This window comes from Borostomias antarcticus (assembly GCF_949987555.1).
Source record: "Borostomias antarcticus genome assembly, chromosome: 18".
Taxonomy (NCBI): domain Eukaryota; kingdom Metazoa; phylum Chordata; class Actinopteri; order Stomiiformes; family Stomiidae; genus Borostomias; species Borostomias antarcticus.
This window is the reverse complement of record NC_140251.1, coordinates 14,514,593-14,582,279: the sequence shown is the minus strand read 5'-3', so window position 1 is coordinate 14,582,279 and position 67,687 is coordinate 14,514,593. Positions and strand designations below refer to the sequence as shown.

Genomic DNA, 67,687 nt, shown 5'->3' with positions numbered 1-67,687 from the left:
CTGCCTTCCCATGGCTCTGAGCCCGGCTGGTGCCTGGGTAACGCATTCTTTCTTCAGTGTGATGGAGAACCAGCAGGACCACTAGTCTCCCAATATCTGACTCTTCCTAGAGTCTCCCAATATCTGACTGTACTGTAGGTTACAGCATTGGGTCTAGAGGATGTAGAACCCTGAGGTCAGCTGTCTGTCCCCTGGGCGTTGGGCTTGGGTACCTGTCTCTGTCAGCCCAGAGGACCCCAGAAGAGAAGCCCGTCCTCTGCAGCACCCCAGAAGTGAAGCCCGTCCTCTGCAGCATCCCAGGCCACTGGAGGGAGCCGTGAGAGATCCCTGACAGCCTGGCCGCAGACTGCAGACCAGGGCTGCGTTCTGAATCACATACTTCTACTTCTTACTACCAGTACCTACTACAGCTGCCCGTAGAAAGTACGTAGTTTGCAAGCAGTAGGCATCCAATTGGGACATACTACTGTACCTTGTCATAACATTGCGCCTTGAAATTTGCCCACATCCGTCGCTGTCCATAACACGACATTCCTCGCGCTGCGCACAGGATTGTGGGTCAGAATAGCCAGAAAAGCCTGCTGGCTTGCATACTGCAAAATACGACCGGATGTAGTGGGACATCCTGGTATTTTTTACCATACTGCATGTGGCATACTATGTATTGGGACATACTACATTCTGTTTTGGCATACTATAAAGTAGGGTAGTATGCAATTCGGAACGCAGCTTATGGCCCTCTCCGGCGTAGCAGAGGCAAACCGCTCCCCGGCAACGGAGCTCATCAAGCCATCATGGTTCCATCATGGTTCTGTTCCACCGTTCCACCGTTCCAAACCCTCCCTCTTCTCCCGGGATCAGCATGTGGATGTGCTCAGATGCACAGACACACACACTCACACGTTCCTTCATGCAAGTGCAAGCGTGTAGAGACACACACACACACACACACACACACATACTGTACACACATGAATGAACATACCTGCATGTGCGCACACACACGCACACACGCGCGCGCGTGCGCACACACACACACTCACAGGCCATGATCAGCCAACATCAGCCTCCAAGTCCATATATGGATGCTAGAATATGGACAAAGGAAAGTGTATGAAGATCTGCCTGTTTACATTCAGGATTAGTTACTGTAGCTAGAATCACTCAAAACAATCCTTTATTAGGTTTTATGGTTAAAATTTGGAATCAAATATTCACTCCCTGTATTTTACAAGCTCATTTCGTTTTTTTAATTGTTGGTTTAAATGAAAGGTAAATATTATTGATACAAGTCGACTTCCAAAACGACCTGTAGGAAATGTCTTAGAGAATATGATATGTGAGGCTGACTGTGAGCAGAATCAATGGCTCGCCTGCCAATTGCCCTTCAAAATCCTACAAATAGACATAAAAAGTTGTCAGAATGACAAGAGAAGTATACTCGTAAAATAGATAGCATTTTCTGGGCCTAACACCAATTGCAAAGAGAGATGTGATCTCCTGGCAGTGATGAATGAGTACAGGATCCAAGATCCCACTTTGCTCTGTGAAAACAGAACATTTCTTCAGTCTCAGTCAGTCAAACAGTCTGATCTGGACGATGATCAACTATCATGAAACCAGTCAGGCTAGGAATCACAGGGTGTGGTGTTTGTTTGGAGCTCCCAGTGTGTGTGTGTGTGTGTGTGTGTGTGTGTGTGTGTGTGTGTGTGTGTTTCCCTGTCTGATGTCTGAATGATCCAAAAGGGGAAGGCCGTACACCATTTGAATGTTATAGACAACCTTGTAGAATAAACCTGGTTGAACTTCGGTAGAGCCTTCAATCTCCAAAGGCAGCTTTGCTGGGTTGAAGGTGAAGATAAAACCTTCTAAATGTCAATGGGGAGAGCGGTTTAACGATGAAGTGCCCAGCGAGTTCAGCTATGCTGGGAAGAGCTCACAGGCTCAAACTTGGCAGAGAGATCAGAGAACCTTCAGAAGCTCAGAAGCTATAGTGAAGCTCACAGTGGCCAACAACTCAATACTCAAAATCCCAAACTGGAATTCCAAATCAGAAACATGTTGGAGTATAAACTATAATGTATGCTGATGTCATTATTGTTACTGTAACCAGTGAAGTCCTTGCATTGTACAGTGTGATGTACCACATCCCTAAATGCAGTAGAGATAGACTGAATGTTATTATTGGGCATCTAAAGAATGATCAGCATGAACACTGAACAGGTAGAAGTGCATTCCTGAAAACCCATCAACCCAGCCACTGTTCTATCTGGATTCACTGGATTTAGACTGTGTGTGTGTGTGTGTGTGTGTGTGTGTGTGTGTGTGTGTGTGTGTGCGTGTGTGTGTGTGTGTGTGCGTGCGTGTGCATGTGCGTGTGAGAGTATGTGTGTGTGTGTGCGTGTGTGTGTGTGTGTGTGTGTGTGTGTGTGTGTGCGTGCGTGTGCATGTGCGTGTGAGAGTATGTGTGTGTGTGTGTGGTTGTGAGATTATCCGTGTGTCTATGTGTGCGTACAGTATGTGTGTGTCTGTGTGCATCTGTGTGCGTGTGTGTGTGGGGGTGTGTGTGCGTGCATGTGTGTGTGCATGGATGATTGTGCGTGTGTGAGCTTCTCCATTCACATACAGTATGCATACATGTACAGTAGCTGTACAGTGTGCATATATGTAACTGTAGTATGCATACATGTAGCTGTAGTATGCATACATGTAGAAGTACAGTATACATACATGTAGCTGTAGTATGCATACATGTATCTGTACAGTATACATACATATAGCTGTAGTATGCATACATGTAGCTGTAGTATGCATACATGTAGCTGTAGTATGCATACATGTATCTGTACAGTATACATACATATAGCTGTAGTATGCATACATGTAGCTGTAGTATGCATACATGTATCTGTACAGTATACATACATATAGCTGTAGTATGCATACATATAGCTGTAGTATGCATACATGTAGCTGTAGTATGCATACATGTAGAAGAACAGTATGCATACATGTAGCTGTATTATAAATACATGTAGATGTAGTAAGCATACATGTATCTGTACAGTGTGCATATATGTACATGTAGCTGTAGTATGCACACATGTATCTGTAGTATACATACATATAGCTGTAGTATGCATCCATGTATCTGTAGTATGCATACATGTATCTGTAGTATGCACACATGTATCTGTAGTATACATACATGTAGCTGTAGTATGCATAGATGTAGCTTTACTATGCATACATGTAAATCTAGTATGCATCCATGTAGCTGTAGTATGCATACATGTAGCTGTAGTATGCATACATGTAGCTGTAGTATGCACACATGTATCTGTAGTATACATACATGTAGCTGTCGTATGCATACATGTATCTGTAGTATGCACACATGTATCTGTAGTATACATACATGTAGCTGTAGTATGCATACATGTAGCTGTAGTATGCACACATGTAGCTGTATGCATACATGTATCTGTAGTATGCACACATGTACTGTAGCTGTAGTATGCATACATGTAGCTGTAGTATGCATACATGTAGCTGTAGTATGCATACATGTATCTGTAGTATGCACACATGTAGCTGTAGTATGCACACATGTATCTGTAGTATGCATACATGTATCTGTAGTATGCACACATGTAGCTGTCGTATGCATACATGTATCTGTAGTATGCACACATGTAGCTGTATGCATACATGTATCTGTAGTATGCACACATGTAGCTGTATGCATGCATGTATCTGTAGTATGCACACATGTAGCTGTAGTATGCACACATGTAGCTGTATGCATACATGTATCTGTAGTATGCACACATGTAGCTGTAGTATGCACACATGTAGCTGTAGTATGCACACATGTAGCTGTATGCATACATGTATCTGTAGTATGCACACATGTAGCTGTCACACATGTAGCTGTGTTTAAACAGGGTCACTCACCTCTCCGCCTCCATCTTCATCTGCTCTCTCCTCTGTCTCCTCAGTTCCATACGGCGCTCAAAGTCATCATCCATGGCGGCCCGGGAAGATTTCTCCTTGTGTTACGACTGAAAGAAACCCAACATCAGCATCAGTCACTTCCAACAAACTTCCCCCCGGCCAGATCGGCAGATAGCCTGCTATGTCCTCACACTGCTGAAGAGGAGTGTAGATGTTCTTTATAGTTTTCCATAGATAGATTATTCCCTTGATGGAGAATGTCTCTGCAGGCTTTGAGTTGGATTAATGATGTCACTGTTGTTTTTACTGTAGTATTGTTGATTTTACTGTAGTATTGTTGTTTTTACTGTATTCTATGTCCCACACTTGTGTTATGTTCTGTATTTTTTATGCTGCCTTTCTTGGCCAGGTCACCCTTGTGAAAGAGACAGTGTCTCAATGGGTTTCTTTCCTGGTTAAATAAAGGTTAAATAAAATAAAATAAAATAAAATAAATGTTATGATAGGGTGAAACACTGCCTAGTATCAAGTGTTAGGCGACAGCGTGTCAACACTGGAGTCATTCAAATTGCCACTGCGCATTCCATCACATCTAATCCCATTCTGCCCTCAGCACTCATGAACGCTAAAAAGAACTCAACAGTGTTAAGTATCACATGTACTCATTTAATCTTTCCATCAATCTCTGTGCTATGGGACTAGCTGGGATAACAACCACACACACTAAGCAAGTCTTGCTACGGCTTAACAACCAGTCGTCCAGAAGACGAATCATGAGATGAGCCATCAGTCAACACAAAATACAGTTGGACACACGCTGGACATGACTTGTAGGGGGGGCGACCCAGGGCACAATCAGGATCACATTCACTGGCTCTCTAATGACGGTTAAAAGAGGGTTAAATGTCCCCTGCTATACGATACCTTAGCTGTAGCAGCGCTTAGTCCATGGGCCGCGCTCAGTCCTTTCTCACTCGATCAAATCTACAGTCTGGTTTTTATCTCAGACCAGCAGCAGCACAAAGAATGCCTGCTTGCTCTCAGCAGCTTTAACTACCAGAAAAGGCAAAGCCTGCCTCTTCTCCCCCCCCCCCCCTCTTCCTTCTCTCTCTCTTTCCTCTCGCTCTCTCTCCCTCTCTCCCTCCCTCCTCTGCTCACCCTCCCTCTCTCCCTCGCTCTCCCTCAGACTGTCGCCCTCCAACTATTTTTCTCTTGTCCGTTCTCTCATTCTTTCACACGCTCCTCGTGACTCGTCCTCTCCTTCCATCTAGCCCTGTTCTTCTTCTCTCTTTCTTCCTCGCTCTCCCGTTCTCTCCTTTCCCCCTTTCCCCCCCGTGTCTCTCTGCTTCCCTGACCTCTGACCTCTGAATTTTCCCTCTCTCACATGCTTGTTTTTCTCCCCTTACATCTGTCCCGCCGTCTCCTTTTGTCTCTCAGTCTCATTTGCGTCTCTCACTTCCTCACTAGCCACCTAAATTATAATTTCTCACTTGATTTGTTTGTTTAGCTGCCAGATGTCGCTGGTTAGCTCAACTCTGCAGTGGTGGACTGGTGTTACAGGTACAGTAGTCTACTGCAAAGTTTCCTCAACTGAGCCACCACTGCCTGCGGGTGGCCAAAACTACCTGGCAACTCCTGGAACTACTGTACGATTGGGCCATAAAGACCGGGGAGGCGGGGTTAGAAGGGACACAAATCAGGACGACGTGGCTTCAGCACACAACACTCTGCCACAACACACTTCCTCACACACCTCTCACTCTACCCATGTGTGGCACATCATGTCCAGTGTACTGTACTTTAGAGATCTGTGGTGTGTTGGAATTGTAGCTATGCTATATCCCCCGTATGCTGGTCTGGTGGGGAAAAAAGAGCATGTGAAAAAGCATTATATACCGTTTTCTACATGATAAAACAGATACACAAGACCCTTTAAGAAAATACTTCCAGTCTCTTCCGAATTTGAAGCACAGTGCCTCTAAAATCGCTGCAATAAATCTTTATTTGCACTGGCAGGAGACAATCTATTGAATCAGCAGTCACTTATGTAATATACTGTAAGCCCATCAAATTGCTTGCCAAATCACAAACTCCATAACTGAAAGAAGTCTTCTGAACTGAGAGGCCACATCTGTGCACTTTCTCTGTGAGGAGAATTGGGTTGATTGGCAGATCCAAAAAAAGAAAGCCAGTTCTAGATGGAGGAATAATCAGAGTTGAGTGTGGGCCAGTGTTCTGGTGACACTAGGGGACCAAGACCACCTGCGCCGTGGTTCATACAAGGTTCTGTGGACAGTTATTCCAAAGTCATAACGTAATTCCATTGTCAAAGTTGCCCTAAGAAATATTTCCTCGACCAGTTTCTCTCTCCTAGCCTCGTGGGACCATCCTGATCTTGCGAGCTCACATTCTGTTTCTCTCGCAAATCAGTCCGAAAACTCTCCATAGAGATCCGTTTGTGCCAGATCGGAAAACGATCTAGCCAATCAGCCTTCTGACAGGAAATACGAACAGCTATGCTGTGCGGGTTTAGGCGTGACAATGGTGAGGAGCAGTTTAAGTTAGCGTGTGATAGACAGTGATAGACAGATGGGTCATCCAATCACTTGTCAAGTATTTTTTTTAAAGTGCCTGCCCTTTCCTTAACAGTTTCCAACATGCATGTATAGTTCCCAGAAGGCTTTGCGAAGCGTACAGTAGGTTATCCCTCTCCATCCCTTCTCATCAAAGTGTCAAAGACACTGATAAGCAGGAAAATGAAAGCCCACAGTTCTGCGTGCCACCCGTGTTTTTTCAAACAACTGCCAATGAAAGGCCATTCTAATCTGATTTTGATACTAATGTGGCACAGCAGCTGAGTTCTCCGCACCACTCAGTTAGTTAGTATAAATACTAATAAGCTCAGCCTGTTATTTCCACAGACTGACTCACAGAGTGTGGGTTTTCTGGAAGAATCCTCCAGCGAGGAGACATGATATGTGAAGTCCGAGGGCTGGAAATTCAATTTTCGGACTCATCTCTCGCTCAGTGGAGGAAGGAAAAAGTGACCGCAACAAAAAAAAAGGCGACTTTCAGAGATTCTGGTTTAGAAAATCCAATGAAAATAAATCCACACTGCTTGTGTTCACTTATTGTTTACAGCGCTGGCTTCCTGTACATGTGTGAACATGCCAGAAGATTGACGTTTTAGAGGAGACGAGCATTTCAGATTATTCACAAGGGCACAAGGGGACTCCTTGGATGTGTAACTTAAGACAGAATTCCTCAGTCCTAAAATTCTTCCTCATGTTCTTACATACAGTAGGAAACTAAGTTAAAAAAAAAGAAAAAAGTGTGTAATAGGAGTTCATATGTGTTTGGCTGTTTTCATGTTCCCCAGTGAGAGACAGTGTTGGCACGAACTGTCCACTGATGTCAGGACAGCAGAGTCGCTGCCCATCTTTTGTCACAGGCTCAAAACTCATCTCTTCAAGAAGTACTACAACAATCCTCCCTCCTAAGCATTTATTGTATTTTATTGTGTTGTATTGTATTGCACTGTACTTTAGATTGCTATTCTTGCACTTTGCCTTCAGCACTAGATTATGCTCTTAGTCACTTGTTTTAGAAAGAAGATGCACTTGTGAGTTCTGGTGAGTAGTAGTACATTGGCTCTTCCTACGTTAAATGCAATTATTGTTAGTCGCTTTGGATAAAAGCGTCAGCTAAATGACTGTAATGTAATGTAGTGTAGAGACTGTCACAGTTCAGTATGCGGTAATGACAGGGCAGGGTCAGATGGGCTCAGGAGGTAGAGAGAGTCCTTCTAATCTGGCATGTTCCGCATGTCAAAGTGTCCTTGGACAAGAAGACTGCCCCCCAAATTGCTCCCAAAGACAAGGCTAGCACCTTGCATGGCCGCTGCCGCCATTGCTGTGTGTGCGCGTGTGTGTGTGTGTGTGTGTGTGTGTGTGTGTGTGTATGAGTGTGAAACAGTTTTTTTGCTTCCCTCTGGAATATGTAGGGGTGGGACGTATGCCCACCCTCCCATTGCTCTCTGTAAAGCGCATTGTGTTGCCTCTGTGTATGAAATATGCTATCCAAATAAAGTTTGATTAGATTTGATTTGATTTGATTTGTATGTGTGTGTGTCAATGGGTGAATGAGAGGCCATTGTAAAGCACTTTGGATAAAAGCGCTATATAAGTGCAGTCTATTTACCATTTACCATTTACAAAGCAGAACCAACAAACAAGCCTTCTTCAATCAGTCACTTCCTGTCCTAGCTGTCCCTCTACAGTGTGGGCTGCTGTCACTGACGCGTGTCCCCTTCCTATTGTGAAGCGATGGGTCATGTTTTTGGACCAAATATTGACCCAGCCTTTGGTCAAAGCAGAAAGCTTGTGTGTGGGTGGTTCAGTTGCTGTACTATACGAGGCTTGGCCCTGGTGAAAACCAGACAGTAGAGTTGTAGAGTTGCTACGGCAACGATAGAGCCCATTCCAGAACAGGAGTTTCTGATGAAGCCACATTCCCTGGAATACAGTAGCATTCCAGAGTGAGTGCTCCCATTCCTTCACCCTTCCTCTCTCTCTCTCTCTTTCTCTCTCTCTCTCTTTCTCTCTCTGTCTCTCTCTCTCCCTCTCTCTCTCTGTCTCTTTCTCTCTCTCTCTCCCTCTCTCTCTTTCTCTGTCTGTCTCTCTCTCTCCCTCTCTCTCTCTGTCTCTTTCTCTCTCTCTCTCCCTCTCTCTCTCTTTTCCTCTCTCTCTCTCTCCCTCTCTCTCTTTCTCTCTCTCTCTCTCTCCCTCTCTCTCTCCCTCTCTCTCTCTCTGTGTGAGACTGCAGAAGTTTGAGGAGGATGTTCCTGTGCTATGAGGGGATACAGGGAACACTTAGCACCGTTCCTCTCTCTCTCACACACAGCTTAGCCGACTAGGAGATGGAGATGGAGAGCAAGCGAACTCGCTGAGTCATGTGAACTGGCATCACTCTCATGTCCCACATTAGTTTCACTCCTCAAGTTGACCTGCCACAACTGCACATTCCAGGAGGAAAATATGTGTTTGGTCGAGTCACAAAACAGCAAGGATTTATGTGCTTTAAAGGGTCAAGGATTGCTAGGAGAAGTAGAAAGAGACCAGCTTGGAAGTCCACTCCTTTCCCATCTGAGGAACAGACATGGAAACCACTTCCAAGTCAGTTCTGTCTGGTGTGCATTGTGTTCATACTTGGCCATATGAGGTAAAGCATTCTAGATGGTCCACTTCGGTGGAGTGGTGCAGATCCACCCCTAGTGTGTGTTGTACTGCATCTGTGAGAGCAGATACAGCACAGACTAACCCTAACCCTAACCCTAACCCTAACCCTAACCCTAACACTAACCCTAACCCTAACCCTAACCCTAACCCTAACCCTAACACTAACCCAAGTGCAGTCCACCGGAACTGAACAGTGCACTGCATTATGACACTGTACACTAAGCTGGTTTATATTTCACAACTAAAAATGGTGCTCAGAGAGCACAGACCTCTGCCCATGAATGCATTTCATGGCTCCTTGCGCGCACATGTTTGGTATTGCTGCATCCGTTTGGTCAAGATGTTTATGCCAGTGAATGGCAGTGAATGGCTGGACATGTTTGGGCAGCTCGTGGACCCGCCCCGTGTTTCGATCCGATCCAAAATGTAATGGTTTCTAAGCTGACCAAGCTACAGTACATCCTACAGACTCTGAATGGAATGAGACATTGAGTACAAATCAAGTTGTGGCTCAAACAGATGTTTGACAGTACATGTACCAAAATACAGTATTGTGGGCCGTGTAGGTAAAGTCCAGCTGAGAGACCATGATGATATCAGAGTATGACTGAGAAGACTGAGGAGGACGTTTGGAAAGAATCCATCTTCTTTAACCTGGGATGTTTGTGTGTGTGTGTGTGTGTGTGTGTGTGTGTGTGTGTGTGTGTGTGTGTGTGTGTGTGTGTGTGTGTGTGTGTGTGTGTGTGTGTGTGTGTGTGTGTGTGTGTGTGTGTGTGCGTGCGCATGCGTGCGTGCCCATAGCGTGTGTCTGTAGATTGACAAGGTGAGAATGCGTGTTTTGCGGCCCACAGGTGCAGGTGGCCAGGTGTCAAAGGCATCCAGTCATCTCCACATATCTCCTGCTCCAGTCAACTCTCCCTCCCCTCACTCACACCCATACGCCCCTTGCCATCATACAAAGTGTCCCTCTCAGCGCAGATATGGGAGGTATGCCAGCTATGTGCACTCTGGCCCTCGTTGGGGCTCTCAGCCAAGCCAGCATCAGTCAACAACCAGGTCAAGGGCACCTTGTGTCTGGCATAATACTGTAACAGCCCTGCAAACACGCAACGTCAGGTAGACGTTCAGATCATGTCTTAATAACGTCCGTCGGTCCAGAACCCCATTTGTACGTCTTCTGGACCCCTCAATATTCACACGTCTGGCTTGGACCCCTCTAAGACGTCTGTGGACGTGCAAAACGGGTTCAATATTTGAACATCTAAAAAAAACATTCATTCTGGCTCCTAATTGGATGTCTTTGGACGTCCGAAAAAGACAAAAAAGACATCTAAAAGACGTCTTTTAGACGTGTCTTTGCTCAGTGGGAGACTTCATCATCAGCATCACCATCATCAGTAACCACAGCCTCCGACTTTCCTACTTGATTTCAAAGCAAAGCCAACAGCAGCTGTCTGTCTCTCAGTTGGTTGTGTGAAACTGTTTCACTCTTGCCTCCGTGACAAGCTTGCTTTACAGTGTTCCTTCCCTAATTCTACCCAGACATGTGACACACCTCCGTCCATCACTCCCCCTACAGCTGCCTTTCTACGGGACCTATGAGGGCGTGGGTGTGACAAAGGCTGTTCTGTGTTTGCTCTGAGTAGAGGTGGAGGGGGCAAGGCAGTCACAGGCTGACCTGCAGGCTAACGGCGCTCTGTCCATGTCGGACCGCTGGTTTTACTTGAGCTGCAGACTTGTTTGGGTTGGCCCAGGTCCAGCCGGGCCGGACCTGTAGAGATCCAGAACCTTGTATTACTGTGGGGGCGGAAGAGGCTTCACACGCGCACACACACACACACACACACACACCAAGAGGCCTGTCCCATCTGTCATCAAGCCGGTGATTAGTTTGGAGTAGAGGTGTGTCCGTGCACGTTATAACATCCTCCACTCACACCTCTGGATCCACTCGCAGGATAACAGCGTCCGAGCGTGAGCCAACCTCTGGGTTAGCTGGCTGAAGAATCTGGTGAACAGGTCATCTCCATCCCCCAACGCACTCCACCATAGTCTACAGAGGTCTTCACTTGCCTAATCCCTCCCCTTCAACCCCCCCCCCCCACCCCAAAAAACAGACTTACTGTACAAGAGTCTCATCATTTCTTGGTTTATGCATGGAGTGCATGTTATAGGTTTCCTATGTTATGTCCACTCTCCCTGCCACAAGGTAGAATCAAGTCCACAAATCATTCCCACATGACGAGGGCTGAGGACACATTCTAATTTACACATCTGTAACTGATTTGACTTCCCGGGCATGTCGGCCTCTCCCTCCTCTCTTCCTCCCTCCTCTCCCTCCCTCCCTCCTCTCTCCCTCCCTCCTCTCCCTCTCTCTCTCTCTCTCTCCCTCCTCTCTCTCTCTCTCCCTCCTCTCTCCCTCCCTCCCTCCTCTCTCCCTCCCTCCCTCCTCTCTCTCTCCCTCCCCTCTTCCTCATCTCTCCCTCCCCCCTTCCTCATCTCTCCCTCCCTCCTCTCCCTCCTCCCTCCTCTCTCTCTCCCTCTCTCTCTCTCCCTCCCTCCTCTCTCCCGTCTGAAACTCATGGAATACAAGACTGGAACAGGACCAAAGCTCTTTCTCCTTCTCTCTCCCTCTGTCTCTCTTTCCCTCTCTCTCTTTCCCTCTCTCTCTCTCTCTCCTACTCTCAGAGTGAACTGACCAGGGCTCACTCAAGCTGGGCCATCCAATAACCAAGCACAACACAGCCATGCACCAGACACTGCTCATGAATATTAAAAAATCCAATCACAACAAATCATGACGCTGTCAAAAATGAGATATAAACAAAAGTGATAAGGCACTTCAAGTGACTCTGAGTGGGATCATGAATGCGGTGACATCAGAATGAGGACAGAGGAACTTAAGGGCCAGGATACACATCATGGTTGGACGTGAGCATGGTCAGCCAAAACCAACTGCCGCTCCAGTCAATTCAAAAAACATCTGCCCGGTTTCAAACCACTGACAGTAATACTTGTTCCCCGTTTAATTTATTTACTGAGAAATCTTGAGTTACCTTACATGAATATCACATTAGGAAAACATTCAACCACCTGAATACTGTACCTGCCACAGATACAGTATAAGGACAAGGAGAATAGGTTGTGCACTGTGCAGGCCGTTGCGTGCACTGATAGAATACAAGTTTCCAAGCAATTTAACTACGAGTTATTGAATATATTCTGTTTATTGTCTTTTTATGTCAAGATTCTCATTTTCTATGAGAAAGAGACTTCTGCATTCTGCAGTACATGTATAATCAACTCCTGATTGGGTTCATCTGGATTGTGTGTGATTAATGCGATCTACTCTGAAAAATATCTTCAGTCTTCAGTATGGCCCATCAAAAATGAGAGACTTAAATCACTTAACGTTGGGCTCACCATGTTCCTATAACCAACAAGGAGATTACAACCTCAAGATGCCTGCATTAAGCTCCTGTAGCTCACAGCTCACAGTAAGTCACGATTAAATACTGTAGTCTGGAAGTGTATAAAAAGTTCCTGTTGAAAGATTTAAATAACTGGATCAACACATAGTACTTCCTTGTGTGTCCATACATTCCTGTGTTATATAGTATACATCCCATGTGTTATTTCTTTCTTTCTGTATATCGTCTGGGCAAATAGTGATCCAGTAGATGAAAGCATGTCACACAGTTTATGAACCAGCAACATCAAAGGGCGGCCCAGTAAAACATTATGTTCCTTTAAAGGCCCTTTTTAAATGCATAATTTGCATTAGCGTTGACAATTAAAGGCCAAGCCACAAATCCCATCAGGGACAATCGAGAGGAGGAGGAGGAGGAATATCTGTGTTGCTTTTATGGCTCTGTGTGCTACTAACCCTGTTCTGCCTTCCCTCTCCCTAGTGCCTCTCTCTCTCCCTCCTATCTTCTAACCAGGTCCAGTGGATGCCCCACTGTCACCAGCAGACCTCCCGGAGTCCGATAGATACCCCTGTGTCTGCTGTGGATGTCGTAGCATTTAGTTAACACACACACACGTACACACAGACATACACCAGCCCACTTCCGGCTTTAGGCCTGGGCCATAGCAAACACACACCAGTATTTGCCATGTCTCTCCTATGATGCTTTTTTAGCCTCTCTTACTCGACTTGAAATGTAATTTAATGTAATGTATTGCTTTATAAATGTTCTTAGCCGGTAGACAAACATACTCCTGGAGCTTGCTCGATCGCCTTGTTGAGAGGGGTCAGGGAAGAATTTTTACAGCTCACTTATCTGGCCCCCGGGTGATACTGTTTTTTTGCTTCCCTCTGGAATATGTAGGGGTGGGATGTCTGCCCACCTCCCTTGTTCTCTGTAAAGCACATTGTGTTGCCTCTGGGTATGAAATGCGCTATACAAATAAAGCTTTGATTGATTGATTTGAGGAGGAGGAGGAGGAGGCTTCTCACAGATGTTTAGCCCAGGAAGGCACTCTCTCCTACATGGAAAAAAGTGGCACTTCAAATGAAAGCCAGTATCCCAAAATCTGACAGCAACCTTATTAGATAGTAAAGAAAGAGTCTAAAGAAAGAGTCTACAGGCACCAATACGTAAATAAACCTGTCAAAGAGTTGTGTGCCATCGATCATCAGGTCCTAGCTGCTCGCAAGTGTTTCACAAGACCAAATATGGCAGTGTGTGGGAAAACCCCTTTAGGACACAAAGTCCCACAGGTTGACAAGTTGCAGTGTAGCACTGACCTTCTCAGCCGCCTCAGAATGGAGAGGTGGGTGTACTGTATGTTTGAACAAGAGTTTGTGCTGTGGACCTGTGCTTGATTAAAACCTTCTGATACAGTAAAGATCCAGAGGGCCTCAGATGGAGGCTGTGCTGCACTATGCAGGGAACTCAGTCCAGCTTTTGTTCTCTTGGGGAAACAAAATTATCGGCAAGTTCCCTCTTCACCTTTCCACCTGGACTTTCAGTGCCACGGGTTTGTTTTCTGTAAACATAGGTCTCCAAACCCGAAGCTCTTCCTCAGAGACTGACAAGCATGCTCACAACAAGAGTCTACTAAAGACACCAGCTGCAGCTCATCTTGGAGTAGTTTGTCCGTCATTGTGACTGTATTGTCTCTGATGATGGGTTACCAAGACTGACCTTTAAAAGGGCGGGACATTTTAAAGGAACCCAAAGATTAGAGTGCGCCTAATGAGTCTTGTGACATTTGTTCTCAGACTGTTTACATTCGAATTTCTTGGGTAGGAGTTCCCTCCTCAAGGGAAAGCTAGCAGAAACAGATGCAGCTATGGCCGCTTGCTGCTCCACATCCCATCCACTGGAGTGGCCTGTCTTTCCTTATAAGGAAGCACACAGGCTATGTTAGTTATAGTGATGTAGCTTGGCCATGGACAGAAAGCATGGTTTACTCTAGGAAATACCTGCAGCTATCCAGAGTGGTCATCCAGAAATAACTTATTTCCATTATATTAATGGATCTATTTTCTGTATCTTGTATTTAAGAGGATAGGAAGAAGAGTTTGGACAGTAAATATTTGTGGTTAGCTGATTTGGTTGGTTGGCGTTTTCCATAAATATGAGAAAATATAATGTAATCACTTTGAAGTATTTTGCACCATTTTCCATTGCTCTTCCCACAAAAATGTTCTGCAAATCCTTGCTTGGGAGGCAGCGCATATTTGTCTTCTTATGCTGCAGAATCTTCCTGAGTCCAGTCAAAGGGGTTGAATAACTTGGCTTAATTAATGTCTCCAGAAACTCTGAGATCTCCTCTCCATCTGTCCTTTGGTGACATGGAGAATGTTGTCTCCTTTCTAATGGCCCAGCAGCCCGATGGCAGGGTGATGTGTGATGAATGACGCCATTAAAGTCATGCCATTCACACTAACCTCTCCTACTCCTTTAATTTGCTCATGTGGAAAACCATTTCCTCTCACATTTAGAATGTTACACCTGTGACACCAACGAATAGACAACCCCCTTATTCAGATTGAGAGCACACCACTTATCACTACAGAGCTCTACTTGTCCTCGGGCAAGCTGGAACAATAATTGTTTAAAGATCGTATTGCTGCACATTAAGTTGCTCTATTTTATGGATGTGACTCGACAGGAGTATCAGAGAATTCTGAAGTTCTACTGTAGCTGTACAGTATGCTCAACTTGGTTGGAACTTTTACAGAAAGCCAATGTTATTGCAAACTTCAGTCATAAAATAGTCATCAGCCCTACAGTATGCAGCTGTTTCAGTCAACTTAATGTGTTACAGCTTTCTTATGGGTGGGGGGGGGTGCTTCTCAACCTGAACTAAACACGTCATTAAACTCACATTTATAAACTTTCATAAACAGAAGTATGGCCATTCTCAATACTGTGCAGCAAGAGGAGCAAGACATCACATAAATTTAATTCTCAACAGGGAGAGATTCTTATCACTAGAATACACCAATCATGATGCACTGCTCTTGGAAGGGGGGAACACTGACAGCTCTATAGTGTTGAGCTCAAGACCCAGCAGTTTAGTTTGAGGCTGCACAAGAGCACATTTTACAGCCACTGAGAATACACACAGTAGCGGTTTGTCTATACTGTACTAGCAGGCCTGAAGCCAAGTCTGTTTCATGTCACGTCTACAGCTGAGAATACCTGCTCTGAACACACAAACAAGCCTCGTACTGTATGTCAAGCTGACAACCAATACTGGACATGTACACTATACAGACAAAAGTACTGGGACACCTACAGGAGCTTTTATGACATCCCATTGTAAATTCATAGGCATTAATATGGAGTTGGTCCCCCTTTGTAGCTATAACAGCTTCCACTCTTCTGGGAAGGCTTTCTACAAGATTTTGGAGTGTGTCTGTGGGAACTTCTGCCCACTCATCCAGAAGAGCCTTGTGAGGTCAGACATGGATGTTTTATACATCCCAAAGGTGTTGATGAGGTTGAGGTCAGGGCTATGTGCGGACCAGTCAAGTTCTTCCACACCAGCCTCATCCAACCACGCCTTTATGGACCTTGCTTTGTACACTGGGATAGTCATGCTGGAACACAAAAGGGCCTTCCCCAAACTGTTTCCACAAACTTGGAAGCATAGAATTGTCCAAAATGGCAGCTTACCAAGACATTTTGGACAATTCTATGCTTCCAACTTTCTGGATGAATGGGCAAAATTTCCCACAGGCACACTCCAAAATCTTCCCAGAATAGTGGAAGCTGTTATAGCTGCAAAGGGGGGGACCAATTCCATATTAATGCCTACTGTATACATTTAGAATGGGATGTCATAAAAGCTCATGTAGGTGTAATGTGTAGGTGTCTCAATACTTTATAAAGCCTCAAATTAGCCTCTAGCCCTAGAAATTAGCTTCATTCCAATGACAAGTGAAGGAGAGGACGATGTTAGCAGGAGCATTAATTGTAGCCATGACATGTCCCCCATCCCCCAGGAGAACTGGTCATTGTTTATCAGCAGACAACTGCTCACATACCCCAACACAACACTGGCCTCTTCTCTCAATACCATCTAAGGAATTGGATCCTGACTTGGCATGTACACCGCGGCACACAGCTTTTCCACTTCGAGATGCCTGCTTAATGTATGACAAACAGTGCAAAGTCAAATGATCTCCTACCCTGGGTAGAAGCAGATAGGAAGAATAATGCCCAAGGTGGGGGAGAAATTCTACATTTTGATGTTCCTGGCATGACGTTTGAAAACGACTTATTACATATTTTCACAGACCTATAAGAAAATCCATGGGTTTCTACTTACTCTGACTTCACAGAGCAGGAATGATCAGTTTTCCATTTCTCTGTCATCCCTTGATATGCATTGTGATACAGGTTCCATATTCCCAACATAGCTTTGGTTATACATCTTAGTGTGTTGGATGCAGCCTCCAATTACATAATTCGTCATCATTCATTTAAGCTCAAGCTGAAGAAAAAACTTCATGCATTCAGGATTCAATGGTGTTGAATGTTGAATAGAAGATGTCTGATCAACAGCTCTCAGACTAAATGTAGGTCTAATTGGTGTTATTTTGACTTAAGCCATGAGTCAATGGAAATGCCAAGGACACCCCCAGCATATAATACATACTGTGAGTGGTCTGGTGATGGAGAACATCAGTCTGGGGGTATCTTACCCACCTACCCAGTGATCCTGGTTTCCCAGAGAGGCATTCAAACCAGAACCTATACTATAATACCTCCTTGCGCAGGACTCGAGTCTCTACATCCTGTCCAGATCCATGGCATGGGCAAAATCCATGGCATTCAAGCAGGCTAACAACAACACGTCATACTGTATGCCTACAGTTAAGGACTGAGAAACATTCACATTTTCTACAACACAGTGATCTGAAGATAAATTAGGTTACATTGTTCATAAACGATTGAAAAGTCACGGCACGCGGTGGATTTAACAGGGCTGGCACACATGCGCAGGACAGCCGTCTTATAGACAACATTCTAACGAATATTCAGAATTCGCCTCTCATAGCGCTGCCAGCCTATTTTCTCGGCATAACCTGGACGGGAAGAGAACTGACAGGACTTGAACAACTACTTTGCGATGTCACGTTTCCTGCACGTAGTCAGCAATGATGAGGTAAGGGTATCTGCAGAATCTATGGATGCCCTCGTTGCATATGCACACAATAGTCATATTACTTCGGAAATAGTCCAAACTTACCGGTCTTGCAGAAAGTCAGCTTCAGATGTTTTCAGTTCGAAGTCAGCAGGAGTGTGTTGAACGGGTTTATATCGGCCAGTCTAGCGTAGTTTTGGCCCCTCCTGTCTGGTTGATGTCTGTGATGTTTAGGCTACACTGGGTAGGTCGATTGTGAGAATGGATGAACATTGATCATGCCAAAATAATGCGTTTCTTGCCTTAATGAAGTGTGGGTCTTGCCGTGTGTGTGTGTGTGTGTGTGTGTGTGTGTGTGTGTGTGTGTGTGTGTGTGTGTTTGTGTGTCAACGGCAATAGTGTCTTTGCTCCTTGGTAGACATTGAGGAAAGCTGGCAGTCCCTCTCATCTCATCTCCATCAGAAGAAGTTATGTCTGGCCCAACTGCAGGTTTATAAACTATAAACATTTCACAACTGTCTATCTGTAGTGACAGCTATTAAATGTTCAATAGTAAAGCAAACAAAACAGCTGACGGCTTGAGTACCTGGGTTTGTGATGATGTCATGGTGGATCCAGGTGGGAACCGTGTGATTCATTGGTAAACAAATTTAGAGCTACCACTTAAACAAAGGGTATTGTGGCAAACCATCAGTCTTTAGTTAACAGGTAGGCCAACTATAGGATAAGAACCTAATAAAAAATAAAAATATAAAGTCAAATATTGGCGACTAGGGGATTAGGGACTGCTGGAAACCATCAATGGTTAGGCCTATTTGAGATCAATTAACATTAGATTTTCACCAGCCAATTACACGTTATAGTAGAGTAGTGAAATCAAATAGCATTTGGTGAAACTTATAAGAGCTTCATGTATTGTAGCTAATCTAAAAGGAATTTAAACATGATACAATCACATAAGACACAAGTCAGCTTCAGACAGGACTGTTGCCCCACAGGGAAGAGGACCCATGAGCACCAACCATACAAGGACATGTCGCTGTCTTCTCCCATGTTGCAAACATCTTCATTGACAATGAAAGACCGGTAACACTTTCTATGAAGCCAATGTCTATAACGCATTATAAACTTATCAATGATGCATTATAAGCTGCTTATAGAACAGTAGCCTAAATATAGTTATTAGCGCTCATAAATATTCATAATGCATTATATTAAGCATGTTATGACTTATAAGGTCAAGTGTTATAATACTTCATAATTGCTGGTCACTCACATATATTTTTATTGACAGACCATCAAACAACACTTCATAGCGGACTGCTATAATAAACATCACACTTATCATATTTAGATAATGACATATTAGCACACTATGAATGGACAATCAATTGGGTGGTCCGCTGTTAGCGTTACATAGTCAACTATGTCAGAACAGTCTTCACACAGCACAATAGCCTACACTCTGATGACTTGCACTGAATGCAATCTGCCAGGGTTGCATAATCCTCACTTTTTTCGAGTTTCTGATTGATTCTGCTTGGCTACTATCAGCCCGTGGTACAAAATAGATTATTAAACGAGCATTTGCACATACAAGCCTAAACAATGATGAAATCAGCCCACACGTGATTAAATCATCAATACTCCGCTAAACTGCAGTAGCCTACATGACTGTCACACTTCTAATCTACGTAGGTCTAGCATGAGGAAAACGTTGCTCCTTTGGACAACAAGAGAGGTGACATGACAGCTGGCCTCCGCTCATGCAACTTAAACAGGGGTCATCAAGTCGCCTTTTTATGGCTTTTCTTTTGAATGGTTCGAGACCTAGGCCTACCAGTATAGCCTCTGTGATCTACTGGTCGACCGCGATCGACGTATTGGGCACCCCTGATTAGAGAAGTTTGCTTAAAGCAGTACTTCACCGCTGGGAATCTAAAGGTCAATTGAAATTGGGTCACATATGTAAAGTAGTAGAAATGTGCAGTTGTTGGACCTGGATCAAAGTCCAACTAAACTGGTAACCTCATCAGAAACAAGAAAATACTGTAGGCCTATCTGATCATGTATGACAGTGCACAATTTAATACATTATAGCAGGTAAGGACCAAAAACCACAACACTAGTTTCATTGCTAACCTACCTCTTATATTTTTTTTCACTTTACTTAAAGCAGACAATGATCACTTATAGTGGCTTCTAACCAGCTTGTAATGTAGGCTATCTGCCTATACCACAGGAATTTGCATTACTTTACTTAAAGCACGCAATGACCACTTAGAGTAACTTATTACATTATAATACATTATAAGAGTGATTATAATGCATTATAAAATAATTATGCATTACATAATGCATTACAACTGAGAATTATAATACATCCTTGCAGAAAAAATATAGGCTATGAGTGTCCAGCAGCTACTGTATGAAGTATTATATTTGACTATTACATTTGACTTTATACAAGTTATTATAAAATGCTTTATGTGTTATCATTATTTTTTTTAGAAAGCATTATGAATATTCATGAGTGCTTATAACTAGTTATGCAGTGATTATAAGCAGATTATAAGTATGTTTATGATGTGTTATCAACATGGGCATCACAGAAAGTGTTACTGAAAAACAAATCCTCTTCAAATGACTTCCAGTCCTCTGAATGTGTCTGTTACACATACTGCAGACAATTTCACATTAAAACGCCCCAATTTCCCCCCCCACAGAGATTATCTATCTATCTATCTATCTATCTATCTATCTATCTATCTATCTATCTATCTATCTATCTATCTATCTATCTATCTATCTATCTATCTATCTATCTTTCTATCTTTCTATCTATCTACTGTATCTATATATCTATCTATCTATCTATCTATCTATCTATCTATCTATCTATCTATCTATCTATCTATCTATCTATCTATCTATCTATCTATCTAATCAAGCCAGGCTGTGCATTTGTATGAACACATGATGCATGTGTCTGTGTAGTCAGATGTGAGGTGCAGTAGCCCGATATGCCAAGCCATTGGATCCATGAATGCATTGGAGGTGAATGGACAAAGTAGGAAATGGCTCATGGACCCGTCCCGTGATTTGGATCGGCTCCAAAGTTTAATGGGTTCTAAGTTGGCCGATGCTACACCCATCCACCAAGTTTCATGAAAACCGATCTGGTAGTTTTTGCGTAATCCTGGTCCAAAAAATGAATGTCGGTGAATGGCCTGCTGTGTTTGGACGGCTCGTGGAACCGACTTCTGATTCGGATCTGCTCCAAAATTGAATGGGTTCTAAGTTGGCCCATGTTACACCCTTCCACCGAGTTTCACGAAAATGGGTCTGGTAGTTTTTGTATAATCCTGCTAACAGACGAACAAACACAACCAAAAACATTATCTCTCACCCTGCGCTGTTGCTGAGGTAAAGAATGGACTGAAAAAGGTCACATACACCTCAGGATGCAGTATCATTATTGCCACACGAGGCAGCATATTATACAGCATGTTCCTCTGTATCTGAGCCATAGCACCCAGAATGGTTGTTTCTGGTATAGTCCCATTCTTTAGGACATGCTATGTAACATTGCATGCAAACAGTGCATGAAGGGCCACTCCCCCTGTATTTGCCTGTGGTCACCAACCACTCATTAGTCTGATCTTTGAGTTTGTCACTGAGATCTGCTGGACTCCAGCCAAGGGAATCGGCAGTTCCTAGCTTTGGAGCCAGCAACCAAGCAATATTCCTTCATCATTTCATAAAACAATGAAAAATCAATCAAGCACAACTGATGCTTGAACCATTGACGGTTAGCCTTGAGGTTCGGACGCTTCAACTCTCAGAAACATCAGGGGTCTCCAGTGCTGTAGTGGTCTCAGGTCAAAGATACCAGTGCATAATTTGAATCAGGCACAGTCAGAGTGTACAAAGGCAGCCTCAAGCAAGGGTCTTTTTGCATAAAATCTTCTTTTATTCTACCACACAAACCATGAAATGGGTTTCAGTTCTACGTCGTCAAATATTTCATATTACTACAGTAGGATGAGTTGGATACAAAAATGTTAGAGGACATAATAGTATTTTAGGTCAATGTGTTCCTCTACAAATGTTTTTTCTCAAGACGTTAATAAATTATTTAGCATTGATTAACTTTGACCTGAAGTACAAAACACCAAAATGGTAGGCACGACACAGAGGAATAGAACATCTAAACAGATTAGACAAAGACTTGGAACATTACATTAACAACACAATAAGACACAAACATAGCATACATTTATTTTCCCTATGCAAAACCAAAAATCAGTAGTCATCACAGTAAACCCTCAAAGATACAAAATACATGTAACAGTTCATGTAAGATAAAAATGTAAGGAGTGTTTAGTTTCCAAAACATTTACTCACATAAATAACAGTGCATATCAGGAGAACGAGGGATACAATCACTACACATGGTTGTTTGGTTATCAGTTCACAAGATTTAAATAGTTTTTGTTACAGTTTAGGCTACCTGTGAATAATAGTTTATTAACTGCCACAAGAAATATCACATTGATTGAAAAGGGAGACTTGTCAAAGATGGTGCAAGTGCATACATCCTTGACTTTGAATTTCAAGGAGAGGCCAGTACTGTAAAACTGTTTCCTCTATCATGTGATACAAGTATCCCCATAAAGTGCAAAACTTGAACATATTTGGGCATGGTGCTGATTCAAAGGCTTTAATTTGCCATCAGTGGGAATAAGCTATACTATAATTCATGGTCAATTAGAATCTAGCGCTCCGCAAGCACTTGATGAAATAAAACTGGACTACGTTAAAACCTAGTATATGGCTAGACCATATGTGTGTGAAATTGTGGCTAGTTTGCATAAATCTGCATAACCTCACCCGGCCAACCAATGGTGTAACTTAACTCAGTCAGGCACAGACATTCGCGTTTACAGGGCTGGCCTGTAAATTTCAAATGGTTCATCGAGAATGGGCTTGAGAGCCAAATGATAAAGAACAGGATCTCAATGGTAGAACATTTACAGCATTTTTATGATATACTGGCTTGAAATCACCCCCAGCTTGAAATTAATAGCCTGTCTGTCAATCTCGATGAGGTAATATTTGCTAATTAAGTGGTGTACATTGTACGTTCTGGATTATACTGTGCTGTACAGTATGAATGTACTGTACAGGTATGTCTAGGTAACTGTCACACTTCAATTTAAAGGAGAATGCTTGTTTTTGACAACCTGGACCTTATTTACGCCATATTATAAGACGTTTGACTCACCGAGATCACTTTGGTGTAGTTCGGAGGCCTGTAGAAGAAATTTAAAGCGTGCTGGCCTGTGCGCATGCGTGCTGGAGCAAGTGGGGAAAGGCGTTTAAAGATCATACAGAGGCTAAAGACCACGTATTTGAAAACCACAACAAGGCCTCGCTTTGGGGAATCACAACTGTCGATTCATAAAATCAGATTGATGAAAACAACCGTTTAGCGTCCGAAAATAGATTTTTAGAAACTGCATTCTCGGTGCCCCGTCCACCGCCATTACATGGATATACTGGCTCGCGCTGGATTTCACATTTCTTCTACATGCCTCCGAACTACACCAAAGTGATCTCGTGAGTCAAACGTCTTATAATATGTCGTAAATAAGGTCCAGGTTGTCAAAAACGAGCATTCTCCTTTAAGCTCCAAACCTAATTAACACTAAAGGCACATGTGACATAGGTTTGAAAAATATCTTGTCAAAGTTATCTAGTCTGTAAGAGCATCTTCACTATAAACAGACACCTCCTCAGTGCTTCCCCTCGCAGTCTATTAACTACAGTACCTTCATTTTAATTTTCTGCCTATGGACTGTGCCAAGAATATTATGCCTCACAAAGTTCCCTCTGACTAAAACAGTCTATCCCTGGATACGGATTTACTCAATTAGAAATAAAATCAAGAATCGAGTTTTAGGTGAATCCAATTAGAAGTCGTGCATAGTGAACCAGTGCGAAGCCAAGAGCCAAGGCCAATCCTACAGACCGCTGCCTGGACTACCTCAGGCAGATTGTTTGACCTTTCCCTGGTCCTCCACCTTTTTTATAGCTGCCTGAATCTTTGCCTGGTCTCCCAGGAGCTGCCGTGGTTTCACGCACTGAAGGTTTTCATCCAACTCCATCAAAACCGGTATCCCCGTGGGTAGAGTCACGTTGACAACCTCTGCATCCGATATGCCTGTGGAAACAGTGACGATCATGTTTGTATGTGCAGATAATTCATCATTCAAATAACCAAAGATATTTGCTACATAGAGATAAAATCCATGTCAATACTACTTAGAGTATGATCATGTTAAACATAATGAACCTAAACATTTCCACCAACTTATACTCACCCTTTACATAACTAAGTTCATAAAGTAAGTGAACGGCTGTGGCTACATGCACAGTCCTCAAAGGCTGCTGTGGGTGTGCTGAAAGGTCAACACAGATCTAATAGCAGTAGTCAAATGTAACATAAACTCAGTGCCCTTTTTGTTAAAGTTCAGCATACCATTTCTGGAACTGAAATACTGTATGTTCCTCGCAACCGAATGGAACTTATGGGTACAATATGTTAGCCTGGAAGCCAGTCTTTCTTGCCAAAAAAATCAAAATCCACTGTAACACAAAAGTCAATTTTTTTGTTTGTTTGTGTTTGTTTTTTCTAGAAAGACTGTCTTCCAGGCTAACAATGCTGTTCTCTTTGTGAATACAAAGTGAAAGTGACCAGCTCATACTAAACCCGCACAGACAAAAGCTGATAGAACAATAGCAGAGTGAACCCTCATGGTGCTGGTGCTCTCTGGCCGCATACCTTCCAGGTGTTTTAACAGGGCTCTACAGCTGTTCCCATGGGCCGAAATAAGCACAGTCCTACCACTCTTGATCTCTGGCAACACGGTGCTGTCCCAGTAGGGCAGGAGTCTCTCCAGCACCTCCTTCAGACTCTCTGAACGAGGCAGATTCTCCTTAGCCACATCGCAGGTGCTGTACCTGCGGTCATTATAGATTTCCAGGAAGTAAGGGTGTGATTCGTCAATTGCTGGCGGCGTGATGTCATAGCTTCTCCTCCACTGCTTCACTTGCTCCTCTCCGTGGATCAGGGCCATCTCGGCCCGGTTCAGCCCGATCAGGGCGCCGTAGTGTCGCTCATTGAGCCTCCAGGACTTCACCACGGGCACCCACTCCTGCCCCATGGCCTCCAGCACCAGCCACGCCGTGTGGATGGAGCGGCTGAGCAGGGAGGTGAACACCATGTCGAACCTGTAGCCCTGCTCCTTCAGGAGACGTCCGCACTCCTGGGCCTCCTTAATGCCGTCCAGGCTCAGCTTCTGGTCCACCCAGCTGCAGAAGCGGTTCTCTTTGTTCCACTCACCCTCCCCATGCCTCAGCAGAAAGATTTTGTATTTGGACATCCGAAGGACTGGCAGCAGAAGCCTTCGACACACAGGAAATAATCGTATCAAAATGAGGGTGCAGTGACAACCCCACCTCACACAATCAGCATTGTTTTACATTGGATGAAAAGGGTGCATTTAAGCCTACAGTGCTAAAAAAAAATCTATAAATAAAGGGATTCAAATACAAATATTTGAACGATACAGGCATTTCAAGTGCTGGCCTACACATCTGTAACTAGGCATTCAGTAACGTTAATTTAAAAGAGAAACAGCCCGGAAACATGATCAAATGTACGTGTTGTTTACGTGAAAACATCAACCATATCAACAAGTAACAGTTAAAAGCATGAAATCACTAACATTACACGCTAGCTCATCAAAACAGCTATTGTCTAGCTGCCGGGTAACATGCATGGATAACGGGTCATCTCATCTCCACCAAGCAGCTCACGGACAACGCAAGAGACCGCGCGAAGGTTATAACTGTTAGGCAAATTATTTTTAAGGGAAATGCATTATACCATAACACTGAAATAGTCTTACCCTGCGTGGGATTCAGGTCGGACCAGTTGTGTAGTGTTGGCTGTGAGCTGAGTCAAGGCTGTGAGCTGAGTCAAATTTAGACAACCTAGAGAGCGTTGCCAGACGTCGATGATTGATGTTCTTCTCGCCCAATAGAAACTGTCCACTCCGCATGAGGGCGGTACTATCCTCGTGTTTATTATCCATATTAGGACTGAGGAACGCCTCGCCATGGAGGCGCGCCGAGACGTGGGCTATTGGCGGGCTATTGGCAAATCACGTTATCTTACGAAATTGGATGAATGGATATAAAAGAAGGACAAAAGCAAAAGCATCTCACAGATGTTCGACAACAGAAATCACCATGCATTTCCCCCCAAAAACGTCTCGTCTGTCTCCTATGATCACTGCAGCTACTGAGCAAGGAGGCGCGGCATGATAGCTAGACAGCAACATTGTAGCACTCACTGAACGTGGCTAGACAGTCAAGTAGTATGATGGCCTACACAGTGAATGAGAATGGTTGAATGGAGAAGCAGCGTTCAGTTTTTATGCCCCACATATCTGGAACACACTTCCAGAAAACTGCAGGTCTGCTGCAACTCTTGGTTCTTTTAAAACAAGCCTGAAGACTTTTCTTTTTGCCACTGCTTTCTGAGAGGAGTTATGTTTATCTGTATACTGCACTGTAACTTTTATTCCTGTATTGTATTTGTCCTGCTTTTTGTTTTAAATGTCTATAATGACTTGCTTTTTGTTTTAATGCTTTTAATTTGTCCTGCCTTTTGTTTTAAATGTCTATAATGTCTTGCTTTTTGTTTTAATGCTTTTAATGTCTCATGTAAAGCACCTTGAATTGCCCTGTGGCTGAAATGTGCTATATAAATAAACTTGCCTTGCCTTGCTCTCTCGCTCTCTTGATTAACGTACCTCCCAATACCTCCCAATCAACTGAACACATTATTTATACGCACGCACACACGTACTAAAACACGTACACAACACTTTAGCCTATACATTAACTACTCACAGCAATTAATATGTTTACACAATGCTTTATTGTCAATGGCACCAAATTTGATACCTAACACACATTTAGCATCTCCTTAAGATATTAAATAAATAACAGTATTTCATTATGTTTTACATACAAATGATACAACTCACCATCGAGGGAGAATAGTATTATCATATGACGGCATAATGTACACAATTTACATGTAACAATTAAAGAGACTCACAAAACGTGTTTGTCTTGACTGTCAGTATGTAAACAGCCATACGTTAAATGTTAATGTTCTCTTGATCTCATGATTAAGAAGCAAACATCTTCTTCCTTCCCTCCATCCCAGACATGGCGTCCACGTTCTTGCGCCAGTCAGTGACCTCCTCTTTCTGTGGGGGGAAGACAACAATACGGTAACTCATCCTCATGACAGCTCCACCACAATGATCATCCTGCTGCAATAGAGGTTGTTCAATTCCTGAAATTCCAATGTATAGCTGGAATGTATATATGTATGGAATGTATAGCTCAGGGGTAGTGCGGGTCGTCCAATGATCGTAGGGTTGGTGGTTCGAATCCCGGCTCCTCCTGACTGCATGTCGAAGTGTTCTTGGGCAAGACACTGAACCCCAAATTGCTCCCAATGAGCAGGCTTGCGCCTTGCATGGCAGCTGCCGCCATTGGTGTGTGAATGTGTGTGTGAATGGGTGAATGAGAGGCCTTCATTGTAAAGCGCTTTGGATAAAAGCGCTATATAAGTGCTGTCCATTTACCATTTTACCATTTACCAATGATGCTCTCCATTCCACCAACAGACATAGACAATGATGGTACAACCCTAACCTTCTCCTCCTCTTTCTTCACGGTCTTGAGGTTGGCCTTGAAGTCAACGGACTCTTTGACCCTGGAGCCCAGCAGAGCCCCCAGCATGGCGTCAGCAGACACTCTGACCCTTCTCAGATTGGGTCTCTTCATCTTGCCCTTCAGCTCAAAGATCTTCTGAGACAGCTCCTCTACCTGTGCACCCCAGAATGTCATGGCACACAAAGGGTTGTTACCAAGCACTCCCCTATAGAGATAGATACCTAACTACAAACACATTTTGAGCATGGATATATTACAACTTGATTAAACACCTGAAGTAGGTACCTCCTTATCACTTTTGGATACTTTTGCCGCAACGTCATACCGCTCCTCATCAACAACATCAGTTTTCTGGTGCAGTTCCTTGCACAGATTCTGTTGATAGAATGCTTTAGTTTAACAACTGAGTGCATCAATTTCATTCTTTTCTGGTAAACACGGTACTTTCCCTTACAGTTTCAGTTTCAGTTTTCAGTTTATTTTATTTGTTAGAGAGGGACAATGTACATTAAAAAACATTTTATAAAATAGAATGTAAATGTACCCAATTGTAGCCAAAAGGCTAGTTTACATTGGCAGTCCCCCTGCCAGAAATAATCGGCTAGTACCTAGTAAAAAAGATTAAAACGCAAGTAAACTCTTTCATGGTAATTTACTCTAAATTAGTTTAGATTCAGATGTCAGGGGCAGTAAACCATTTTGAACTATTAATAATACCTGTGAAATGCCTGAATACAGACCAGTCATAGAGTGTGATTGTACCTGAAGTTCCTGTACAGACAAGCCAGACAGTTCGAGTGGTGGGACTCTCTCTCCCAGAATCCTCTCCCGGTCTGCTGCTTTCTGCTCCTTTTCGGCCTCCACCATCGTCATGGCCTTCTTGAGCAGTTTGGTCTTGAGCACAGCACATAATGCAGTAAAGTCACAACTCGCACTTTACTAGAAAGATTAATAAGATCTATCTATTCATCTACAGTATGTAATAAACATTTACAACACTTAGATTGGCAGTGCAATAACTATACTTCTTGTATACACTGTTTCAGTTTACACAGACAACAGTACCTTCAAGTATAATCTGCGAGATGCAGAAATCTTCGGCTTTGGTTTCTGAAAAAAGGACATTAAACGTTTCTTGAGAAAATATGAGCTGTTTATGTTTGTACTCTTTCGAGCGCTTAGATGAGATGTGCTCAAATCGATTATGCCATGTCTTCACATTATTTTTTCACTTCAGCAATTGTTTCTGTCTTGAATATAAGCAGGAACTTACCTGCATCCTGGGACAGCGGTCGATAGCAGAGAAAACACAGAGATGTACATAAGATTAAAGACCATATTCTTACCATGTAGTAAACTATTGTATATTTTGAAAGAAAGAACAAGAAAGGCCTGTGAGACAGCGGAACTTACGCTTCAGACATGGTTGCAGTTTTGTGTCTCTGCTGTCATATTTACAATGTAAAAAAAAGTTGATCAGTATAGCACAAAGAAAATGCTTTACATCATATCATTTTATAAATTGCACTGTTGATAGGCAGATTTCAACTTTGTAGTTTCAAATGAAAAGACATTACAGTATTGTGTTTTTTTTTCTTGGCCAAGTCTCTTGAAAATGATTTTAATCTCAATGAGACTAACCAGGTTAAATGTTAAATAAAGCATTAAAACTATTTCATTTCATGTACCGTTTTCTATTTCATTTAAGAACAGCAGACTGATGACCCTTTATAATATCTAGCCTCAACAACTTAACTGTTAGAACATTTATTCTGTTTCAGAGAGATTAATTACTAACTTAGAGTAACTGACATGAACTTGTGGACACACCTTGAAAGATAGTATCTAACAATTAATTTCATTCATTTTCATTAAATTTATTTAACCAAGGTCAGACCATTGGGATTCAAATTGTTTTAAGAGCGACCTGGCCAAGAATGACAGCAATACAAACAGTTTCATACACACTCACATTAAAAACAATAGATCAGCTCAAACGTGTCATACATTAGAGACACAATACAGTCTCATTAATCAATCTAATCAGCCATTAAATACCTAGTTGAGCACTTTATGGTACTGTACTGTCACAGAATAATTTAGTTTACCATCATCATCTAATTCAAATGTTCAGTTTCTGTGCCACCTTATTTACTACTTCAACTTGACCTCTTGGATTTAAGTTCACAGGTAGCTTGACCTGCTGTCAAAAGAGAATGAACTCTTTTCTCACAATCACATTTACTGACTTCCTTCAGGGATAGTGTATTGTGTTAAGGCAGAAACTTACCTTCCAGGTGACAGGAATAAACGTATCGTCTTTGTGAGGCTAGAGGGACGGAAAGGTAGATATATAGATTCTGGAGCTCATGTGAGTGGCCCACTAAAATAGACTGTCCACTGTCCTCAACATTCTTGCCCTGAAATTCTGCACATCCCAATCTTTGGTGTATGTTCTTCATGCGCAACTGTCCACCTGTGGTCAACTGTCCACCTGTGGTCTGTCTGCATTCACTGAGGAACAGGACAAGGGGGGTGAAGACATTTCTCATGTGTTGAAGTACAATACTGTGTGTGTGATTATACTAACACCTAGACAGACTAATACATTTCATTAATCTATTAGGAACAGAAGCAGTTAGTCCATTTTATATATTTTGAGACATTAGCGAGATGAGCCTCTCACACTTTGTGTTTTATTAATGGCAGGCATATCCAAACTAACCAAACCGTAGCTTACTGGAATATTTGAACATCTTGTACTTCACAAACTATAGATGAATGAATTTTGTAAACATGTTGAAAAATATTGGTGTCCTGCACAGAATGATAAAAATGGCATGTTGTCCACTGTTTGGCAAAAGTTGTATGATGAAAAAACACAACAATGAGGAACTCAACATCAATTTAATCTTGGACGTTGATACACAATAAATATTACTTTGCATAGTCCATTACACAGTACCAATAAAGCGTCTGGACACTGGCTGTTTTACTTCAGGCTCAGTTCTAAAGGATAATACTGCCATCATCAGGCTGTTGGGGAGAATTGCAAGTAATGCAAGAGTATAATTATGGCTTACCACTTCTGCTCTGACACAGCCATTGCAGAAGGGAATTACATTGCCTGGAAAACAATAAGTATCAAACACATTTATTCACAGTACACATACTGTAGCTACCTACATTTGCTAAAGCGATGCCATACAGTCATTAAAAAGACCTACAGTATGTCATGTACAAAACATGAACGTTATCTCTTGAGACCTTCAGTTGCCCCCTCCATAACATGGACTCTGTTTCTGTATCCTTCTCTCCAACCAGAAAGTGTCACGTGATTGATATTCACCAGGAAACTGTGAGAAATATAATATCAAATCAGATGCAAACAATTATGTTTGTCTGTTAAAGGTACGCAATGTAGTTTTTGACCACTAGTATGCGCTCTAGAGCAAATTTGAGAAGGTGGTCCCCGAAAATTGCGTACTACGTCATTGCGTCAATACGCGGAACACATAATAGTGACGTTTCACACATCTTTGTTGTTTTCAAAACATTAGCTAAATATCATTTTGCGAAGAAATTACAAGGTAGGAAAGACATTCAAGTGATTCAACATGTTTATTAGACTACAAGGAACCATATAATTGAGGAATTTCGAAAATAAACAAAGAACGGATTGTTTTGATTCACGTTTCGTTGGGTGCCTTTAAATATGTTGACTGATGGATTGAACCTCACCAATGATATTTGTACCCTTTCAGTTTCCAGAAGCGTCAAACAGCTTCTTCCTGCCCTCCATGCCGGACATAGCCTCCACGTTCTTCCTCCAGTCCGTCACCTCCTCTTTCTGAGGGGAGCACAAACAGAATTGGCACCCAATCCCATCCCTACCCAAGATTCCTATACTATTGAAAAGATATTCCCTGGGGTCGCAGTTGCAGGCATCCTGAAAAGACAAGTATGGACACACATACCTTCTCGTCCTCTTTCTTGACTGTCTTGAGGTTGGCCTTGAAGTCGATGGACTCCTTATGTTTGGAGCCCAGCAGGACACTCAGCATGGCCTCAGCAGAGATCTTCACTCTCCTCAGGATAGGTTTCTTAAATTTGCTCTTCAGCTCAATGATCTTCAGCATCATTTCATCGATCTGGCAGAGGGAATGGACATCACTGTTTTAGGATACTTGGGCTTTACCATCTATTTCCCGTTCCAGCCTGTGACGCTTCACCAAGATCTTGACAAACTCCGAACGAGGTGTTTACAACCACTAGGGGGCAGTATTTGGTTAGTATTGCTTCTAAACGCAGCCTCAAACGGTTATGGTTAGTGTTATGTAACACAAATCAAGAGGATTTTTGGAGTACAGTAGCTTACCTCTTTATCATTCTTGTTCACCTTGAGTTCAGTATCATACCGCTCCTCATCTACAACATCAATTTTATGGTGCAGGTCCTTGCATAGATCCTGTTAGATAAAACAACAGCATAATATATACTGCATTTCACTAGGAATTAATGTGTGTATATGTTACGTAATGTTGACGCGGCAGCACCTGGAGCTCCTGCACAGACAGTCCAGACAGTTTGAGAGGAGGAACTCTCTCAGCCAGAGCGTCCTCCCTCTCCTTCACCTTCACCTCCTTCTCGTCCTGCAACATCTGGGCAGCTATGGTCAGCAGCCTGATCTGTGGGAGGAAGGCATGGCCATGGTCATGGGACCCTGAACAGTAGAGGATTTATCAGATATGCACTCTGTTGAATGTGCTGTATCCCAAAACTCATTGGTTTCTTAATATGAAGCTGGTCGCTAGCGTTTGGGGAAGGGAATCGGTCCTTAAACAGTGAGATGCTTTACGTAACTACCTTTAGCCCCAGCTTTCGAGAGGAGGAGATCTTGGACCTTGTTTTCTGAAATTAGGGCAAATGGAAGACATACTGTACATTTCAAGGTATCATATACGCATAATGTAAATGCATTTGCAGTTGTTGAGGTGAATTTTGGTTAATTAAGTTAATGAACTCACGGCTGAGGGCGGCCTGTCCAGTATTTTTTGATGGTTGGAAAATAGAAACGCCAATTAAACACAACATACAGTACAGTAATGTTCTAATTCATTTTTTTTTTATTCACATTTGACCAAGTATAGTATACTTACGCGTCTGCCATGTTTTCCCTTTTTATCCTAAGCACTGAAATTTGGAGAACAAAATGGGAAATGTAAAGTTACCATCTCTCTCATAAATCAAATGGTCTCTTTATGGTCCTTTACAGTGGCGGGGATCTGTATCCAACTTTGGGGGGGACATTTACATTGACATTTTGCAAGAGTATTTTTTGGGGGGGACATCTTCCTACGCGGCTGTATGGTCATTTGAATGCCACTACCCCAATCTAAATATTGGGGGGGACATGTTCCCCCTGACCCCCCGAGGATCCCCGCCCCTGGTCCTGTAGAACTGTCAAGGTGAAATGTGTAGCCATATCACAGCTAGTGGAAATGCTGTGTACCTAAATGCTGATTGTAATGTACCGTAATCACTCTTTCACCTGGGCAATTGAGCTGTGAGCTGAGAATTGAATTCTGTCTTTAGTCTTATTGGCTCAGATATGTCACCTACTCTATGTATGTGGGGGCTCATCAAGGCTTCCCTATAGCGTCCACTCCTGATTTACTCCCATGCGTCCTCTAGAGGGCGTCCAAGAGGGGACTCAGCTCATACTGAAGAGGGAACTTAAAGGAGTAGTAAAGGGAAAATGCATGTTTAGCCCTGTTTTAAGGTTACTTATGATCATATACAATGGTTCAGATCAAAACGTTGACAAAACTAGCACTTTTGAGAAAGTCTGATAATTGCTCTACCACCGTTTTGGTCATACAATGGATGTGGGTGGGCACCGTGAAAAATCTTTCAAAAACATGTTAAACTCACCGATTATGTTGCTAGGCTACCTAGTTTGCGGAAGTTTACACACGTATGTGCTGCGACTAAATAGTTCTATGCTTAATATTAAAAAAAGCCTTTCCAGATGAACTAGAATCTTACTTTATGGCGAATTATATGTCAGAACGCCAACTAACACTTCGGTGAGTTTCTTGTCTTTGAAATCGAGAGTTTAACATGTTTTTTGAATGATTTTTCAAGGTGCCCACCCACATCCATTGTATGACCAAAACGGTGGTAGAGCAATTATCAGACTTTCTCAAAAGTGCTAGTTTTGTCAACGTTTTGATCTGAACCATTGTATATGATCATAAGTAACCTTAAAACAGGGCTAAACATGCATTTTCCCTTTACTACTCCTTTAAGGACATGTATTGTATGCATGCCAGAAGCTGGACTCTATTTGTAGCTATATGTTTTATAGGAGAGCTTTTGTGTGATGACATTTCGCCTATTAAGTGAGATGGAATATTGAGGCCATAGATCACAATGCTGTATATTCACAGTACTGTACTGTATATTCACATTTTGTCCACATTTTTAAAGGAATAACAGGAATAACTTCTAATTTTTGCAAAAGTGAAGAATGAGAGAGATTGTATCACAATCTTACTTTACATGTACATAGTGTATTACATGTATCACATTTCTGTGGAGTATACAAAACAGATCTTTAACAGTAAAACATAAGAAGCTAACCCAAGCTTTCACAGTGCAGAGCAGGAGAATGCCTCAACACAAGTGACAAGAGTTTCATCATATAGGTGACAAGAGGAGTGAATGGTCAACTAATTGAAAGGCATGTAAGGTGACACTAACCTGTTGTCAGTGTTCAGCAAAATAGTACAGTAATACTGTCCAAGAACTAAAACAATTGCTTAGCTCTCTCTGAAATCTGGCTTCTAGTCCTATCGATATCAACCAAATACTGTAGCATTGATCACAGTATACTTAACTTTAAACTATATTGAAAAGTCACTCATTTCATAAACAACTCACCTTTGCACTCCTACTACACCTGCATTCCTACCATACAGGTTAATCAACTTCACACGTGAGGTTAATATGAAAGAATGGTCCATAATATCATGGCAAAGTGCTGAAACGTACCTTAACGTGAAGACAAGTCTGAGAGGGTGACCGGCAGCTCGCTGAGAGAGGGTAGGGGGGAAATCATCCAGATTTATAGAGTCGATCCCCCATGTGAATGGCTCACCAAAATAGACCTGTGTCTGTGCCACTCTCCCTCTGACTGGGACGTTTGGCACATAGCACCCCCATATTATTCAGACTGGAAAGTGCTGTAATAAACCAACTTTTATGGACATTTGAGTACACACTTTTGCATGGTTTTGACGCCACCCCTTGGTGACCAGTGACATGGAGTATTTACTACAGGGACCGCCTGTCCCTAGGTCGTGACACCCAGTAGCACATATACAGTATACCTGACCCGGACATTCTCTGACCTTGACTTGCTGTCAACCTCTCCCAGAACTCTGATGCTTCAGCAGCTGTTAGAACAATCTACCCAACCAACCAAACACAAGCAAGCCAGTAAAAGACAAAAGACCAATGGCACTAGATTCATCCAAACAGTATAAGCAGATGAGGCAGCTCATAACACTCAGATGCATCACACAATATAAGTCTGTACATAGCTGGGGCAAAACACTTTTGTGTGTGTTTGAACCCACACCACAAGCAATTAATCTAAAGACATCTAATATTAGACCAGTACCAAAGGAAAAATACTCTGGCAAGGACCCTACAGTAGGTGGTTTGCTATAAAGTCCTAACCAGCTCTGTGTGAAGTTAGTGGCAGATGAACTGGCATACTGGTACCATGCAGCATACAGTTCCCTGTGAATAACCAAGAATATTATTTGGCATTAAGGTGTGAGGATGTCTAAATGTGATAATCTTCTTAACCATCAGAGCTCCACCTTTGAGCTGAGAACAAACCCACATAAATTATTGAGGTGCTTCATTTAGGCATTGGGACTAACAGGAACAGATGTTAGTTCAGTCTTGATGCAGTGTAAGCTGACCCTTCTATTCAAAGTGCCTTTATTGTAAGATGGATTCAAAGGTACAAAAGAGCCAATCACCTAGATATTGCAAATTGACGCACCACCTCTCAAAATGGCCGGAGTGATTGTCTCTGCAGAAGAAGCCCAACAGCTTAAACAAGTACTGTACATGGGCTATCTTTAAAGAAATGCACGTTCAGATAACCACACATTTCCTGAAGCAACTATAGCTAGAATGTCCACAACAATAAACCTCATACAAGCCAGAGTAATTCACTAAGTTCTCAGTAACTGTCTCAGAAGCTCTCCATGCTGTGCTTGTCCCTTCAGTAATGCCAGGAATGGTGTCCTCTCTGGGTGCAGGAATGGAGTCCTGCTGATCTCCACTATGTTCGGAAATGGGGCGGCTGTAGCTCAGTTGGTAGAGCGGGTCGTTCAGTGATCGAAGGGTCAGCGGTTCGAATCCCAGCTCCGACTGTCCACATGTCGAAGTGTCCTTGAGCAAGACACCTAACCCCAAATTGCTCCCAATGAGCAGGTTAGCACCTTGCATGGCAGCTACTGCCATTGGTATGTGTGTGTGAATGGGTGAATGAGAGGCCATTGTAAAGCGCTTTGAGTGCCGCTAAGGTGGAAAAGCGCTATATAAGTGCAGTCCATTTATCACAGGTCTTTGTGTCAGTTTTTGTCTGCTTTAATTTACAAATTTTGTTAAATTTCTAGCTTTTGTGTTGGAAGAGAAGAAGAGCACTCGAAGATTGACGATGTGTAAACATCAAAGCCTGATCAGGCTTTGATGTTTACACATACAAAAAATCTTTTTTGTATTTGAAGATGTAGTGAGCAAAGATGGATGATTTAACATTCCATATTTCTGATCTAACCAAATCTAACGGACCTCACAAATTGTTAACACAACAAAGACAAAGAACACCTTTGACTCTTCAAATGTTCATTTATTTTCTCTAGTGAAGTATTACCAGAGCAAGGTGCACAATCCTTTCTATAGCCAACAGTGAATCTGGCCTCCTTTTTGAGAACAAGATAAGGCTACATCTAAGAGTAATCGGATCAAACAGTGTAGAGTTGTTAAAGCAATTAAAATTTCTAAAATTTCATATAGCCGATAAATACATAATAATATACAGTTCGCATTATCTGCCCGATAATTATCGGCACCAATAATATCATGCATCTCTAACTAATACTTTTTGACAAATGACACATTAAAAAAAAAGAGATAATCTTTGTCAGAAGTATTTATTTTCAAACCTTGTATTGCAGAATAAATCAGAGCAAATACTGTAAAGACATAAATTACCTACAGAACAGAACAGAACACATCAGATTCATCTGTTTTGTAAAAATGCACACGAGGATTATCTTTGACCTTTACTAGATGTTCCAACAACAACAGCACTAAACATGCTAAATGCTACAGTATGCAACACTATGACTATGACTGGGAGAGGTACCATGTACAGTGCATGTTACTGTACACTATACTGTACGTGTGCCCACTGTGTGTGAGAGAGCTTCTGTGAGTGGGTGAGGTTCTGTGTGTGTACTGTACCGTATGTGTATGTTTACGACTTCAGTGCTCATCAAGAAAGAAATGCAATTACAAGCTGTTACCACGTACAGTGGCGTCCATCGACACAAATCTATTGTCCTGCATCAAACAGCTTCTTCCTGCCCTCCATGCCAGACATGGCCTCCACGTTCTTCCTCCAGTCCGTCACCTCCTCTTTCTGAGGGAAGGATGGAAATCATACTCAACTTAGCAATGTGCCTGAACAAAAAGTGAATGCTAACTATGACCAGATTCAGGTCACCTTGATTTGCTTGACTTCGTCTTCACAAAGAGCAACGGTTTGGCACTGGACGCTTCCCTTACCTTCTCCTCCTCCTTCTTCACAGTCTTGAGGTTGGACTTGAAATCGACAGTCTCTTTGACCCTGGCACCCAGCAGAGCTCCAAGCATGGCGTCAGCTGAGATCTTCACCCTTTTCAGGGCAGGTCTCTTCATTTTACCCTTGAGCTCAATGATCTTCTGTGATAGATTCTCAACCTGGGAACACAGGGTGGAATTTAACTGTATGCTCAAAACAAACATGGCCTTGAATCAGCTCTTTAATGGATTACCAAGTATTTTTTAATGACTTAATATTCTATTGATGTACCTCTTTGTCATTCTTGGCCACCTTGGCAGAGATGTCATAGCGTTCCTCATCAGTGACATCGATCTTATGGTGCAGTTCTTTACACAGGGCCTGTAAGAAGGTGAGATTGAACAGCCAGAGGACTGCATCATAGACCAAACAGGCTTTCAGAAGGCCAAAACAAGGCCTTTATAAGAGAAACCCTGGTTTTGTTAGGCTGCAAAATGTATGGCTTTGTAGTTTTTGACTCAGTCTCAGTTCAGACATTCATTGAATGTGCATGATGCAGTACACCACAGATGTTTCACATCTCATTAACAGGTAGATATCAAAAGTAGCTATCAAACTAAACATATGACATTGTAATTCTTGCATATGAGGAATCCACACAAAATACGATTCTAAACCTTTCTCTCACATTTAATGCATATTGACAATTCCAGTTATGTTTTCTTTAAGTGGCGTGACTGACAGTGTTAACCTCTGTGACATACCTGAAGGTCTTGGAGAGACAAACCAGACAGCTGGAGTGGTGGGACTCTCTCCTTCAGCGTGGTCTCTCTCTCCAGCCTCTTCTCCTCGCTCTCTGTCACCAGCATAGACTCTGCCTTCTTCAGCAGTTTGGTCTGAAATAACACAGGACAAGCACGTTTTGCGAGTCACACATTGTGACATAAATCACTCTGCCGCAGACCGCAGATTGTGATGATGTGATGATAAAACAGATTTTACACATGTTGAGATAAAAGACAATACCTTGAGAGCCAGTCTACGGGATGCAGAGATCTTTGACTTTCTCTGCAAGAATGAACACAGATTGATTTTTTTTTTTTTAAACAACAACAACAACAACAGTATAGAGATCAAAATCAGCTTCAGTGAAGATTAGTTTAAATACACATGTTTCATATCAACAACATAAGCTCACAGAGCATAGAGGTACAGTAGAACCGACATATTTCATATTGATGGGCCTAATCACAATACTGATAACTGATAACTTTTTTTCAGTTTTACTTCCAACCAACACTCCATATCTAGAAAGACGTATAATTTGCTTACCGGTCTACAGTATGATTGTAATTTGATGGTGGAAAGCAAAGAAATAAAGATAAAAGATACTGTAGTGAATAATAAACAATATACATACGTGATGAATTTGTAACAATAATGAGTACCTAGAGGACATCAAAGTGCATCCAAACTCATACTCACGCCTCAGACATGTTGAGTTATTCTTTGTTTTCTGAAATAAAGACAAATGTGCTTGTTTTACAGCACAGCCCCTTTAGGCATGCACCAAGTCAATCTGAATATCACTCAACTTGACCACTCCTATAGTAAAATGCATATCCTTGCATTCATTTCATAACATTTGATATTTTCTCCGCACAATTCAACATAACACCTCTTGCTGAGGCCACACAGGAAGAAAGGATTTGTTACTCAAGATCTGGTATGGTAGCACACAACCCTAAGCCTCAGAATTAGTAGCATAACAAGTTAGAATTCTAGAGTCTGTTAAAAGAAATGACTGAAAATGATTTGAAAACATCAAGCTTTCTTTTTTTTTCTTAAATATGAACTTTATTGCAATCTATTTCAAATATATTTTTCATGTAATCTTATAAGCTACAGTGTGTAGTTGAGTGCCTGTCCTGCATAGTACCTGATAATAGTGACATCAATGAAGTGACATTATATTCACAGACTGTCCTCAGACTGTACTGTATCTCTAGTAAAGTGTATTTCAATAATCCATATTAATGGCAAACAAATGTAATATATTCATAAGTAAAAAATAAATAAAATAAATAAATACCTTTTTTCTCTGCAGAAATGCTGGTAGAATGAGAGGAGCCAGGCTTCACTGCAGGACAGAAACACCTCAGTCAAATGTTATGGTGTCCATGAGCCTCTGTGAGTGGCTCACTAAAATAAACCCTCTGTCCATGACCTCTGACCTCACAGCACAAGCAGTAGCATCACAGCATACAGGTGTTACCCAACGACCCAATGTCATGTCTCTCAATATCCCCCCATTGGGAGGAGAGGACACTGAGGATTGCCAAAAATCAGTGGTCGCCCTTACAGTAAATGGACTGCACTTATATAGCGCTTTTCCACCTTAGCGGCACTCAAAGAGCTTTACAATGGCCTCTCATTCACACACCAATGGCGGTAGCTGCCATGCAAGGTGCTAACCTGCTCATTGTGAGCAATTTGGGGTTAGGTGTCTTGCTCAAGGACACTTTGACATGTGGACAGTCGGAGCTGGGATTCGAACCGCTGACCCTTCGATCATTGAATGACCCGCTCTACCAACTGAGCTACTGAGCTAGAGCTACAGTGATTAAATAAAGTCAAATAAAGTGTCCGGGGTCTTTTCTAGTCACCCTCCCCAGTGATAGGGGTGCAGATACACACCATGCTGATCAGGAGGTGTTAGCTCTGTGCTAGCTGTGTGTGAAAGCTCAAATCAATTCAACATGACTAAATTGAAAAGGAAAAAAACAAAATGAAAAGAAAACACTAAACCATCATTGTTAATTACTTAGATATTAATTCATTAAGCACTGTAAGATAACAGCTCATATAATTTAGATTTGGATGGTACATGTATCAGGCTGAAATGATGAGTAAATTATGATTTTATAGAGAAAACATATAATGTATTTTATGTGAACCTGACATTGGGTAACACCTGAATGTTTTGATGCTACTGCTTGTTCTGTAAGGTCAGAGGGGTCAGAGGGTTTATGTAAGGTCAGAGGGTCAAGGGCAGAGGGTTTATTTTAGTGAGTCACTCACAGAGGCCCATTCTGCATTATGCAGAAATCTGACCTCAGCACAGATGTGTTCAGGGAAGCATTACCTTCACAATACAGCCAGGAGAGTGTCACCGTCCAGAACATAAACTGCACATAGAAAGACACCGCACTCTCAAACAACTCTCAAGCTCTATTTATTTGTAGAGATGTATTTAAACATACAATTTGGTTTGAATGAAGAAGGAGCTTTGAAGCCATTCAGTCAAACATACCAGTGTAAACAAAATAAAGATTTTGCTGGCTCAACTTTTAAGATATAGTTTCAAACTGTACAGTTCACATACATCCATGGCTTATAGTGGTCTGTTATCTAAAATATACACATTGAGATGATATTGATAGAGCAGTGTTCCATCCACCTGCAGGTCTACAGACTTAGAAGTTATAAAAGTGGTATTCTATCCTATCGTGTGTGTAGAATTGTCTATTGGACATTTTTTATGACACATTCCCTCATGTCACACTTAGGAACACACATTTGTAAAAAGTATATGGTTGACAGGACTCATGATAAAATGTGATTTATTACACCTCTCAGGACAGACCTCCTCCCATGCAGTCTTGGCATGCTGAAACGTGAATCTGAAATGGAGAATGAAGTAGAGAATTAAATGTCTAATGTCTAATGAATTAAATTTTCTACAAATGGTAAATAGCATTTTAGCACTGCTTCCCAAAATTTCAGAATTGCAATGAAACTTCACATAGCTCTGTGTCGTTAGTACCTGTTTATTGTCTATTGTCCAGCATTGAATAGTTTCTTCCTTCCCTCCATTCCAGACATGGCCTCCACGTTCTTACGCCAGTCTGTAACCTCGTCTTTCTGTTGAGAACAGAGAGATGTCAGATGTGTTTCAGTGACGCTGTTCCTGTCAAGTTCAAAGCACCATGAAAGAGCGAGGAACCGATTGTTGGGTGGATTCACTTTGAGGAAACGGTTGCAAGAAGCAATATTATTGATTGAACATATTTCACACCGCTGCTCACTACCAGTTTTATGTGGCATTGCACTTCGAACCGAGGGCTCAGAGTTGTTATTCACATTGTAAAGGTATCTTATGCTCTGTGAGAGTAGACATGTTAACACCTCACTCGAGACATGCCGTGTATCAGCTTGCTTCAAGACCTCAACCATCATCCCTGTTCCCAAAAAACAAGGATCATAGGACAGACCCATCGCCCTGACCTCTATGGTAATGAAGACTTTTGAGTGCCTTTTACTGTCCCACCTCAAAATCATCACAGACTCACTCCTGGACCCCTGCAGTTTGCCTACAGAGATGCAGGGGTCCACGAGTGGGTCTGTGATGATTTTGCGGTGGGACAGACTGCAGTGTGTCATCCGCTCTACTGACAAGGTGATTGGCTGCGACCTACCATCCATCCAGGACCTGCACGCCTCCAGAGCCCTGATGCAGGCAAGAAAGATTGTGGCCGACCCCTCCCTCCCTGGTCACAAACTCTTTGAGCCACTCCCTTCCGGCAGGAGGCTACAGTCAGGTCACAATCAGGACCAAAACGTCATGGCACACAAAGAGTTTCTTTCTGACTGCAACCGGCCTCATCAATAAGGCACGAGATCCCCACTGAAACTGTTTAGCTTGTAGATATTTGTAGATGTATTCATATTGTTTTGTATCACTATATCTACTGGGCCGATTTTGTGTTAGAGACACAGGGTTTGGACTGGGGTGTGTGGGGGGAGAGCCCGGAGTGCATTGCATTGCCCCTCGCTAGCTGTGACCCGAGGGCGGCCGCCACAGAGCCAGCCAAATACAGCCACCCATTCACCTCCAGTCATTTTTATCTCCGCCCCAGTGAATCACCGAGCCGCCCGTCCACGAGACGCCCAAACACGGCCCGGACGCCCATTCACCTCCATTCATTTATTGGACTAGGATTACGCAAAAACTACCAGACTGCTTTTCATGAAATTTGGTGGAGGGGTGTAGCATGGGCCAATTTAGAACCCATTCAATTTTGGCGTTCACAGAGCCCCGAAATGCGTTCAGGGGCGGAGGTCTCTGCTCTCTGAGCACCATTTCTAATTGTATTTTGCACCGTCCTGTCTCGTTCTTTCACAGTGTTTATTGTCTTACACCAACAGACCAAGCCAAATTCCTATAGGTGTAAGCTTACTGAATCTGATTCTGATGTGAAGCAGTTTGATCATGTCTCTCTCCCACCAGTCTCACCTTCTCGTCCTCTTTCTTCACCGTCTTGAGGTTAGCCTTGTAGTCGGCCTTCATCAGTTTGTTGGATTCGGTGACGGTGCCGAACATTTCATCTGCAGACTTCTTCACCCTCTTGAGGTTAGGCCTGTTCCGCGTCCCCTTGAGATCATTGATCTTCTGAAGGAGTGTTTCAATCTGTGGTCACAATTTGTATGTCATTCCTCAGAGGGTATCAATAATAACAATATTTGAAACAAACCCTTCACCCCCTACATTGTAGATGGGTAATTCCAGCACAGATAGTACCTCTTTTTCATTTTTGCCTGCCTTAACATCCATGTCATATCGGGCTTCATCTATGATATCAATCTTGCTGTGTAGATCTTTGCAAAGGTTCTGCAAAAATAGCACTTCAGGTTAGTAGATGCTACAGTACCTCTAAATGAAAGATATTTTTCATGAAGATGAACTGACTCTCAGACTCTGTGATCAGAACATAAGGCTGCTGAGTACCTGGAGCTCCTGCACAGACAGGCCAGACAGTTTGAGGGGCGGCATTCTCTCATTCAGAGCTCTGTCTCTCTCTCGTTTCCTCTCCTCACACTCAGACACAAGCATCGACCCGGCCTGGTTCAGCAGTTTGGTCTGAGGAAAGAGAATATTATAAGAGGCCTCAGGCTTTGGTCTTCAAACAAGATGGAAGTCATCGTTCGCAGGGTATAAGGCACTTGTGGGGAATATTTTTATGAATAGGATTTATCATTTGAGGAAATAAAACCTTGGAATGAAACCTACCTTTAAATGCAGGCGGCGTGTCGCTGAGTACTGTTTTTTTTTCTGAGGAATACAGGGAAAATACTGTATTTTACTATGTTTATTGCGTATGTAAATCAATCATAAATGTAAATAACATCATAAATGTCGTGTTTGAATTTGTGTAAAATGTATATGAACAGTTGTGAAAAACAGAATTTTTGACTCACCGGTCTTTTTCGAGAATGAAAGGAAACAAGATAATAGGTAATTGTTGAGTGTTCAATGCTGTAGATATGATATGTTTGATTCAACTTCTACTGACTGAAGAGACATAAATCCTTACTCACCCTTCAGACATGGCTGCTGCAGGCTAGGTTCCCTGAGGAACAGATTTAGAAATGTTGCACGCTTCAAACATCAAACAACATGCAAACTAGCCTAATGTCAACAGGTTGCACTAGTTACCCAAAAATAAATTTACCATATAACAACTCAGCTGTCATTGAACAGGTTGTTTTAGATGCTGTATATAATGATGGACAACTGAATAGTCTATGTGTTGATCTTTAAATCCATAGTTGATTCAGGATTATCCCACTGATCATGTAATTACTACATTATTACACTTAAGCCAATTGTTATCCCAAGGGTTTATCTGTGTGTCAATGTGCTGACGCCAATAGAGAATACTTCCGTTTGTTATGGGAGGCTTCTGTGGCTAGTTATACTTGACGACATTGCTCCCATGCTTTCCTATGGCCAAGATAGCAGCTGTGGCCTTGATGATGCCCAACAAAAAGCCTGACAGTTTAATAGTTGGCAGCCATGAGAGGCAGTGCAAAACACAGGTTGAGCTGTGTCCCCCCCCCCCCCCAAAGTAATAAACATGTGAGTAAAGAGCTTTACATGGCCGTGAGAACATAACATGGTTTGGATGGAGCACAGCACCCTAAATACATCACATCTGAATAATTCAGAATGCAATATATAGGCCTATAGCAAACACAATTCTCAGCCTAGGCTGTTCAGACAGCATGCTTCCAATACTGTATGTCTCCAACTTAATTATGTTAATGGTATGCATGGTGTTAACAGTAGGTCAAGGAAAGGGGCTTTAGCATAACTGCCTTGGTCCTTATTCAACTTCAAGGCTGTCAATTAACACTATCCGATATAACCTTTGTCACCCCAGGTTCTTGGCCACATCAGGAGGGTCAAGTGGCTGCTAGCACCCAGTGGAGAGTTGGAAGGCAGGGAATAACCTCAGGTTATATATTTACCTCTTATGGATTATGGATTGGGGTGGGCCCACAGGGTCACAGCAAACCCCAGCTCCAGTCGTTTAAGACCATGAGAAAAGCAACGGCTTCACCCAGATTCCTTGATCTAAATACGAGCTGCAGTAGCCGTGACACCGTCTCACTGATAGGCAATCTTAACGAATCCCTGCATAAAAGTCAGGCACATCTCTACCTGCCACCGATACAACAGACGTAGGCTAGCTCAGACAACCTCTCGGTCAGGAAACGCATCCGCTCCTCATCGTTCTCTCCAACGCCAGGCCCTGTGCCACGAACACACTCTGACACTGTGCCATTAGCTAACAAACTCTGAAGGTGCCCAGTTTAAATGTGCATTGTAAAACTGATTGACTTTCATTTTCTTGCACCAGCCTATACACTTCATACTTTACCTCATAGTCTAGCCGTGTGTCCATTTGCTTAACTTGATTATTGTATCTAACTTACCTTTAAGGTGAGGCCAATCTGAGAGTGAGAGGAGCGATGAGGGGGGACAGGGAAAAGCATTTTATGATTTTTGCTGATAGATTTATGGATCCAAACCCTCATGTGAATGGCTCACTAAAATAGACCCCCGTTGTGCCTCTCCTCCTGACCTTTGATGCATTGCGTCCAAACACTAATTTGTCCTCAACCCACGCATCTATTTTATATGGTTCCTGCACTATGCACATGGACAGATGGACGCACACACACACACACGCACGCACACACACACACACACACACACACACACACACACACACACACACACACACACACACACACAGGGTAGGCTGCACTCACAATTAAGCTTTAACTTAGGCTACCTCAGTCGAAATGATAATAATAAATAAATACCTTGAGGAAGTTGATCCATTTAATTTATTTAAACATGAAACACGTTAACACAAAGAGCATTTCCTTTAATGAACATAACTTTGATGATTTCATGACTATATTGTTTTATTAAATATCACCTCAAGAAAGATTGGCAGAACGACTGACATCCAAGAGCAGCTGTCTCAAGTCCTGCACAAGCCTTTGTTTGTTAGCAGTGTCTCTGGAAAATAGATCTCATCTTATCTTAGTCACAAATAGATCTCATCTTATCTTAGTCACAAATAGATCTCATCTTATCTTAGTCACAAGGCTTGTCACAAGTCACAAGAATCCCCACGTTCTCCACAGAGGTGACTGATTCATAAAAATAGAGATGCTAGTAACACTAGAGCATCAACATCTTTCAACACAGATAATCCATTTGGCTTCTGCAATGAGGCTCGCACCAAATAAAGATTCCTTAATGAAACCAAATACAAAGGTATTTTTAACCTAACGATTTGAATCAAAATGAGTTCCATGGGGGAGACTGTGGTGGATGGTATTGTACCAATTGTCACGCACTGTGTAGCATGTTTGTGGTCTGTCTATTTGTGGTCTGTCTACATGAACCTGACGTGGAGACCGTTTTTCTGCACACTCACTCTGGGATACAATGGAAGTCAATGGGGCACCGTAAATGCCTTGTAAAAACTAAGATGAATGTGCATTTCTGAGATGGGAAGCACAGGGTGTAATCTTACCAGTCTCAGTATGCTCTCCTGTGAAATGTATCACAAACCAAATATTTGTACATATTTACACTGTGTGAGTCATGCCATGCACGTAAAAATATTTGGATTGCACATAAAAATATTTGTATTGCATTTCACAGGAGAGCATACTGAGACTGGTAAGATTACATTTATTGTAGAAAAGTACATTTATTGTAGTTTTCCCAATGCATTTACATATGCGCCATTGACTTCGAATGTAGCCCAGTGAGAGCCTGCATAAAAACTGCACCTCTATACTGGAACAATCAGTGAAATCGTGGTCTACATGTCAGGTTCATGGTAGATAGACCACAAATAGGGGCTAAGGTCCAGAATAGCGAACAACCCCTAGAATCTCTGTCAAAAACAAAGGGGGGAGGTGTCTGAATGTAAACTGATAGGGCTGAGTTCACTCTCCTTCAACAGCTGCAAGAAGACCCATGACTTAAAGGAGTAGTAAAGGGAAAAAATCATGTTTAGCCCTGTTTTAAGGTTACTTATGATCATATACAATGCTTCAGATCAAAAAGTTGACAAAACTAGCACTTTTGAGAAAGTCTGATAATTGCTCTACCACCGTTTTGGTCATACAATGGATGTGGGTGAGCACAAAAATCATGAAAAAAACATGTTAAACTCTCAATTTCAAAGACAAGAAACTCACCAAGGTGTTAGTTGGCGTTCTGACATATAATTTGCCATAAAGTAAGATTCTAGTTAATCTGGAATGGCTTTAAAAAAAAAAAAAAAAAAAAATGTAGCATATAACTATTTAGTTGCAGCACATACGTGTGTAAACTTCCGCTTGAACTGATTCCCATCTCGCGCAATGCCTTGAAGTAGTTCCGCTTCCTGAATCCCTTCTGCGGATTGATCTACACATCTACAACGGTCGCGTCAATACAAGTCAATGGATTTCATAAAATGATCAATACAAGTCTACAGGATTAAATACTTTGCGGCGAATTTGATGTCAGAACACCAACGGACACCAATTACCCCCTCGGTGAGCTTCTTGTCTTTTAAATCGAGAGTTTAATATGTTTTTGAATGATTTATCACGGTGCCCACCCACATCCATTGTATGACCTAAACGGTGGTAGAGCAATTATCAACTTTCTCAAAAGTGCTAGTTTTGTCAACGTTTTGATCTGAACCATTGTATATGATCATAAGTAACCTTAAAACTGGGCTAAACATGATTTTTCCCTTTACTACTCCTTTAACACACATCTTAACACACACCTTTGGTGTCTAAGCCCTGAAAAATGAGGAATGCTCAGATTATTTGAGGCTGACTTTCATAAGCCTATGTGTTGGCTCCTCAACTCAGTCCTGATGTGGAGAAAATGCACACATGTTCTTTGGGGATATAGAGGAGAGATTTCACACTAGCCTATCCCATATGCTTATGAAAATTATTGTCAAATATACAGGCAGGAGTTTAGGTGTCCTACTGTACAGTTGAAATATGGCCATTAATGCCAGCTCAATGCCAATGAGTGTCAGGAAGATTTGAATGGTTTGAAATTGTTTTTATATGCAAATATGGACATACAATGGTTTATTTAATACATCTTTCAAAAGATCACTACGCATATATCCTAAAATCTCTCTTTGAACTTAAATGTCACAAAACAAATGCATTTCTTTCTGCTAAACATTAGGAACTGTATTAGGCCTATATATCATCAAGTGTGCAAGGCTACAGTAGGCTACTGTTTCTCCCTGACTGGGCCAGGGAAATTTAGCTACTGCTGCCCTCTGGTGGCTCATATATGAAACAACCCATTCTCAGGATTCTGTCATGTTTGACAATGGCATGATGAATCAGGCTGTTCGGTAGCATATTATTTACACATATATAAATAATAAAGAATGTATTTCGACCTGTAGATTAATAGGTTTTTCTCCTATGTATTTCTCCCTCAGCAACGCTGCTCTTGAGAGGAAATGTAGTACTAAAAGGCGCATGACTGAAAGAGAACATCCTTCCTGCATTTCAGATCTAATCACTAAAATGACGATATATGAGAGTTGAGGATGTTCCTGATTTGTGAATGTACATGTAGCCTGACAACCTGAACCAACTGAAAAAACTTACTGATGATTTTTCTTTACACCTTTGGAGGATTTCTAAACTTAAATTGGACGACCGACTGCAGTAAAGTTTCTTATGGATATGACCATGTTGCTTAATATGCACTGGCTTGTATCTGGACTTGTAACCATTTCAGCAGCACTCAGAATTCTTGACAGAATCAATTGCACACAGACGGTAGGCATTACTCTTGTGTGTGCTCTGTGCATGGCATACTTACTGTATGTTGCTTAGTATTTGAACTTGTTTATTTTTGGTTTTCCAGGGTCTTAATTGCAGCACTCAAGTTAGTAAGTATTATTATCATAGACTAGGACAGTGCCCGTTTAAAACGTGCCTGTTCGGAAAGGTTGATTGCTTGGCCTCCGTTATTGTTGCTTGCAGCTTTCTCGAGAATCGCTCATCCAAACAACTTCCCACTCGGCACTGAATTTGACTCCTGAGCAATACACCTGCTGAATGTTAAAGGACAATGCTCCTTTTTGACAACCTGGACCTTATTTACGACATATTATAAGACGTTTGACTCACCGAGATCACTTTGGTGTAGTTCGGAGGCATGTAGAAGAAATCCAGCGCGAGCCAGTATATCCATGTAATGGCGGTGGTGGGGGCACTTAGAATGCAGTTTCTAAAAATCTATTTTCTGCCGCGAAACGGTTGTTTTCATCAATCTGTCTTTATGAATCGCTAGTTGTGCTTAGATAGAGCGTAGGCCTGTTGTGGTTTTTCACATGCCTCTGTAATATGATCTTTAGAAACATCTTTAGACACGAAATAGCTTCCTCACTTGCTCCAGCACGCGCAATCGTTGCTCCAGCACGCTGTGCGCATGCGTGCTGGACATACTGGCTCGCGCTGGATTTTACATTTCTTCTACATGCCTCCGAACTACACCAAAGTGATCTTGGTGAGTCAAACATCTTATAATATGTCGTAAATAAGGTCCAGGTTGTCAAAAACGAGCATTGTCCTTTAACTTCATACAGTGCCCGGTTTTCGAGAAAATCAAAAAACAGACATACAGATAGTCCATCCATCATAGTACTACCACTAGTACTATAGTAATCATTTAACATGTTCCCTCATCCACTGACTGTAGCAGATAGCTGTTCAGACCGGGGTTGGATGGTCCCGTACTACGCTGCCCCTAGTACCCCCGTGTGGGGCTCGGAGAGTGTGGGGGTAGGGATGGGGGGCAGAGGAGACCTGCTACCTCTCATCACTGTGACCTGGAACCCAAAGCTTGATGGTAATGTAGCCGACTCAGCTGCTACTGATTTGTGGTCAGTGGAATTATCTATTGTTGTTTTACTGAACAACACCCTGGGGGGGGGGGGCGTGTTCCATGTGCTTCTGTGGTCTCGGCACTGCCGTGTGACGCAGTACAATGTTTATTCATGTGCACTGTCCCTGTTAAATAAAAAATAAAAAATAATATACAAAATTTAAAGTATGTTGAAATTAAGCTATATGCCAGTACTGTAGCATATTCAGGAGGTACAGGAGAATCTTATGTTCAACTGTTCAACGTGTCCGGTCTGTTCCCTCTGTTCCTCCACAGCTAGTCTGATGACGTCACTCAAAGGGACTGAGGGGCACGTCCTAGAGAAGACGAGCAACCAAAGCCTGTGTGTCAGGTACTTTTTCTATGATGGAATAAAAAAGAAGACAAATTCAGACAATGGCCTGGTAAGATACTGTAAAGCTACTGTATTTGTCTAAGGCATTAATAGACTGGACGACATTATGATGTAAAAATGATTTTTAGATGTTAAAACTGTATTTTGTGATTTTACTTTACTTTCCAGTGGACCTTTTCATTAGATACAGTTGTGGTGGAACCCAGAAGCGTGTACATAGTTTCAGTTAATAACTTACCTAAATCTGAGAAAAGCGGAATTCACAAAACAATCGTAATCCCAGGTATGTATTTATCTAACGTGACACTCACTGCACAGATACCATTAACTACCACCTGGGACAGGATGACAGCCTTTTCATGTACATTGATTGCAATTGTATTTGTTCTGATTGTCAGGATGTGAGGATCCTAGGATACAAAGAGCTAGAGTGTGTGTGGAGAATGGTAAGATATATGTGAAGGCAGATATTAGCTCACAATGAATGATCCATAATCTGGAGCAGCTTTGAGAACGCTGTCAATTGTCTAATTTCAGGCAGTCTGTGGAATCCTCATATGAGCGGAGTTGTGTGGGTGGATGGGGACAGAATGATGGTGGTAGTGAGGTTTGATACGGGGGAATTCTCTCCACACTACCTGGTGTCCATCCACAGCCCTGGCTTCCAGTATTCACACAATGTCTCCATGGTAGGTGTTTGTTGTGAACTTAAAGACAATGTTATTGCTATGGACATTGTAGTAGAATACAAACTGTACCGCACAACTATCTCTGCTGGATTATATGGCATTGTGGTTATACCTGTTGTACTGTATTCACACAGGAGAATGGAACCTCATTAAATGTGACTTTTGAGTTGGATATATGGCAGCTGTCTCAATGTGAAATCTTCTTTGAGGTCAGCTTCATGAGTGCATTGTACTATCCATGAAAACCACAAATTATGTAAAATAATGAACACAATATCACCCTTCTATGAACTTAACACAAATATGCCTTTCTCAAAAGATTCAGCCATTTTTCATACGGTGCAAGAATGAGTGTATACATCGCACAAGCACCTTTAATTACTGCCACTGTAAGTAGATACCTTGCTTCCTACAAATAAAGTTTATTAATAGTGCTACAGACATGGTTTATTTAATTTATTGATAACTATACTCACTCATCTATGTTTTACTTCAGACTACCGTAGGCCACCTTTTTACAGACGGTCTTTGATCATTAAGGCAACATTGGGGGTAGTCATGACAAGTGGTTTCCTGTATCTTTTGCTGAGGGCAGAAAATCGTTGGGGACCAAATTCACAAGGTCAGTGGTACGCAGAACGGAACTGATTGATGTGTTTTCTCTGATTCAACTTTAAATGTGTAACAGCATACAAATATAGCCTCTTTTTTGTCTGTAGTACATATATTGAAGTATCCTACTGTAAGTGTCTCATGCATTAATCATGTCCATTTCTCTGTGGATCCCATAGATTCTGAGACCAACCACTCTACCACTCCCAAAGCTGAACTGGGAGGCCATCAAGTGAAAGAGAGAAGGAAAGTGCTTGTCATCTACTCATTGGACCATCCTCTGTACAAGAACATTGTTCTCAAGCTCTGTGCTTTCCTGGTGGCCAAATGTGGTACTGAGGTGGTTCTGGACCTGCTGGACTCTGTCAGGCTGGGGGAGTTGGGCAGCGTTCAGTGGCTGGACTGGCAAAGGGAGCAGATTGATAGGACCTCGGGTAAGATATTGATTCTGTGCTCGCGGGGGGTAAGGGCCAAATGGAGAGCCATGTGCGGCGGGGAAACGGTTGTTCTGAAAGAGGACGCCCAATCACCAGTTGGCGACATGCTCACTCCAGCCCTGAGCCTCATGATCCCTCACCTGGTGCGCTCGGCGTCCTTCCAGAAGTACGTGGTGGCGTACTTCGAAGACGTGTGTTCCGAGGAAGACGTCCCCTCTCCGTTCAACATCACAGTGAAGTACAAGCTGATGAAACACTTTGAGGAGGTCTTTTTTCGGATCCTGGACATTGAAAAGCATGAGCCAGGCAGGGTGAATTATATTGAAGGCGTCACAGAGGATGAATATTTTCATTGTCCCTCTGGGAGAGCCTTGAGGGACGCCACCGAGGCATTCCGTGCCTACCAGCTGGAACATCCAAACTGGTTTGAGGATGAACTAATGAAGGACTCAGATGGGGAAGATGAGGCCTATGCTACTAGTACAGAAACAGCTGAGAGTGTCATCACTGAGAGCTTACCAGAGCTCCAAACTGGACCCCTCACACTCATCAACAATATCACACCAGAGAATAATCAGAGTGATCATATCTTATACTCATCTTACACACACATGGTAGATGCAGTCCCCCCAAAAAACATGTGAATTCCGATCCTTTGCTCTCATTCAGGATACACAGGTACTGGGTTTGCATCATCTAGGCGGGCAAGATGGATCATGTGACATGGCAGGTGGCTTCCGTCCATTCCATGATGGGATGGGAAGCCCTATCCTATAAGTGAGGGGGTTTTACAGCAGACACCATACCCAGGCAGTAGAGCGCATCATCACTAACCTGTGATCAACAGTGATATACCTAGAGGTGTTCCAGAAGGTTCCACATGAGGGAAACAAGCAAGAAACATCGGAGGACTGACCTTGTTGCACACTGTTCCGCCACAGACTCAATGAAGAGTTTATGTCACAATGTTCATAGGACATACAGTAACTGTGTATAGTTACTGTACAGTATGCTGATGAATGAAAATGTAGATTTTAGCTGAATGTTTTCTGCTTAGTTAGTGATTATCTTAACTCCCACACAGTAAGACTGTAGAATCTATCAATGGGTAAATGCCACAAGGGTCTATGGTGGAGAAAATCAAACTGTGTAAACAGAAAGCTTGGGTCAAAGTTCATTCCTCTGGGCAAAGTTTGAATTTAGCATGCTGGAGAAGGTAAGAACTGAGCTGTCTTGTAGGAATTATGCTTTCTTTCTTTTTATGAGCATAATGTTGCATATCTGTATGAATATGCAATTATTTTGTATGCTTTGAAATGGTGTGCACTTATCAATCAAATGTACTTTGCATTTGTCTGAATATCTCTTCTGTAGAACATCAACATGTTGTCAGACTGAATGTCAATGTATAAATTGAGATTTGCCACCTTTGTTATAGTTATTTGTGACAATCCCTTCAAAGCCATCATAGACTTTCTGATGCATTTATGAATTTACTAGTACCATCTGATATTTACTGCTCCATTTCCAGTTAGCTGCGATTGAAGGGTTGCATAGTTGCATCTTATTTATGTAGAGCACTCTGACTTCATGAACTGATTTTCTTAGAAAGGATATTTTGACAACATTATGGGATTAGAAAGAGATTGGGGCATACACCACTTACGTTTCTCAGTAATGTTTCACTGAGTTGCAAACAACTGTGGAATTCGGGTGTAGCTAGGTTACTGCGTGGCCCAAAAAGGAGGGACTGGTTCCCAGTAAGTGGAGCATGGAGAATCTACTGAATGGTTGAATTGGCTGTCTGGCTTGCAGTGAAGGAAGACTCGGCTGCCTTTGATGCTGGAGATTCAAGGCTGATCCATCTAGTTTATCCAACATGATATCAAGGTACATCTCTCTCTGTTTCAACCGGGACTTTCACATTTCAGACAAAAATGCACAATACAGGGACCACATAATGACATTTAGAAACATATTTAGTAATAAAGTATATATTTACACCCACTAAGTCTTGACAGTAGTTTGGGTAGTGTTGAAACACAGTCAGTGGTAATCAGTCAGATTGAATATAGGTGTGTAGAAGATGATGAATAAATGAAGAGCAGCAGGTTCAGCTCTTACCACTTGGAATCCATGCAGTTGACTTTGTTTTCGTGTTTCTTTCTGAACTGACTATGCTTAGGAGGTTTGCCGCACAATTTGTGAGAAGAGGCATTTCAGCATTTCATGGCAGATTGTACAAAAACGGTAAATATCCACTCCTATGTAGATACCAGCATACTGATACTGTTTCCACAGAACTTCATATTGTGTCTTTTCTCAGATGGGCTCTTCAGTGTCCATCCATCAGTATCCCAGGCATTAGCAGAAAACCAGCCAGTGGTGGCGCTAGAGAGCACTATCATCACACATGGCATGCCCTACCCACATAACCTGAGGTACCTGAGCCAAGCCAAATCACACTATAAGCCTGATTACATCACTTAATATATTTCTTTCTTTGATTCCCCATTTTTCATGTCATATGTTGGATAAGGTGTTTTTTTTGGGGGGGGGGGGGGTTGTGTCCTTCAGTACAGCTCAGGAGGTGGAGGCTATAGTGCGGGCAGAGGGAGCCACTCCTGCCACTGTGGGCGTGATCCAGGGGAGGGTTCATGTGGGCTTGTCCTCGGAGGAGCTGGACTTCCTGGCCCGCAGTAAGACCTCGCTCAAAGTGTCCAGACGGGACCTGCCCTACGCCATCAGCAACGTAAGACTTCTGGGAAGAATTCTGGCACAGATTGAAACATCAGTGAGAGATATAACTATAATTATACAGTGCTATAATTATACAGTGCTATAAGCAGATTATAACGCATTATAAGTATGTTTACAATGCATTATAGACATGGGCTTCATACTGTAGAAAGTGTTACAAAACATTTTTCTAAAAGATGACTCATGAGCTCCAGCCGACTCTATTTGAAACGACTGGTCCTTAACTGAGAGCACCAATCCTCATCTCCATAAGAAAGATTTAGCACGGGAACTTTCACAAAGACATTACAGAGACTTGTGTTCATTTGCTGTATTGATCAGTAACGTATGTATGCATGTTACACTGTATGTATGTATGGTTTGTCCAGGGTCTCTCTGGGGGCACCACCGTGTCAGGAACCATGATAGCAGCTCACAAAGCCGGTATCTCTGTCTTTGTTACTGGGGGCATTGGAGGAGTACACAGAGATGGGCAGAACAGTAAGTTATATAGTTGCATTAAATAATACAATACATAAAGGCTTACTAACGTATGCTTAGGATCACAAGTGCCCTGTATGAAGATGAAGGGACTGATCGTCTACTCAGGTCTGGACATCAGTGCTGATCTCACAGAGCTGGGCAGGACTCCGATAGCTGTGGTCTCTGCTGGAGTGAAGTCCATTCTGGATATCGGCCGCACCATGGAGTTCTTGGTAAGTGGCAGTAGTGGATCTTGGATGTTGCATATCTGTATGAATATGCAATTATTTTGTATGCTATGAAATGGTATGCACTTTACAATCAAATGTACTTTGCATTTGTCAGAATATCTCTTCTGTAGAACATCAACATGTTGTCAGACTGAATGTCAATGTATAAATTGAGATTTGCCACCTACCACCTATATAATACAGAGTTCAGAAATGTCATATAATGTTTTTATTTATAGATTTGACAGCACATTTTAAATATTTACCTTATGTTATGTATCTTTGTGAAACTATTCATGTCAGGAGACACAGGGAGTGTGTGTGGCCACATATGGGATGTCCAAGAATTTCCCAGCATTCTTCACTCCAGAAAGTGGATTTACCTCCCCTTACCACGTCTCTAACGCTGAGCAGGCTGCAGAACTCATTGGTGATAAAAAATTAAATAAAAAATCTAATTTACACTAACTCAGTACTCTAGACACAACACTGATAGCTTGCTGTGATGAATCCTTTGATATTTTCACAACGCCCTTGATCAACCTGCAGAGATATGGCGTGTAGTGACCAGGTGCCTCTTTTGGCCTACAGCGAGCACTCTAGCCCTGGGGCTCCAGAGTGGTCTCCTCCTGGCTGTGCCCATCCCAGAGCAGCATGCCGCAGCCGGCCAAAAGATAGAGGAGGCTATACAAGCTGCAGTGGCAGAAGCCAGGTAAAGAAAAGATAGACTCTTAAACTCAGCAAGTGTTATTGGTCTTTTGCGCCCCACAGTTTATGCTGATATGTTTTGGAACAGTCATTTCCTGACCTCAAGATAGCAGCTTGCTTGTCGTCAGTGGAAACGTCTAATCAGACTTCCTGTGTGGTCATAGAAGGTGAAGCACATTTTCTGTTCTTTACCATAATGTGCATTTTGTTTTTCTTTAAATGTTCTTAGTTCTCAAGGTATCACAGGAAGAGATGTGACTCCATTTATTCTTAAAAAGGTCAACGAGTTGACCCAAGGAAAGTCCCTTCAGGCTAGTATCCTTCTGACATCAAGACTGTGAGAATCCTCAGCAAAGAGGAAGCTCATACCAAACTCTCAGATTTTGAAAATGTCAATGTCAAAAGTGCTCTTGAAGTAAAACACAAAAGTTAAAGTCAAAGCCAGCTTTATTTCTAAAAGTTTTTAAAAGTATTTAAAAAGTATAAGTACTAATTATACACTATTGTATGTACAGTATTCTCATTCTAGCAAATGGCATACTAAGTGTATTTAGGATAAAGAAAAGCAGAAGAGACATGATGTCCCTTAACATGTCATGTTCAAAGACATAGCTCTGATACGTAACAACGCCAGGGTGGGCAGTCAGATAGCACGTGCGCTGTCGGAGTGCATGAGGAGACAGAGGACCTCTGCTGCCCAGCGCAAGGAGAGAGAAAAACATTCACACTCAAACTCAAGCATTGTGAGTGACCTTAAATATGTTTTTCAGAACGACCACTCCTGTGGAAATAAAGTTTAACGTGTGGTTTGTTGTGCCATGCTTGCAGCAATTCAATATGCCTCTTTATCACAGGTTGTTGTAGGTGGTGTGAATGTGGATTTTATTGCCAAAGGAAAAACTGAGAAGCTACTGGTATGTTCACATATAATTCAACACCAAGATTTCTTACATTGTTTTTGTTCATACAGCATCATTTGTGACCAATTTTGTCTTTCGCAGTTTGGACAGACGAACCCAGGAAGTGTCTGTCAGTCATACGGGGGTGTTGGAAGGAACATTGCCGGTTAGTTGTTATCTGATTATGTTTGTGGGGAGGTTTAATCTAAATATCTGACATTACTGTAAGTGTAGAATTTTGTGCTGAGTGAGTCTTTGTGATGTTTTTTCCACCAGATTCTCTGAGTCGAATGGGACAGAGTCCCCTGTTCATCTCAGCCATTGGGACCGATTCTCATAGTGACGCTGTACTGAACCACTGTAAGCACATGGTATGTGTGTTTGAGATTCAGCGAGTAGAAACAAATGTTTATTATTAATGATTCATTGATTATTCATTGGTTTGTTTGTTAGCAAAAACTACCAGACTGATTTTCATTAAACTTAGACCCCATAAAATTTTGGAGTGGATCCGAATCACTGGGCGGAACCACAAATTAAAACAAAACTTAGAGCCCAGAGTGCACCAGACTGGGCAGCCGCCCAAACATGGCCGCCCATTCACCTCCATTCATTTTTCGCTCTGGAACGAAACCTCTCCCCCATTCATTGTCAATGGGGGGATTGAAACGGCCATATCTCGACGTGGGAAGGTCACAGAGACACAGAGGGTTGGACCAGCATAAACTTGACTTAATGAATGCAACAATACCAAACATGTCTGGCTCCCACGCACGTGTGCGTGCACAGAGCCAAAACAAAACTTTGAGTGGCGCCCCAGTGCGTGCGTGCCGAGGTAGTAGGCGTCTCTGGATCAATCTCTGGGGAGGAGGAGCCGGCAGGGCCCCTCTCTGGGGGAGGAGAGCAGGGTGGTTGTGGAGGCGAGGACCGTGGACCGCTGTAACATATTTACACTAGGTATTCTAACACTATGTACACTACGGTATATGTAGTGACACTGTATACACTAGCTGAAGTCATTCAGGTGCCGGATGGCCTGGGGGAAGAAACTCTTCCCAAGTCTCTCCGTGCTCGGCATGTACAGAATGTGTACTTTTTCCCTGACCGAAGCAGAGAGAACAGTCCGTTGCCTGGGTGGCTGGGTTCCTTCAGGATTCTGTTGGCCTTGGTCTTGCATCTCCTGGTGTAGATGTCCTCGAGGTGGGGGAGTGGCCCCCCTTCAGCTGACCGTACCGCTCTCTGTAGGGCCTTGCGATCCTGAGAGCTGCTGTTCCAGTACCAGGTGGTGATATTCCCAGTCAGGATGCTCTTGATTGTGTATGAGTAGAAGCTCCGTCGAATCTGTTGGGACGTTTTGAATTTCCTCAGTTGTCTGACGTGCTTTCCTCACCACAGTGTGTATCTATGGGGCGTCACAGAGCCGCCCAAACACGGCAGCCCATTCACCTCCATTAATTTTTTGGAATTCAGCTCAGGAGCGAAAATTTTCCCCATTCATTGTCAATGGGTGTGGTTGAAAACGGCCATATCGCGTTGTGGGAAGGTCACAGAGACACAGGGTTTGAACTGGCATTAAGCTCTCAACCTAACGAACGCAGCAATACCAAACATGTCCTGCTTGCGTGCACAGAGCCACGGAAATGCATTCATGGGTTGAGGTCTGTTTTCTCCGAGTTAACACAGCATGAAAAGGTTGCCTCTTCCCATCTAGAACATAGATGCTGTGGCTAGACTTGAGAAGCAGAGGACTGCTACTTACTGCGCTGTGATCACGGAGAGTGGGGAGCTGAGTCTGGGATTGGGTGATATGGACATCCACCAATGCATCACAGAGCAGTATGTGAGTATTAGCAGACCCTCATTTTCTAGGCATAAATTGTGTGTGTGTGTGTGTGTGTGTTGAGGGGGGGGGGGGGGGGGAGATGGTTCTGGTACCCAAGAAAATATCTACTTTGAATCTCCCCACACAGGTGTCCGAGTTCGAGGAGCAGTTATTGTCAGCCTCCCTTGTGTGCCTTGACGGCAACATTCCTGTGTCCACCATTGACTATGTTTGTTCCATTGCCAAGAAACACCCAGTCTCAGGTGAGCATGGAAGGATGACTGCATGATCAACTTTTATTTACCACACAGTACATAGTACAGTATATCACAGTATACCTATCTGGCTATGTGTTTCAGTTTGGTACGAGCCAACTGATTCTGACAAAGCATGCAAGCCCTTCCTCTCCGAGAGCTGGAAGTCCCTCTCCTACACTTCCCCCAACCTGGCCGAACTGTGCACCATGAACAAGACCTTGGGCCTCCCAACGCCTACAGGTATCACACTAAAGATGGTTTCTGGAGACCATAAACAACATACCGCACTGTTAGCTGTATTAGAGCACAGAAGTGTTATGTGATGATAAGAAAGTGCTGTTGTGGTGGTAGTTGTGCCCAGGTCTCTAGAGGAGGTGCTGAGATGTGCCATGGCTCTCTCTCGCCCCCTGCTGGAACACCTGCACTGTGTGGTGGTCACCCTCGGAGCCTTAGGAGTGTTGGTGTGTGGAAAGCATGAGGATGGATCAGTCAGTCTGCAACCGAAGAGGCAAAGTAATGTAAGGAGGAGTACCCACTGATGAGGATGATGATGATGAGGAGGAGGAGGAGGAGGAGGAGGAGGAGAATAATGATTTGTCTAATTTTGCACCTATTTGCAGAGAGGTCGGCTTTGTGCTGCTCACTATCCTGCTCTGGTCGTGACTGCAGAGGAAACAGTCAATGTTTCAGGAGCAGGAGATAGGTAATGAATTCATCATTTCCACCCTTTCATGGTCAACCAGAGACACACGGCACACAAATAGTTTGCACCCAACCACGTGCAAAGTGCTTATCAACTCTACCTTCCCGTCAGTCTTGCAGGTGGGATGATGGCTGGGATTCTCCAGGGGAGAGATACAGACAGCTGTGTTGGTATGGGGCTCCTGGCAGCGCGCATGTCACTGGCCTCCCCGCACCCTATAGCCCCTACTCTCACCATTGACTCTACGGATCCTAATAAGGTCCAACCGCAACCCTGGCCTCTGCCAACCATCATGTGGATGGAGGAGTAAGAGTGTCCATTAAGATATTGTCTTGTTTCTTGTTTCGATTTTTGTCTTCTTTTTTTATAGTAAAATATTTCCATGATTTTAATTACTGACGTGGCAGTTCTAAGTGCTATTTTCTTATACTTCTTTATTCAATTATCAAAAACACTGCTGTATCATGAATTATGATCTGGGTGTAGCCTACATTATTGTCAGCAACATAGTAAAACAATTCCAGTCCATGCATTTATTGTACAGGCTTCGTTTGTAATTATTCCTTAAGGGGTTTCCATGACTGAAACTATAAAAACTACACTTCACACAAAGCACTTGCCCTGGTAGGACTTTGAGCAGGCGCAGTGTATTTGAATACTTGCCCCATTCCCTCCTCCCTATTTTAATGCTAGCTAAGATGGTGGTTAGAACCTAAACTGTCTCTTCAAATACTAAGACAAGAAAGGGGCCAAAACATCTCTCAAGCCTTTCTGATCATAGTGGGATATTATAGTATAATATAAAGTGTCTATTTATTAGAAATTTGGACATTTCAGAGACATTAGCAGTCCCCGCCCAATTTGGTGTGACTGTCTGTCTTGGAGAGGAATCCCAACCCACAGAGGAACAGGGTGAGTAGCCAGTCCGAAAGGTTGTCTGCTTTAATTCATTCTACACTGAATAATACAATGTTAATAGTTCTATGGACTATATTAATATATCAAGGAAGCCGTTGTTCGTGCTGTCATTAATCAGATTGTTTTGAATCGTTGTGTAATTGTGTAGCAGGGTGCTAGCTAGCCCGACTAGGCCGCATCCCAAGCCAACCCAGCTAGCTGGCTAGCTAACCTGACCTAGCATGCAGGCTAATGCTAGCTTTAGAAAGCTGTCACTGTGTGTTCACTATGTCACTGTGTGTTCACTGGGCTAGCGGCTGTCATGCGAGCTTATCATATGATATGAACGAGTCTAACCCGTATGTATTGTGTTTAGCAAAGTAGACATTGTGGATGTTTTTGAAGCTCTTGACCGGCTTTTTTTTGCAACGCGACTCATTAGGCTCATCACAGTGGCTAGACTCATCACAGTGGTCATCACAGTGGCTAGGCTCATCACAGTGGTCATCACAGTGGCTAGGCTCATCACAGTGGCCAGGCTCATCACAGTGGTCATCACAGTGGCTAGGCTCATCACAGTGGCCAGGCTCATCACAGTGGCTAGGCTCATCACAGTGGCCAGGCTCATCACAGTGGTCATCACAGTGGCTAGGCTCATCACAGTGGCCAGGCTCATCACAGTGGCCAGGCTCATCACAGTGGCTAGGCTCATCACAGTGGTCATCACAGTGGCTAGGCTCATCACAGTGGCTAGGCTCATCACAGTGGTCATCACAGTGGCTAGGCTCATCACAGTGGCTAGGCTCATCACAGTGGTCATCACAGTGGCTAGGCTCATCACAGTGGCTAGGCTCATCACAGTGGCTAGCTGGCTAGCTACACGCTAAGCTAGCTAACCAGTGTTAGTAGTACTAATAGTCTCCAGCTAATCAGCTGTCATTTGTTGTCTGGTTAAGAGTTGTATGAATAGGGCCCGAAGCTCTTGAATAGTCAATTTGCAAATTAAACAGCTGCTTTGACAGTGACAGGGAACTTGATAAGGTCAGCTGATCAGCTAGTAGTTCTCCTCTGGAAACCAGCTGGTTAGCTAGTAGTTCTCCTCCTGAAACCAGCTGGTTAGCTAGTAGTTCTCCTCCTGAAACCAGCTGGTCAGCTAGTAGTTCTCCTCTTGAAACCAGCTGGTTAGCTAGTAGTTCTCCTCCTGAAACCAGCTGGTCAGCTAGTAGTTCTCCTCCTGAAACCAGCTGGTTAGCTAGTAGTTCTCCTCTTGAAACCAGCTGGTTAGCTAGTAGTTCTCCTCCTGAAACCAGCTGGTTAGCTAGTAGTTCTCCTCTTGAAACCAGCTGGTTAGCTAGTAGTTCTCCTCCTGAAACCAGCTGGTTAGCTAGTAGTTCTCCTCTTGAAACCAGCTGGTTAGCTAGTAGTTCTCCTCCTGAAACCAGCTGGTTAGCTAGTAGTTCTCCTCCTGAAACCAGCTGGTTAGCTAGTAGTTCTCCTCCTGAAACCAGCTGGTTAGCTAGTAGTTCTCCTCCTGAAACCAGCTGGTTAGCTAGTAGTTCTCCTCCTGAAACCAGCTGATGAAATGTAGCACTAATTAGCTAATGCGCTAGCTAGACACTTTGATGCCTTTAAGCCATGTCATGGAATCAACCTAGCTTACTAAGTTAACTTTGTGAATTTAAGAGAGCTCATCTATGGAAAACATGAGCTAGCTAGTAACTAGGTTGTGATGTAGGTAGTTATCTGGCTAGGCTAACTGGACATCTATTTCACAACATTGGTCAAGCTCTGTCGGATGAAGGATATCAAGCAGAGGTTGAGGCGCCCTGACCTTTCACTTATTGGTCTTGTTTTACGTTGTCATCTGTTGTCTTAAATTGCAAATGTGCAAATTGATTACCCAGCCTGTGTTGATTGTGTACTACCAATATATATTTACCCACAACTATACTGGATATGAGAGAGAGAGAGAGAAATATGTGTGTGTGTATATACATGTATTTATATATATATATATATATTTGAGAGAGAGAGAGGATTTAAGTTAATCATTTAATCATTTAGGCTAGCCTTATAAACTCCAACAAATGTAACGTTAGCCAGTGACAATCAAGCTAATTTTAAATAAGTTGAAGCATTTCTGAGTGTACTAGCTGACTACAGTACTGCAGTAGAGCTCTCTCACCGAGTCCCAACTTTGTATGCGTCTGTACTCGTCCCCGCGTTCTTCCCCGTAGCCTGTGACTAGCCGTGAAGCCCACCCCCGCCGTGCCATAGGATGTCCCACAGTCCCGACATGAAGGATGACCCCATGGAGTGCCCCCTGTGCATGGAGCCGCTGGAGATCGACGACGTCAACTTCTTCCCCTGCACCTGCGGCTACCAGATCTGCCGGTTCTGTTGGCACCGCATCCGCACAGACGAGAACGGCCTCTGCCCGGCCTGCAGAAAGGTGAGGTTGGGGGAAACCCACACGAGAGCGGCTACTGGAAATGTGGTTGATTCTGAAGAACTCCAGCCATAACTGAACCTGTCAACTCACAGTAGTGAGACCCAGTTGAGGATGTGTCCAAGTGAGCTGACGTGAGTATCTTTGCTCCCTGTGCCGTGCAGCCGTACCCGGAGGATCCTGCCGTCTACAAGCCCCTGTCACAGGAGGAGATCCAGAGGATAAAGAATGAGAAGAAGCAGAAACAGAACGAGAAGAAGCAGAAGGTGACAGAGAACCGCAAACACCTGGCCAGCGTGAGGGTGGTGCAGAGGAACCTCGTGTTTGTGGTGGGGCTCTCACAAAGGCTCGCCGACCCTGAGGTGAGACCACGTTGTTTAAGAACGTCTTCAATTGTTTCCGCTCACTTTGTTGTGGGATTTGGGCTGGGCTGTTGTTTGAGCTTGGAAGTCATTGTTTTGGTGTGTGACCTTATGTCAGGAAATAAACCGGTGGCCTATGTGTGGCGGGAGTTGGTTTTATCCAAAATAATTGACATTGACAGACACTCACTGTGAAGATCAACAGTGTTTAGCACTTGAACAAAGGTGCAAAATCTCTTATTGGCCCTGCTCCTTCACCCATCCTCAGCCATCAAGTTAGTGCTGATGCCTGGCTTGTTAAACACATTGATGTTATATGATATTGTAAATAATTTCGCTGTATCATGGATCATGCTCACAAGTCGAAATACTGAACTCTGCTGTCCTGTCACATCCACAGGTCCTTAAGAGGCCAGAGTATTTTGGGAAGTTTGGGAAAATCCACAAGGTGGTCATCAACAACAGCACATCATATGCAGGTTCACAGGTAAGAACTGGCATTAGAGTTGAAAAGCAAGTTGCCTTCAATAACATTCATATTGGGAGGCTGTTACATCAACTGGGACCACATCTGATGAACAAAGGGCTGTTTGTTTCTCATGACGTGTCCCTTTGTTGTCTGTTGTGACCCACAGGGGCCTAGTGCCAGTGCCTATGTCACTTACATCCGCTCTGAAGATGCCCTGAGAGCAATACAGTGTGTGAACAATGTGGTTGTAGATGGTCGAACACTCAAGGTGAGCCTTCCATATCCATAGCAATAAACATCCAGACAAACTTTTTTGATACAGTTATGTCACATGTTTACTAAGCATTTTAATGTCTTATTTACAGGCTTCTTTAGGCACAACAAAATACTGCAGTTATTTCCTCAAAAGTATGCAATGTCCCAAACCAGACTGTATGTACCTACACGAGCTGGGGGATGAGGCAGCTAGCTTTACAAAAGAGGAGATGCAGGTAACCTTTTCATTCACTGCTTCCTTCTCTCTGTGGTTGAACAGTGGCTGCAGATATACAGGATAGCTGACTCGTCCTTTTATTACATTTAAGTGGCTTTGGCTCAGCAGTTTTGTTACTTGCACCAAGACAATGGAGACCGTTCAACAATTGCATTTGGTTGAACTTAACGGTGTTGAGGGGCTGTGTGTGCGCATGTATAAGTTGATCTTTGATGCAATGCAATCCATTTTCTGTCCAGGCTGGGAAACATCAAGAATATGAGCAGAAACTCCTCCAGGATCTCTACAAAATGAATCCCAGCTTCCTACAAACCCCAACATGTGGAGCAGAGAAGTCAAAGAGCAAATCCAACTCTGCACAAAAGTATGTTTGTTCTCACTGCACTCTTCACACAGCGGCTGTCTCCGTTTTTATTCAGTGATGATCTTATACCCATTTCTTATACCAGACCCAACAATGGCAACAAAGACAGTTGGCCAACGTTGTCAGGGTACGGCAAACTGGCCAATGGCCTGTCAGAGGACAGAAAGTCTCCTCCGCTGCTAGACTGCTGTTTGGACCCAGAGGTCACGACCTCAGACGGGCTAGACTCCGAGCTGGGGCCTTGCCAGGGGGCCACCATGTCCCCCTTCTCCTCCAACTGTGACAGTAATAGGTACAGAACATTACACAGGAGTACTCTTATTCCATTACGCCCCTTAATAGAATAATTGGTCTGGGATGTGAACTGTACAGCTGCAAGGCATGATGGTCTGTTTCTCTTTCCCTTCAGCCCCGGCGATAAACCTCCTGAATCTATAGCTATGGTGAATGGAGAGACTTTACTACAACAGGTAATACGATTCTCACTCATCTCTTTATTTAGTTTTCATTTATGGACGTGTAATATCCGTATTCAAACCATATAGGGGTCTCATATGACACGTCTCCCCCTCTCTGCGCCTCACAGATGAGCAACAGGGAATCCCCCTCTCCTCCCCCGGGCCTCGGCAAGCCCAGTCTGGTGGTGCCCATCAGCGTGTCCGACCTCACGGCCCGGTCTCCCTTCGAGGGCGCTGCGGCGGAGTCTCAGTCACTCTTCTCAGACAACAGTAACTTCAGACACCCCAACCCGCTCCCCGCCGGCCTGCCCCCCTTCCCCAGCTCCCCCCACGGGGGCTCCGACTGGCCCATGACCCCCGAACCACAGAGCCTCTTCGCCTCAGGTGGGTCCGTCTGCGCACATATTAGAGATGTTACGGTTTGAATATTTCACATCACGATTATAGTACCAAAATTATCACGGTTATCCGTATAACCACCCTTGAGATTTTCAAATGAAACGTGCATTATAAATAAAATGTATTATTATTATTATTATTATTATCTTATTATTATCAAAATGTGCTGAACATTTTATTAAACTAATGAGGCCAACACACACTGAAACTAACCCATTTCATCAGGTTTTATATAGAAAACCACAAATAGAATGAGTAGCACTATGCACTTTCTGTTTGCATAAACAGTAAAATAATGTGCCTTTGAGAGTGTTGCTAACTTTGGTTGATGCTGGGCAGTATTTACACTTACAGTGCTTTTTAAAAGCGCAGAAATCAAACACAGTTTTAATGATATCCTAACCACTCATCCCTATCCTAACCACTCATCCCTATCCTAACCACTCTCCTCTTGCAGACTCCATCCCCGTGTCCTCCTCCACAGACTGGCAAGCGGCCTTCGGTTTCGGCTCCTCCACCAAGCAGCAGGACGACGACCTGGGCTTCGACCCCTTCGACGTGACGCGCAAGGCCCTGGCCGACCTGATCGAGAAGGAGCTGTCGGTGCAAGACCAGAGCCCCCTGTCCCCCGGGCTCTTCCACCACCCCGGGCCCCACCACGGCCCCAGCCTGCTGCCCCCTAGCGCCCCCCACCACTTCCCCTCCGGCCCCCCGCGCCTCTCTCAGCTCCACCACAGAGCCATCTACAGCTCCTTCAGCTTCCCCGGCAGCCAGAGCAGCCAGCTGGCCCGCCACCCCTGGATGGGCCTTCCACCCGCACGCAATAACCTCCCACACTTGAACCACTCGGGCAGCGCAGCCTCACACAGCAACTTCCTGGACCTGATGCCCCCACAGCGCAGCGCAGGCCTGGGGGGCCACCCCATGTCAGGTACGGACGCCCCCCCGGACCCCCGGGCTCACCCCCATCGCTTTCTGCTCTACAGTGAGGAAACAACCCGCTCATTATCTATGGACAGTCAAGACGTACAGTTTCAGAGGGAGGAAGTTATTCGGCTGTTTTTTGACCATGTTTATTGACTTTGCGGAGACGCAATTGACACCTCATGCAGATGCACTTCTAGCTTTAGCCACAAGATGGCTGCCCCAACTCACCCCGGCTCCGGGGACACTGATTGATGGCGTCTCTCTCTCTATCTCTCTCCATCTCTCTCCCTCTCTCCCTCTTTCTCTCCCTCTCTCTCTCCCTCTCTCTCTCTCTCTCTCCCTCTCTCCCTCTCCCTCCTTCTCTCCCTCTCTCCCTCCCTCTCTCTCTCTCTCTCTCTCTCTCTCTCCCTCTCTCTCTCTCTCTCTCCCTCCCTCTCTCTCTCTCTCTCTCTCTCTCTCTCCCTCTCTCTCTCTCTCTCTCTCTCTCTCTCTCTCTGCAGAAAACAGCAGCTCCATAGACGGCTTGAATGTGAAAGAATGGCAGGACGGCTTGAGAGCGCTCTTACCCAACATCAACATTAACTTCGGGGGTCTCCCCAACTCCTCGTCCTCTTCCTCCTCCTCCTCCTCCTCCTCCAGTGTTAACCACATGGGCGGGCCAGCGGGGCCCACAGGCATCTCCCACAGCCTCAGCTGGGACAGCCCAGCCAGCTGGATGGACCCCGCCATCATCACAGGTACCCGGGAACAAACCTTCCCCTCATAAAGAGAGAATGGAACTAGGGATGTTAATCAACTATCGATGAATTGGCGATAAGAATTTACTCGAGTAAGATTTGGTTACTCGATTAATTGCTTGTGAATGGAACAGAACTTTTTTGGGGGGAATGAACATTTTCAACGGGAGTTGCGTGAAATGAAATCATGATTTAAGGTCTGACTAAGGGATGTTCTTATCAATTAATCGACTATCGTTTGTTAAGGTCAACAGTTATCGATTAATGAAATTCCTTGAAATGAAACCCTAAATGTAACTCAACCAAATATTTTTGCCTCAGTCCAAGAAAGTACATTATCAGAAACCGCTGTTATCGAATGACATAGAAGTGTTGGCGTCGAGTTGTGATGTTGGTATGT

The 67,687-nt window shown here is 43.2% G+C and overlaps 9 protein-coding genes across 10 annotated transcripts in view; 3 read left to right on the top strand and 6 right to left on the bottom strand.

Moving 5' to 3' along the window:
- Positions 1–4,970, bottom strand: part of cald1b (caldesmon 1b) — a 20,984-nt gene extending 16,014 nt beyond the window's left edge. Inside the window, exons 1-2 of the mRNA XM_084452800.1 lie at positions 4,882–4,970; positions 3,958–4,064 (exon numbers count right to left, since the gene is read on the bottom strand). Of these exons, the coding sequence (XP_084308926.1) occupies positions 3,958–4,031 (74 nt within the window). The 5' untranslated portion in view covers positions 4,032–4,064; positions 4,882–4,970. The remainder of the gene's footprint in view (positions 1–3,957; positions 4,065–4,881) is intronic.
- Positions 4,971–23,854: 18,884 nt separating this feature from the next.
- On the bottom strand, positions 23,855–25,252 carry bpgm (2,3-bisphosphoglycerate mutase; the record flags this gene model as incomplete). Its single annotated transcript, XM_084453199.1, has 2 exons — positions 23,855–24,030; positions 24,652–25,252. 2 exons carry the CDS (start codon positions 25,250–25,252, stop codon positions 23,855–23,857), a joined length of 777 nt encoding a protein of 258 aa, XP_084309325.1.
- A 1,821-nt stretch (positions 25,253–27,073) lies between these two features.
- On the bottom strand, positions 27,074–28,754 carry LOC311320933 (troponin I, cardiac muscle-like; the record flags this gene model as incomplete). Its single annotated transcript, XM_084452799.1, has 5 exons — positions 27,074–27,154; positions 27,609–27,782; positions 27,915–28,004; positions 28,392–28,523; positions 28,695–28,754. 5 exons carry the CDS (start codon positions 28,752–28,754, stop codon positions 27,074–27,076), a joined length of 537 nt encoding a protein of 178 aa, XP_084308925.1.
- Positions 28,755–31,389: 2,635 nt separating this feature from the next.
- On the bottom strand, positions 31,390–32,525 carry LOC311321030 (troponin I, slow skeletal muscle-like; the record flags this gene model as incomplete). Its single annotated transcript, XM_084452898.1, has 5 exons — positions 32,496–32,525; positions 32,186–32,317; positions 32,008–32,097; positions 31,607–31,780; positions 31,390–31,479 (listed from the first exon to the last, which is right to left on the bottom strand). Exons 2-5 carry the CDS (start codon positions 32,288–32,290, stop codon positions 31,390–31,392), a joined length of 459 nt encoding a protein of 152 aa, XP_084309024.1. The 5' UTR covers positions 32,291–32,317; positions 32,496–32,525.
- A 4,747-nt stretch (positions 32,526–37,272) lies between these two features.
- Positions 37,273–38,568, bottom strand: LOC311321029 (troponin I, slow skeletal muscle-like; the record flags this gene model as incomplete). Its single annotated transcript, XM_084452897.1, has 5 exons — positions 38,527–38,568; positions 38,265–38,396; positions 37,792–37,881; positions 37,506–37,679; positions 37,273–37,359 (listed from the first exon to the last, which is right to left on the bottom strand). Exons 2-5 carry the CDS (start codon positions 38,367–38,369, stop codon positions 37,273–37,275), a joined length of 456 nt encoding a protein of 151 aa, XP_084309023.1. The 5' UTR covers positions 38,370–38,396; positions 38,527–38,568.
- A 2,769-nt stretch (positions 38,569–41,337) lies between these two features.
- Positions 41,338–43,393, bottom strand: LOC311321028 (troponin I, slow skeletal muscle-like; the record flags this gene model as incomplete). Its single annotated transcript, XM_084452896.1, has 4 exons — positions 41,338–41,424; positions 42,797–42,970; positions 43,082–43,171; positions 43,289–43,393. The coding sequence occupies 4 exons, from the start codon at positions 43,391–43,393 to the stop codon at positions 41,338–41,340; spliced, it is 456 nt and encodes a 151-aa protein (XP_084309022.1).
- Positions 43,394–49,638: 6,245 nt separating this feature from the next.
- LOC311320932 (interleukin-17 receptor A) lies at positions 49,639–52,613 on the top strand (the record flags this gene model as incomplete). The annotated part of the gene is made up of 3 exons (XM_084452798.1): positions 49,639–49,762; positions 51,634–52,371; positions 52,561–52,613. The coding sequence occupies 3 exons, from the start codon at positions 49,639–49,641 to the stop codon at positions 52,611–52,613; spliced, it is 915 nt and encodes a 304-aa protein (XP_084308924.1).
- Positions 52,614–53,072: 459 nt separating this feature from the next.
- Positions 53,073–60,257, top strand: LOC311321001 (uncharacterized protein). The gene is made up of 20 exons (XM_084452868.1): positions 53,073–53,107; positions 53,707–53,781; positions 54,077–54,141; positions 54,218–54,332; positions 54,469–54,643; positions 55,020–55,131; positions 55,240–55,346; positions 55,647–55,773; positions 55,935–56,055; positions 56,281–56,366; positions 56,658–56,794; positions 56,906–56,965; positions 57,053–57,116; positions 57,227–57,321; positions 58,662–58,790; positions 58,921–59,035; positions 59,132–59,269; positions 59,381–59,547; positions 59,650–59,732; positions 59,844–60,257. The coding sequence occupies exons 2-20, from the start codon at positions 53,771–53,773 to the stop codon at positions 60,040–60,042; spliced, it is 2,106 nt and encodes a 701-aa protein (XP_084308994.1). The 5' UTR covers positions 53,073–53,107; positions 53,707–53,770; the 3' UTR covers positions 60,043–60,257.
- A 174-nt stretch (positions 60,258–60,431) lies between these two features.
- Positions 60,432–67,687, top strand: part of cnot4a (CCR4-NOT transcription complex, subunit 4a) — a 9,885-nt gene continuing 2,629 nt past the window's right edge. For both annotated transcript variants that reach the window (XR_014630857.1, XM_084452862.1), the window contains exons 1-12: positions 60,432–60,644; positions 62,867–63,081; positions 63,243–63,440; positions 63,841–63,927; positions 64,076–64,177; positions 64,275–64,400; positions 64,642–64,766; positions 64,852–65,058; positions 65,176–65,236; positions 65,353–65,608; positions 66,081–66,554; positions 67,051–67,287. Coding sequence is in view for 1 of the 2 variants with exons in the window: in XM_084452862.1 (XP_084308988.1) it covers positions 62,908–63,081; positions 63,243–63,440; positions 63,841–63,927; positions 64,076–64,177; positions 64,275–64,400; positions 64,642–64,766; positions 64,852–65,058; positions 65,176–65,236; positions 65,353–65,608; positions 66,081–66,554; positions 67,051–67,287 (2,047 nt within the window). In the remaining variant the exon portion in view is untranslated. The remainder of the gene's footprint in view (positions 60,645–62,866; positions 63,082–63,242; positions 63,441–63,840; positions 63,928–64,075; positions 64,178–64,274; positions 64,401–64,641; positions 64,767–64,851; positions 65,059–65,175; positions 65,237–65,352; positions 65,609–66,080; positions 66,555–67,050; positions 67,288–67,687) is intronic.

Coding starts and splice junctions, on each gene's coding strand:
- LOC311321001 (XM_084452868.1), top strand. Junction 56,367..56,657: donor AGGAAAGTCCCTTCAGGCTA/GTATCCTTCTGA, acceptor TCATGTTCAAAG/ACATAGCTCTGATACGTAAC. Junction 56,795..56,905: donor CACACTCAAACTCAAGCATT/GTGAGTGACCTT, acceptor TCTTTATCACAG/GTTGTTGTAGGTGGTGTGAA.